The sequence below is a fragment of the Leguminivora glycinivorella genome, chromosome 18 (genome assembly GCF_023078275.1).
Source record: "Leguminivora glycinivorella isolate SPB_JAAS2020 chromosome 18, LegGlyc_1.1, whole genome shotgun sequence".
Lineage (NCBI taxonomy): Eukaryota > Metazoa > Arthropoda > Insecta > Lepidoptera > Tortricidae > Leguminivora > Leguminivora glycinivorella.
The window spans coordinates 10,931,354-11,003,442 of NC_062988.1; the positions used below are offsets into that span (position 1 = coordinate 10,931,354).

Here is a 72,089-nt window from a genome sequence, read left to right on the forward strand (position 1 = left end):
ACCTCCGGATCGAGAAGTCGCAGCTCCTGCCGCTAGGCCACCAACGCTTAATCTAGGCGTACCCACATACATATAAGTTGGTACACATATATCACAGTTTAGGAGGGGACCTTTGCCTTCATTTAATATACATATGGCTATTTTAACTACTGAATTGTTTATAATTTTCGACTGGCCGCTACTTTGTGTTCTAGTTTCAGTCGATTTTGCCGTCCATGTTTGAGTAAGTAAAGATAATAAAGATTATTTCAGTTGTTTTTGATGTGAAAATTCGATTCGAATGAAGCTTCATTCATCATTGTTTCCTCACAAATTTGGCAAAAGAAGTAGTGCTTCTACAGTCTACACTCAATAGCAACACATGGAGTCATCTTTTGTCAAAAATCGAAACTCATTAGACGGGTCCCACACAGAGCGAGGCACGTCCCGATGCCGCGACCGAAGCATTGCTCGCATTTACTCGGCCGAGCAACCTGCAACCATTTCTTTAACAATAAATTATTGTGTTAGAAAAATGTTACAAACTAATACATGCAATTTTAAATTCTAAAATAAAAAGCGGAACATGTCAATAATTAAGATTCAAAAAAATAAAATAAAGTTATAAATAAATCAGCTTAATCTGTACAAGTAAATATTTCCTCAGTGCTGTAGAAGCACCCCTCAATAGGAACATTTTTAAATGCTTACCAAATATTTTATGTTCCGTAATGACTTTCAGGTTTTCAGGTAGTTGGTTAAATATTCTGACCGCTTGATACCTCACACTATGCCTAACTATTTGAAGTTTAGGACAGAAGGAGTATTTAATGTTTTTTGTTCGTGTTTGAAAGCGCAACTCCTGTTCCTCTAAGGATTCAAATTTAGACATGTGTTTTACTAAGTCAGTCAGCATAAAACGAGCACGTATAATGCAGAAGCTGGTAAAATACCTAACCTTGAGAAGTATTCACGACAAGATGTCCATAGTGGTACACGCACATTATTGTTCGAATTGCTCTTTTTTGCCACGTGCTCACGTTTGCCGAGGAAATTACTTTCGACGTGCTTCTCTCTATGTGACCCGGATATTTACGAACTGCACCCTGTAATAATATAGTAATGCTACGTATTTCAGGTGTCAAGTACGGCTGAGTCGACACTGCGCTTGTCAAGCGTTGTCGCTGAGCAGCTTGAGCTGGGGCCGCGCGCGCGCCGCCTCCGCGCGCCTGCGCGCCTGCGCCTGCCGCCGCGCTCGCGCACCGCAGAGTCCACGGCGAGAGATGCGCGCTCGGTATATCACTGGCTATAGTCATAAATCCATACTAATATTATAAATGGGAATGTGTGTGTGTCTGTTTGTTTGTCCGTCTTTCACTGGCAAAACGGAGCGACGAATTTGACGTGATTTCTTAAGTGGAGATAGTTGAAGGGATGGAGACATAGGCTACTTTTTGTCTCTTTCTAACGCGAGCGAAGCTAAAAGAACTCTAAAAAAACGCGTACCCTATCTATTAAATTCCTTACCGGCGAACATTGTTCTTGAACGGAAAAAAACAGTGTTCAAGAATAAACTCCAAAAACATCTCTTGGATATCCTATAGGAATGGCGATGGCCATTACTTCCTACCGGATTGTCAATAGATAATTTTGATTAATATGGCGATATTTTGTTTTGTTGTATTAGCGAGCTCTGACTCCACAGTCAAACTATATAAATAGTTTTGTGGAGCAATATATTAAAATAATGTTTTTGTATCCACATGTATATTAATTGAATAAAATAAATAAAAAATAAAAAAAATATAACAAGATTATACCATCCCATTACACTATTAAAAATGCGACCACCTAAGACCCCGCTTACACTCCACCACACATAGATGACCCAACAAAAAAAATGTCTTGCCCTTAGCTTTCAGATTATACCTTGTAGATGGCGTTAAGTATCACTTTTGATATAGATTTACGGCTCGGAATTGATACTTAATGCCAATCTACAAATAATCGGTGGCAACAAGGCATTTTTTTGTGGCGCCATCTATGTGTGGTGGAAGTGTAAGCGCCGTTAGTAGGCGGTCGCATTTTTTAATGTATGGGATGCAGTATGATCTTATTATATTTAATTTATGCTAGTAGTCTAGCATACAGCATACATGCTATAGTCTAGCTCCGTGTGCGATGTGCACAGACCTATCATTTCGCTTACGCTTAAAGACTGCTGACAGTGTGCGAAAGAGAAGCTGTCTCGCGTATATGAACATCCCATGTAGTGCAAAAACGGCAGACGAAAACGAAAAAAAAGTGACCCTTCAAGCGAGCTGTATATAGAGGATACAGTGGATGATTTTTCGTTTCGATTAAACATTTAAAAAAGCTAATTATTTTTCTTTTTATTTTATATATAAATTAATTTTTGAATTGAATACCAATGACAATTCAAATTGCTCCAAAGTTAGACCAAAACTGGAGGGGACTCTTTTTTTGTCATCCTACTTTTAGTAATACACGTGTGACGTCACAAAAACCGGCCTAGTGCGAGTTGTACTCGCGGTGCAACAGTTCCGTATTTTTTTGCGAATAATCGATTTTTTAACAATTTCTAAAAAAAAAAAAACGAAACAGAAATGAATTTATATGTAATATTCAAACGCGCCTCACATAATTTCAAGAGATTTGGTAACTCCTTTTGCAGCGTCAATGAGTGGAATTCGTAATTTGAGTTTTTTTCTTCTATGAAGTCCGAATTAAGCTTGACTAGGTTTTCCTGTAATCTATAGATCTTTCCATTTGATATACATGTAACACAATACCAGTTCCAAAACTTTGATTTTTAATTTTCACTTTTACCCCCCATAATTGACCCCTATAATTAAAATTCTGAATTACATTTTCGTCTTTGGGTCATAGGTTAACATTATATGTGCCAAAATTTCATGTTAATCTCGGTTCAGTAGTTTTGGACAAAATTGGCTGTGAAGCAGACGGACAGACAGACACGAGTGATCCTATAAGGGTTCCGTTTTTCTTTTGAGGTACGGAACCGTAAGAACCATTTTGACATTATTTTCTGTTTGCAGGCACGGAGTTGGAGAGACATGGCCCCGCCGAGCGTACATCAAAGAGCTTTGATCGCAGAGCTGGAGCAGCAGATAGTTGACGTTTCCGGCGGCAGATGGAGGTCGCCGATAAACAGATGCAGTCCTCGCCGAAATTGCTCACTGAACAAGGTTAGTACTCGCAAGGATAATTTATAATGTGATTTACAATCTTAATACTAAGAATCGTACCGTAAGAAGCGCTGGTGGTTCTAGCGGTAAGAGCGTCCGACTTTCGATCCGGGAGGTCGCGCGTTCGAACCCCGGCTCATACCAATGAGTTTTTCGGAACTTATGTGCGAAATGTGATTTGATATTTGAAACAAATTTGAAAACTTAAGGGCCTAGTTACCCTCCGGGTTGGAAGGCTTCAGATGGCAGTCGCTTTCACGTAAAACTAGTGCCTACGCCAAATCTTGGGATTAGTTGTCAAAGCGGACCCCACGCTCCCATGAGCCGTGGCAAATGCCGGGATAACGCAAGGAGGATGACTAAGAATCGTACCTCGACTTTTAGCGGCACCTACTTAAAATAAGTGAGTGTCTTTTCAAAATGACTTATAAGTCAACAAGGTTTATTTCTCTAGGAAGACATAGATTAACATAACCTCTGTTGACTTATAGAAATAAGTCCTTTTGCAAAGACACTCTTCAAATATATCATAACTACACTGATGATGCCTATATTTTTTTTCTGAGTGTGTATTGACGTGATATCATGATTCATGAATCATGATATTGAAAATAATATTATACACATTAGTGCTTTCGCCATAAGAAGCCTCACGAGTGCGAGCGAGAGTCAGATAGAAATGGATTGTTGTTCCGGATGCTCAGTTAGTAATAGCAAAGAGGATCGAGTATTAAAGAGTTACTGCCTAAAGTAAAATGTGTAATCACAGTGCTTAGACTGCCATCTCTCGACATAGGCTTAAAAACTTTTGAACCTCAGTTTTGACAATTTGGCCCATATTCTTAGCTTGATATGTTTTAAAATGTAAATTATTAATATTAGCGCCATCTAGCCGAGCGTACCCCCAAAGGTGTATCGCCATCTAGCTCACCGTACCTCTTTCTGTATGGTTTTGGGGTACGTTTTTCTTAAACTTTATCTGATTCTATCACATGAAGTTATATAGGTCTTTGGTAATAGTTCTAGTACATTTCTATAATAACAGCCTGGCCACGACATGGCGTGAGCGAGACAAAGCAATGGAACCTACTTGCATTTAATACCTAGACCTTTGTTTATATTTGATACCTTGACTATACCTGTACCTACACTACCTACTCCTAAATTGAGTCTTAATTGCAGCTAAGCTATTGTCATAAAAAACTGCCAACGTTCGGAAACCAGTTTTGTGGTTCTGTAAAAAACTGGCTAATGTCGATATCAACTTCTAGCTGCCCTAAGCACCTGTCTGTCCACAAACAGGTCTACTTTGTAGTAGATGAGAGTTGAATATACACCGTGTTTTTATTGTTTTTCGTTAAATTCGACACGCAGTCAGGTTCATCATCAAAAACCACCCTGTATATCGCTTATCGTTTAATTCGATTTTTTTTCTTTTCATACATAATAAATGGATTAATTAGTGTGAGAGGACTTTAATCATAACATTAATGATTAGTCAATGTCAAGTGTTTGACGGCACATGTTAAAACAAATAACATTAGGAAGTGGTAAGGGATGCCACACACGTGTTCAGTAATTAAATTTATTTTTAATTATTCGATAACCGTAAGAGTTTTTATTTTTAATTGTATTTGACCTAAAGAACCTTCCCTCAAAGAAAAGAGGATCGAGTATTATAGAGAATTACTGTCAAACTAAAAATGTGTAATCACAGTGCATAGACTGCCATCTCTTGACACAGGCTTAAAACTTTTGAACCTCAGTTTTGACAATTTTGGCCCATATTCTTAGCTTGATTTGATATGTTTTAAAATGTCAAATATTAATATTAGCGCCATCTAGCTGAGCGTACCCCAAAGGTGTAATGCCATCTAAGCCGTACCTTTTTCTGTATGATACTGAGGTACGTTTTTTTCTTAGACTTTATCTGTTCTATACGGAGTTATTCTAGTTTAGCTTAGTTCTTTGCCTCAAAAAGTTAACGGAATTCAATAAAAATAAATTTGTCCACAGAACTGAATCTCGGTATAAGGCGCATGCACGAGTCGCTAGTAGCGCTGGCGGGCAGATTGCAGGCCGTTCACACGCAAGTCGAGGCCTCTATGAGCAGTACCCTCAACCTGAGGAAATACGTGCTCAAAGACTCCACCGACGTGTTCGGCTCCGTGTCGGGTGAGTGACGGAGACGGCACTAGTGCCTCGCTCTCTTTATAATATATGTACTTATCACAGACAAGGCTAACCTAGAGGTTATTTTGTCTGTGGCACTTATAAACCAGATATTCGCCCCGGGCCACGAAATGTACGTCATTTGATTTCTGTGTTTGCTTTAATATGTTATCTTTGTAGTGCAATAATATTTTTCTATATTCATAATATTTGTCGACTGTAATCTGTCAATTAGGGCACCACAGACTAAACTATAAGTGCTAACTTTTCAGTGTTGGATACTCTATGGCAGTTCCGACTCAATTATAATAAGCTCATTATAGTTGACTTTAGTTAACTATAATAATTTCAAAATAGAACTTCATACAATTTCTATACTAATTTGCGATACCTGGCAAATTTTCCTGCATCTGAAACACTTTTTTATCTGTCGCGTTATCGGCCAATCAGAGACGGTTATTACAAACAATTGGTTGCTAGGTAATTCGATGTTGATACAACGGTGAACGACTCTATTAACATTAATTTTAACTTGCATGAATGATGATATTTCCGTCCATTGATGATGAAGATGATGACTCGTAGAAAAAAGTATTGTATACAATAGTGATATAATTAAGCTTTTTCACTCTCGTACCGTACTATTAGGCCACTCAGCAAGCTTCGTGGCCTAAACATGGTCCTCGACTGAAAAGCTTTGTATTATATCACGATTATATAATAGTATTTTATGCAATAGGCGTTTAAAGGAGGTCAAAAAAGACGAGTGGCGTTGGGTAACAATTTGAGGCGAAGCCGAAAATTGTTATTGAACGCCACGAGTATTTTTGACTCAGTTAAACACCGTTGCATACAATACTTTTTCTACGACCATGCACTTAGTTTTTAATAGTTTTCTTGAATAACTTTCGTGAAATTCACACTGTTTCCTCTATTTTGACTCAAAGGTTTGCACTGTCAGCTCGGCTGCCCAAAGCCTTCCCGCGCACGCCCGCAGTGTCGTTATAAGGCGTTGCCATGGTTACAGAGCCAAACAATGCATTTTAAGTTTTTTTTCGATACTGCGCGCATGCGCGGAAAGCCGGCGGACGCTGGCTTTGAGGAATAGACCTTTATGTAGGGTTTTAAAGATCTGTGCACGACCCTGTAAATGACGAATAACAGTTCAGGAGTAGAAAAAATACTATTTATCCAGTCCAGTCGACCTGTCATATCTCACTCATACAAGCATGGCACGCGATCACCTACACTAGCTTAGACAGTGTGCGCAGGAACCATTGAGAGAAATAGGTAAGGGGAACTCCATACATCAGTAAATGCAAGTTATTTGTAGTGACATCTAAGCGTCATTCACGCGTCAATCACGTTGTCAAATAGCTTAAATTATCAGTACTACTACTCGACACTAGCTGCCAACAGTGTTGCGTCTGCCAAAATGTAATATTAAAACAGCTTACAACTTGTATTACAAACAGAAGGAATTGAAAACAGAGTACTGATTAGTACTATTGTAATATTAGCTACAAATTGTTGAGCATTAGACTTTTTGTTCGTCGCGACATCTTAGGACAAGTAGCAGTACTGATAATTTACGCTAGTTGTCGCGTGAATGACGCTAGAAGTCACTACAAATAACTTGCATTTACTGATGTATGGAGTCCCTTACTTATTCCTCTATGGTAGGAACGCGCCTCTTTCATAATATGTATATGTGGTCGCCATTGTCAGAGATGCATGGTCATACAGCATCACTTAGAGCCGGTTGCATCAGACCGTCTGTCACCGTTAAAGCGATCGTTAAATTTTATCGTATGGGAAGTTCCATAGACGTCTGCTGCATGACGATGATGTGTGTCAAATGTGGTTGATGCAACTGGCCCTTCATATTTTTCTTTTATTTCAGCCAGTAACAGCCTAGACCAGATCCTGCGCGACGCTGAAGGCACGAGAAAGAAGACCAAGTCAGGATTGAACGACAGCCTAGGTCGCGCCGTGCTTTCGGACCCTAGAGCCGCTTTAGGTATTTATATCATAATAGGCTAGTTTCCTACTAGTCAAATCAGCTTCTTTTTATGAACTGTCAAAACGATTTGCTAATATGGAAATACTGAGGGAGTGACGTGACGGTCAATTCATTTACTTTATTTCTTTACATACATACATACATACAATCACGCCTGTTTCCCAGAGGGGTAGGCAGAGATCACGGATTTCCATTTACTACGATCCTGACAAACCACTTTCGCTTCACACACTTTCATAACGTTTCTCATACACACGCTCGTCGGTTTCGAGTACTTCTGACCTGGCCTTTTTGCAATATTTCCTGTTTAATTTATTCATGGATAGTTGTTTGCAAGATCTGAAAGAGGTTGTGGGTTGAGAATGGAAGGGTTACTGGTCAAATGTCTCCTATATGCCGATGACCTAGTATTACTTGCGTCGTCTGGCCGAGGAGTTACAACTGATGGTAACAAGAGTGCATGCATCCTTCGAGAGGAAAGGAATGAGAAGGAATATCAGTAAGACGAAAGTAATGGTATTTGAAAGAGATGAGATTATGACAGATTGCGAAATTGAGATCGATAATGAAAGTTTGGAACAAGTGAAAGAGTTTGTGGATTTGGGAACGTTGTTTACAAGGGACGGTAAACATGGAAAAGATATTGAAAGGAGAGTGAATGCTGGGAATAGAGTGAATGGAGCACTAAACGCTTTTATGGGCAGCCAGAAAGTGTCGCAAAAAGCACGTCTGGCAGTGCATAGAGGAGTTTTGGTGCCTACACTGGCACCCTGTATGGCAGTGAAAGTTGGGTGTAGGAGAAAAGACTTCAAAGTCAAGTGAATGCCGTGGAAATGAGAGCGTTAAGAAGCTGGCTGATTGTAAAGTTGAGTGATAGGATCCAAAATAGCCTGATAAGAGAGAAGTGTGGAGTGGATGTAGATGTGGTGACAAAGATTGAGATGGGTATGTTAAGGTGGTTTGGGCATGTAGAGAGGATGGATGAGAGGAGATTGACGAAGAAAGTATATGAAAAAGGAGTAGAAGGGTCAGTTGGTAGTGGAAGACCTAGGCGAACTTTTCTTGATCAAATCGGGGGGGGGGGGGATATTTATTTCTTTCTCTTTGACTTATTAAATAGAAATTATGTTTAAAAATAACTACTGTCCATTATTTTCTCCTAATTATGTGGTGCTTTATTTCGTGCACTGTATACAAATATTTTATGTTAAGTATAGGAAACTAGCCTATTGTTGTTCTTATACTTAACTAGGGAACAAACATAACTTGTGACGAAGTGTACAGATTATGATATTCAGGGGTTGTGGGGTGAACGGCAGATCTTTTCAGCCTGGCAAAATCAGGTTTCTTCAGAATCTGGGACTCTTACTACAAGGATCAGAATCACATTGCGGTTTAACAGATTATGCATACAAAACAGTCTTCTATTGATCCAGACGCTTTAGCACAGCTTGCTCTCTCGTCCGCGAGTCCATACTAATAGCCAAAGAGGATGGAGTATTAAAGAGAGTTACTGTCAAAGTAAAATCTGTAATCACAGTGCATAGACTGCCATCTCTCGACACAAGCTTGAAACTTTGACATGTGTTAAAATGTCAAATATAAATATTAGCGCCATCTAACCGAGCGTTCCCCAAAGGTGTAACGCCATCTAGGCCACCGTACCTTTTTCTCTAGGGCTTTGAGGTACGTTTTTTTCTTAGACTTTATCCGTCTATACGGAGTTACATATGTCTTTGCTAATTGCCTTTTTTAGAATTCATATATAGGCTACTAGACTCATATCTAATTTGGCACAATAAATGATTGTCTTCTGTAATATTTGACATAAGAAACCAATATTTAATGATTTTGTGTGTTAAATTTGTACGATGACTACGTATTTTTAATTTAAAAATGTGAGTAATTTTTTTATTTCGGCCACCGAATACGCTGTCGGCCGTGTAGTGACGTCATAGAATTCATGTCAGATTAATGACTCACATAATGACCTTTATGCCTCGTACTTAAAGTGTCAGAAAGTGTTGGTTTCGCACTGAATGACTTCATTCACAGAAAATCTATAGATGACATGGCTGATGTTGTTTTTGTCTTATTACGTAAAAGTATTCTTTAAAAATATTTTTTGCGGTTTATAAGTCATAATAAAATATAGTGATTTATTTTTCGGTTAATTGGACAGTAAGTAATAATGTAAGACAAATGTATATTGTAATGTTCACATGTGCAGGTGCCTCTGTGGCCTATTTGCTGAATTAATGGTTTGAGATTGAAGTCGCGCTTGATGTAGGTACTAAACCGCCTGGCCTATATGAACAATCAACACTGTTTATATCCTTGTTCCAGGTAGCATAGCTCAACTGGCCGGACCCACGCCGTTCAGTTACCTGGGCAACTCTTTTCGCCATTCCCTGGTGACAATAGTGGTGAGTTCTATTGTAATTATACCTGAATTACCTGACTACCTGTGTAGCACCTACCATAAAGACGCACCTTTACTTCACTATAAACATTTTTGAATCGAATCGGTTTATGACAATTATAACGGTTTTTTCCATTTTTCACAAGGTTGCGTTCGGCGCTCGAGGTCACAAACTTGGACTGTTCATATAATATGTTTATAGTTTATATAATACTAGCTTTGCCGGCGGCTTCGCTCTCGATAGAAAGAGACAAAAAGTAGCCTATGTCACTCTCCATCCCTTCAACTATCTCCACTTTAAAAATCACGGCAAATCGTCGCTCCGTTTTTCCGTGAAAGACGGACAAACAAACAGACACACACACTTGTGTCGCTTAACTTCAAAACTGGGTAAATCCATTCTGCTATAAGGTTGATTATCTTTCGGGTCAAATTATATTTTTTATATGTTCAACCTTAAGCCAGGTTTAGACGAGCAAGTTCTTGCTGCAATAAATTGAGCAATAACTTGCGTTTTTGTTTACACTACATGCAATTTTTGTAGCACAAGTTACATCTGCAAGCTGACAAGCAAGTTCTTGCTGGAAGATTTTGCAGGACTGTTTATATTAGCAATAACTTGTGGCAACTTTTGTTGCATCAAATCGTTGGTCTGTTTAGACTACCTGCAATTTTTCTGTCGCAAGTCTTTTTAGAAGTTATTAGCAAGATCTTCCTGGCAAGTTCTTGCATACGTGTTTAAACGGGATAAGTATGTTGGCGATTATACCACAAGTATTTACAAATTAAAAATGCCCGCTCATAGTAAAATGCGTGCATCTGCGGCGATAATAATAGTAGTGGGGAAGAAAACACGGAAGAATCGGAAGGGGGTAAAAGATTGGATTTTAAGACGAGATGTTATAGGAATACAACGCAATTTATTAATCGAACTACGATAAGAAGAACCTTCACGGTATAAAAAAATTGTAAAAACTGGCCAAGAGCGTGTCGGGCCACGCTCAGTGTAGGGTTCCGTAGTTTTCCGTATTTTTCTCAGAAACTACTGAACCTATCAAGTTAAAAACAATTTTTGCTGCCTGCTTTTTGCTGCTAGATTAGCTGCAGCAAAGCTGTTTTAGGGTTCCGTAGTCAACTACCCTTATAGTTTCGCCATGTCTGTCTGTCCGTCCGTCCGTCCGTCCGTCCGCGGATAATCTCAGTAACCGTTAGCACCAAATATGTATATCAATCACGCCAACAAAGTGCAAAAATAAAAATGGAAAAAAATGTTTTATTAGGGTACCCCCTACATGTAAAGTGGGGGCTGATATTTTTTCATACCAACCCCAACATGTGATATATTGTTGGATAGGTATTTAAAAATGAATAAGGGTTTACTCAGATAGTTTTTTGATAATATTAATATTTTCGGAAATAATCGCTCCTAAAGGAAAAAAAAGTGCGTCCCCCCTCTAACTTTTGAACCATATGTTTAAAAAATATGAAAAAATTACAAAAGTAGAACTTCATAAAGACTTTCTAGGAAAATTGTTTTGAACTTGATAGGTTCAGTAGTTTTTGAGAAAAATACGGAAAACTATGGAACCCTACACTGAGCGTGGCCCGACACGCTCTTGGCCAGTTTTTTTTCCTAATTTTGTTTCGATAATCTTTACACTTTGTGTCCCATAATTCTCCATGTTGCTCATAGTGCGATATCAATTTGATGACTTTGTCACGGGTCTAAACTTTTCTATCCGACATGTCAGCAAGAAAACTTTATTCCGTCGACAAAATAAACACAGAAGTTATTGCAGGGATATCTAAAATGTGTTTACACGTTGTACTTGCGGCAAGTGTTGCAAGTTGTAAAACTTGCAAGAAGTCAACTTGCAGCGACTGTTTACACATGGACATTACATTGCAAAAGTATTGTTCTGCAAGTTTTATTGCTCGTCTAAACGTGCAAGTTATACAACCTACGATAATTGCAGAAGTTACTTGCCAAGTCTATTTTTTGATGTTTACACGCAGAGCTTGCAGCAAGCTAGCGAAAGTTGAAAAAATACAGAAGTTAGCTGTTTACACGACGCAAGTCACTCGTGGAAGTCAACTTCTGCAAATTTAATTGCTCGTCTAAACCTGGCTTTAAAGCAGAATGGATTTACCCAAGTTTGAAGTTAAGCGACACACTTTCCCATTTAATAATATTAGTATGGATACATATGTTGCTAGTTCGGCATTTTTTACGCTACACGGTAAAAAAAAACAGTAAGTTAAATTCTCAAGGTTGATTTTACACTGAGAGAAAAAACAACCAGTTTTCATGTTCATTCAACAAGTTTTTTGGTTAAAATAGCGCCTACGTGCTCTTTGGTTCAAACAACAAGTTGGATTTAGTTAAGTGTAACTAGTAGACTCAACAAGTTACTTGTCATTTTAATTTAACGTGAAATCTAATTTGTTGATTCTATAAGTTACTTATGTTGTTTTTACATGATACTGTATCATGTTGTTTCTACGTTAAGTGTAACTTGTAGATTCAACAAGCTACTTATCATGTTGTTTCTACGTTAAGTGTAACTAGTAGATTCAACAAGCTACTTATCATGTTGTTTTTACATGATACTGTATCATGTTGTTTCTACGATAAGTGTAACTTGTAGATTTAACAAGCTACTTACCATGTTGGTTAGTTTAGCTTGTTGAATCTATAATAAGCTTGTTGTTTTATCATGTTGTAGTTACAGTACGTGCTTGTTCTATCAACAGTCAACTTGTTGAATTCGCATTATTGCTTTGTTCTATTTACAGTCAACTTGTAATTTTATCATATTATTGTTACATTAATGCATGCTGCATTCGCATTATGATTGTTGTACAATCAAAATGCGAATGCAGCATGCATGTAATGTAACAATCTAAATATATAAAAGAAGAAGCTGACTGACTGACTGACATATCAACGCACAGCCGAAACCGCTGGTCCTAGAGATCTCAAATTTGGCACGTAGGTTCCTTATATAGTGTAGAGGAGCACTAAGAAAGGATTTTCCAAAATTCACCTCCTAAGGGGGTCAAATGGGGGTTCAAAGTTTGTATGGGGAAACAAGATTAGTTTGACTATTTTATTCGAAACTTCACAGGAAGATTCCTTAAGACATATGACTGAATACGTGTTTCAGGTTTTTTGAAAATTTAACCCCTAAAAGGGTGAAAATGGGGGTGATAAAGTCAAAAAATCAATATGGGTATCGTTTTTATGGTTTATCGGAATCGCTGATCACGATAAATACAACGTTTTTAAAATCTAACGAGGCGGAAGTGAAATACCTTCTCCCCTGTTGTGGTGCAATGGGGTTTAAATATCAAAAAAATATATAAAAGAAAATATTGACTGACTGACTGACATATCAACGCACAGCCGAAACCCCTGGTCCTAGAGATGTCAAATTTGGCACGTAGGTTCCTTATATAGTGTAGAGGAGCACTAAGAAAGGATTTTTCAAAATTCGCCTCCTAAGGGGTTAAATGGGGGTTCAAAGTTTGTATGGGGAAACAATGTTAGTTTCACTGGTTTATTCGAAACTTCACAAGAGGGATCCTAAAAACATATGACTAAAGACGTGTTTCAGGTTTTTTGAAAATTTAACCCCTAAAAGGGTGAAAAGGTGGTGGTAAAGTCAAAAAACTAATATGGGTATCATTTTTAGGGTTTATTGGGTCGCTGATCACGATAAATACAACGTTTTTAAAATCTAACGAGGCGGAAGTGAAATACCTTCTCCCCTGTTGTGGTGCAATGGGGTTTAAATATCAAAAAAATATATAAAAGAAGAAACTGACTGACTGACTGACTGACATATCAACGCACAGCCGAAACTGCTGGTCCTAGAGATTTCAAATTTGGCACATATGTTCCTCATATAGTGTAGAGGAGCATTAAGAAAGGATTTTTCAAAATTCCTCTCCTAAGGGGTGAAATGGGGGTTCAAATTTTGTATGTGGAAACAAGATTAGTTTGATTATTTTATTCGAAACTTCACAGGAAGATTCCCAAAGACATAGACTAAATACATGTTTCAGGATTATTGAAAGTTTAATCCCTAAAAGGGTGAAAAGGGGGTGATAAAGTCAAAAAACAATATGGGTATCGTTTTTATGATTAATCGGGTCGCTGATCACGATAAATACAACGCTTTTAAAATCTAACGAGGCGGAAGTGAAATACCTTCTCCCCTGTTGTAGTGCAATGGGGTTTAAATATCAAAAAATATATAAAAGAAGAAACTGACTGACTGACTAACTGACATATCAACACACAGCCGAAACCGCTGGTCCTAGAGATTTCAAATTTGGCACATAGGTTCCTTATATGGCGTAGAGGAGCACTAAGAAAGGATTTTTCAAAATTCTCCTCTTAAAAGGGTGAAATGGGGGTTCAAAGTTTGTATCAGGAAACAAGTTTAGTTTGACTATTTTATTCGAAACTTCACAGGAGGATTCCTAAAGACATGTTTCAGGTTTTTTGAAAATTTGACCCCTAAAGGGGTGCAAAGGGGGTAAAGTCAAAAACACAATATGGGTATCGTTTTTATGGTTTATCGGGTCGCTGATCACGATAAATATTTAAAATCGAATGAGGTGGAAAAGAAATTTTCTCCCCTGTTGTTGTGCAATGGGGTTAAAATATCCAAAATAGCCATCATAGGTTTAGTTTTTATCTTTACTTCTGGTTCAAGAGATTTCAAATTGACACGGAAGTTCCTTAGAGGAGCACTAAGAAAGGATTTTTCAAAGTTCACCTCCTAGCATGATAATTTGACAGGGGCAAGGACAGGGACAGGGACAGGGACACGGTCAGGGACAGGAACGGGATAGGGTTAGGGTTAGGGATAGGGAAGGGATAGGGGTAGGGGGTAGGGGGTAGGGGGTAGGGGTAGGGGTAGGGGTAGGGAAGGGGTAGGGGTAGGGGTAGGGATAGGGATAGGGATAGGGATAGGGATAGGGATAGGGATAGGGATAGGGATGCGGATGCGGATGCGGATAGGGATAGGGATAGGGGACGGGGATAGGGATAGGGGAGGGACAGGGGCAGGGACGGGACGGGACGGGGACGGGGACGGGGACAAGGATAGAGATAGGGACGGGGATAAGAATAGGGATTGGGGTCGGAATAATCGGTCGGCAATCGATATCTAGGCAGTGTAAAATGCAGGTGGCTCAGTGGGAAGGGATTAGTAAGTATGCATCGGCGAGTATCCTGCATCCGTAATAACTATTACATTCAATGTGCTGTAAGAAGATCGTTGTTTGTTTGCCTTTTATATGTTTACGTTTGCAATAAGTATAAGCAAAATGGAAAAAATTGTAAGCGATAATGCAAGGAAGTACTTTTTACCCTACCGACCATAGCGTCGAGATACTGGCTATGTGGGTTGTATGAAGTTTCCCCAGTATAAATATTTATATAGGTAAAATACATACATATTCGTACCTACTACCTACGCTGTGGTCGCTGTGTAACAATTCTACAATCATTGCAAGAATTTCTTTTAAAACAATAGTAATATGTGTAAGGTACAGTCAGCCAAAAAGTGGTTTACCACTTTTTGATCAATAGAGTCGAAAAGTGGGAAACCACTTTCATGGCTGACCGTACAGCAAATAGATCAGTTACAATGGCCCCCCCAGTCGAGAATTGCCCCGCTTTACCTTAATCGAAATAATCGCGGACAGATGTACCTACAAAGAAACCTACGGATCCAAATGAAAATCTTATTTTTGTAAACTTTTCAATAAGAATACTTTTATTACGCGGGCGAAGCCGCGGGTAAAAGCTAGTAATATGATAAAGTTACAAGTTGACTGTAAATAAGTACACACAAAAAAGAAAACACAGAAAAGATAGAACAAACACAAACTTATCTGACAATAAATACGCGGTGAATAAATATGAAAAATAAAACAAACATTTAAGGTTTCATCTATTAATCAACTTTACTGGACATGGACAAAATTAAATTAACCTAATTACTTATTTGCCGTATATTATGCGCACGTGCCGTATATTATAGAACGCACTTTACATAGAAGCACTTCAGCTTTTTCGGACTCCTTTTGTTCCGGGCATCTTGTGCGGTGATTGCTGCACTCCATACATGGCGCGCGACGGCGTATGTCTAGGTGCCGAACCAGCGCCGTGCCACCATACGGCTATGTCGATGAACGCCCCCAGCACTTCCGCGTCGTGTGACTTCCCGTTGAACCCCGCGGTGCACTTGGAGAAGTTGCCTCCGGTCGCCGCTTACGAGAGGAACATCTCGCTGTTTACAGTGCTGACGTCTACCACCAGACGTTGGAGGCAGCGGCTCCTCCATCTTGTCATTTTCGTCGAGTCCGCTTGTTTCTTCCGGATTCCTATCAGAGTAGATATTCCAGCGCGGCACTAACACTCGCGACGAAACCGTATGTGTTATCATTACAAACGTTTATTTCTATTCTTCTATTCTATTTATTATAATACTTATTTGGTATTAAAAAACAAATAAAATGAGGAACGTCGCGAAAGATGAATTCGTATACTAGCTTGTAGTACAGCGGCAAGCAGACTGTCATGGCGTCACCCCACCGAGCGCGAGCGATTCGTGTGTGCGCCATCTTGCGACGACGTCGAAAAGTCGAGAAGCGTCGTCACGTGACGGTATCATGTAGAATCAACTAGCTTATGCTTAGCTTATTCTGTCTACATGATTGTCTGTTTATTTTAACAACCTGTAGTAATATTGTTTTAACGTAGCATTCAACAAGTTAGGTAATGTAGTTTCAGCAAGACGTACTGTTTGTTTTAACAAGCTGTAATATTGTTTTCCCCTCACTAGCTCAGAAACACGTGTTTTATCCTTTAATACCAGAGGGTAAAAGCGCATTTTATCCACTAGTGGGTAAAGTAATTTGACCTTGAATAAAGTCAAATTAACTGCTTTAAAATTGATAAAAGTAGGTGAATCTAGTAATAAAGATGATTTACCACCTGTGGAACTACTGGAAGCAGTGATAAATGCATTTTTTGCGTTGTAGTTTCCTCGCTATAGTGAGGGGAAAAGTTTTGTGTTACACTCGGGTGCAAATGTATTTTACTTCTCGTGTGCTAAAAAATTCGCAAGTTCAGGATTCTATTCTCGAACCACTCGCTTCGCTCGTGGTTCAACTATAGAATCCTTTCACTTGCTCGTTTTTCAATTTCACACTCGGCGTTAAAATACAACTTTGCCCCCTTGTATAACAAATAACTATTTAACAAGGTAGCATTTAACAAGCTAGGTAATGTAGTTTCAACAAGATGTACTGTTTGTTTTAACAAGCTGTAATATTGTTTTAACAAGCTAGCATAACAAGTTAGGTAATGTAGTTTCAACAAGATGTACTGTTTGTTTTAACAAGCTAGCATTCAATAAGTTAGGTAATGTAGTTTCAACAAGATGTACTGTTTGTTTTAACAAGCTGTAATATTGTTTTAACAAGCTAGCATTCAACAAGTTAGGTAATGTAGTTTCAACAAGATGTACTGTTTGTTTTAACAAGCTGTAATATTGTTTTAACAAGCTAGCATTCAACAAGTTAGGTAATGTAGTTTCAACAAGATGTACTGTTTGTTTTAACAAGCTGTCATATTGTTTTAACAAGGTAGCATTCAACAAGTAAGGCAATGTAATTTCAACAACAAATACTGTTGAAATAACCAAACAATATTGTTAATTTAACATGACACCAGGTTGTAATTTTTACAAGTTTATGTTTTATTTGAATTAACAAGTCGATTTTGTAAAAGTAACATGACACATATTGTTTTAAACGTATGTTTGGCTGATTCAACCAGATATCTTTTAACAAGTTTGACCTTGTTGTTCTTACAAATTCGACTTGTATCATCAATATTGTGATTTATTCCATTTACTAAATTACTTTTGTTTCAAACAGATAAACCCGCAACAAGTCGAACTTGTTAAATTCACAATGCGAATTTCTCTCAGTATAGTGTGTGATAAAAAATAATAGGGTTTAAAATTATCATTGTCTGCCCATTTCCGCCAACCGTAGCTTGAAAAAATAAGGCAGGCAAGAGAGACGAGAAGAGTAGAAATTTAAAAAGTGGCAGCATTGTAGTGTTATCCCATTTTCTCACACATATTGATTTGAAAGGGATGACACTACAATATCTACACTTTACAATGTCTATACTTCATAAGAGGGCATTCAACGAAAACGTCGTAATAATGTAAAATTGATAGTTTTAGTCGGCAAAATGCTACACTTTCCGTCATCTAAAAGACTCATTAAGTTCAGGATTCGATTAGGACATCTTCTTAACTTACATGTTGTGAGACTGGATTTTTAAAAACTAACTCACTTAATAAATTATGATTTTTTTTTCTGGTGCATGTTTAGGAAAACCCGCGAAAAGTGCTGACTTAGTCCGTCTAATTTGTAAAATTTGGATAGTTTTGAATGCTTCAAGTGGTAAATTTGTATTATGTATATCCTGTACTACAATCATCTGAGACTACTTCTTTGTTATAAGGCTTTAGAATAGAGTAAATGAGGATATGATGAATCCAATTTGTTTCAGAAATCACCTCAGAATAAGTGTCAATTTCTTCGAAAACTTACGTGTTTTTGAAGTAGTTTTAATATAAAAATAATCTGCAACGCTTACTCAAACAGATTTTATGCAAAAGTTTTCTATTAATTGCAATTTAATATTTTTGATGATTTTTTAAAAATGCCTCCTTATTACCGGTTACGCGCGCTTGCGATGTCAGTACCGCGGCAGAGCTTGTAGAGGCAGGACGTATGTTAGTCCGATCGCGAAGTTATTTTGTCATTGTGTGCGGCACCCGCCGTGTCCAAAACCGCACTTGTGTGCGTGTTTGGCTGTACTGTTGCATGTATACTGCGGCCGAAAACTTTGATCCTTGGGTTGACGACTTTGGTAACTAACTAATTAACTTGACTAATATTTTTAGTAAGTATTATTTATTATTGAATATCATTTGAGGTTACTGACTCGTCTCAACAAAATCTTTGACAGTAGATGGTACTCAGGATCTGATGATGAAGTCAGATGGTAGTCATGAGTTCTCATCAACCAGGTCTTGAAACCATTTCGTGTTTGGGCTCGTTTGATTCGCCTCAACAAGATCTTTGACAAGAGGTGATGGTACCCAGGATCTGATGATGAAGCCGGAAGGTAGTCATGAGTTCGCATCAACCAGGTCTTGAAACCATTTCGTGTTTGGGCTCGTTTGATTTGCCTCAACAAGATCTTTGACAAGAGGTGATGGTACCCAGGATCTGATGATGAAGCCGGAAGGTAGTCATGAGTTCTCATCAACCAGGTCTTGAAACCATTTCGTGTTTGGGCTCGTTTGGTTCGTCTCAACAAGATCTTTGACAAGAGATGGTACCCAGGATCTGATGATGAAGCTGGAAGGTAGTCAAGAGAATTCATCAACCAGGTCTTGAAACCACTCCGTGTTTGGGCTCGTTTGGTTCATCTCAACAAGATCTTTGACAAGAGATGGTACCCAGGATCTGATGGTGAAGCCGGAAGGTAGTCAAGAGTATTCAACAACCAGGTCTTGAAACTCTTCTGTGTTTGGGCTCGTTTGATTCGTCTCAACAAGATCTTTGACAAGAGATGGTACCCAGGATCTGATGATGAAGCTGGAAGGTAGTCAAGAGTATTCCACGACCAGGTCTTGAAACCACTTCGTGTTTGGGTTCGTTTGATTCGTCTCAACAAGATCTTTGACAAGAGATGGTAATCACTCTTTTATACTCTGGCGCATCCACTGTCTCAGTGTGTCAACAGTCAACTAAAGCAGGTAGGCGTAGCGTAGAGTTGTATTTCCTTACAAAAAAACCAATACATAGATGTGGACCTTCCTGTGCTCCATGCAATTAAAACAACATAATATTTAAAAACCGGCCGAGAGCGTGTCGGGTCACGCTCAGTGCCTACACTGAGCGTGGCCCGACACGCTCTCGGCCGGTTTTTAAAGCCGCGTTGGTAAATAGCCGCTCGGCTCTTCCGTAGTTTTCCATATTTTTCAAAAACTATAGAACCTATCAAGTTCAAAACAGTTTTCCTAGAAAGTTTATAAAGTTCTACTTTTGTGATTTTTAAATATTTTTAATATATGGTTAAAAAGTTAGAGGGGGGGGGGGGACACTTTTTTTTTCTTTAGGAGCGATTATTCGCGAAAATATTAATATTATCAAAAAACGATTTCAGTAATTCATTTTTAAATACCTATCCAACAATAAATCATACGTTAGGGTTGAAATGAAAAAAAAATCACTCCTTACTTTACGTGTAGGGGGGGGGTACCCTAATAAAACATTTTTTCCGCTTTTTATTTTTGCACTCTGTCGGCGTGACTGATATACATATTGGTACCAAATTTCAGCTCTCTAGTTCTAACGGTCACTGAGATTATCCGCGGACGGACGGACGGACGGAGGGACAGACAGACAGACATGGCGAAACTATAAGGGTTCCTAGTTGACTACGAAACCCTAAAAACACATTTTAAATATTAAACTTATATTGACCGGGATATAGACCGTGAATATAAGTCTAATGAAAATAACCGTGAATCATTCAAAACTCTTACATTTTAAATATAAAAAAAAACTACTTAAAATTAAAGAAAACCGATCTTAGTTCCATTATATACAGAGTGGGGCCTGTAACAAAGGCAATCAACATTTATTCAGTGACTTTTAAAAATTATGAAGTCTTTAAATTTTTAATTTTTCATACAAAATAAATATTAGCTTCAATGTACGCCATTATTGTTGTCATTGACGTTGTCTGTCACACTTTAGACTTAACAGAATTCGCAATACATTACCTCTTAGAAAAAACTTTCAAGGGTGATAAAAATCAAAATACAAGTTATTTTTAAAAGTCGCGGAACAAATGTTGATCAGTATAAGTGCGTTTTCACATTATCCGATCCGATATCGGATGTCGGACCGATATCCCATACATTACAGGCGCCATCTTGGATTTTTTCTATTGAAATGCTTCCGACATCCGATATCGGATCGGATAGTGTGAAAACGGCTTAAGGAGAATAGCCTAGAGTTCAATTCTTCGCCTTTGTTACAGGCCCCACTCTGTATATGTACCTAGAAAACATCATCATCTTCCTTGCGTTATCCCGGCATTTGCCACGGCTCATGGGAGCCTGCGGTCCACTTTGACAACTAATCCCAAGATTTGGCGTAGGCACTAGTTTTTACGAAAGCGACTGCCATCTGACCTTTCAACCCAAAGGGTAAACTAGACCTTATTGGAATAAGTCCGGTTTCCTCACGATGTTTTCCTTCACCGAAAAGAACCTAGAAAACATATCATATACAAAATAAAATAAAACTAAGAAAACGGATTATATTCATTATACGCGATATAATCTGATTCCATAAATTTATTTCATGAGTAACTATCGCGGTGACAGAAGACAATATTATATACACAATTTATTATATTATAAAAGTTTTTTAATTTATTTCTTCCAAGGCTACACACGTTTTAATAAAAAAAACTGTGATAAGTTTAATAATTAGGTGTGGTTTTTCGGCGGTTCCGGGGCAACCTGCCAAATCCCACACCGGGGCAAACGACGCAACGGAGCCACGCTGTGACGTCATCGCCCAAATCAATTGTTTAATATTATTTTTAATTTTGTTTTCTTTATTTTCTGTGTTTTTTGTTATCTAAGTTTCGTGACGCATTGGTTTTACTGTAAGGTCATGTAAACATGTTTTTACTAATAAATAAATAAATAAATAAATAAATAATTAAACTAAAAGGTCAAGTATTTATGCACGAAATCATGTATGCAAATATGTAATATATATGGTGGTGTTTTTACGCAAGTATCAATAATGGTTAGTCCGCAACGCCACTGACGGCGTGGCGGTACCGACCATGAATGCTATCCCTTTCGCTCTAGCCGCACGTAAGGTTGGTTCGAAGAGGATCGCACGCTATGTCTGTACCGCAGGCTACAATCGTTATGCTTCTGGTTATAGTGTGCGTCTGCACACAGGCGCACGCCAGCGCCGCCGGCGTCGAAATGCGAGCAAGCAGATTTTTTGAAAGCGCTCATAATGTTTACTCTTTTTGGTCAGACTGTACGTAAATTATGTCAATATTAAAAATCATATCTCATTATTTTTGTCTAAGATCACAAAAAAAACACAATGTACAGTCCCCGAGGAGACCCCTGCCATTGAAATTTGTATGCAGTGGGGTCTACTTTTCTCTGCAGCTGACTGTACATACAACAAAAAAAAATTTAACGAGGTTATTACAAGTCATAACACCTCGTGAAAGCGCAGTTATTTTTTCGCTGTTCTCACAGGTCCCACCGTCAATAAACGTCAAGTTTAATTTATACACGGTGTTTCCGGTATCACTCAAAACCTCAGACACCCCAACTGATTTTTATTTTTTAAACTCATCTAGAGTATTCATCTTTTAATCTGATCGTTACTTTTTTTTAAATTGAATTTTTAATTTTCTGTACAGCTCTACTCGACTTTTAGCTCTACACTCAATAAAATAATTGCTAACTACCATAAGACTATTTATTTGTGTACGTTACTGCAACGACATAAGGTTTACCAATAGACAGCTAAGATGTCACTGTAAAACACTTTAAAGCTTTGTCACAGTAAACTTCAAATTGGACAGGTAATCGCAGTAAGAAAATAAACTCAATATTCAAAATGACAAGGTTGTAATTAGGTACGAGTTCAATTTGTTATGACTTATGACTTATGATAAACATTAAGATTAAACTGACAAACAACGTCAAACTAGTAGCGGAAAAAATAATCGTCCAAGTAACCGGCCAGTATTAATACCCCTAAATACAGAAAAAAGGTAAACAACCTCTAGCAATGCGATATACACAATGTTGTATTACGAGTACAATAGAATGGGCACGTAAAAAATAACTAATAATACTAATTTAAATAAAAATATTACCCCATCAAGATATAGCTCAATCGATTCTACTCTCGATTCTGAACAAACTGTTTTCAGGTTTTTAGTGTTAAGTGAAACACGGTGTAGAGGTTTCGCTCGTAACATGAAAACAGGTACTAGGCTGACTTCACAATCACTTACACTTCGTAAGCGTTTTACGAAACGCTCTCTCTCTATCTCTATCGCTCTTCTGTAATGGCACTAATGGCGCGACAAAGTCAGACTTTCGATCACCAGGCCACGTACCGTCAACGACGTCTTCGGCTATGCCGGCGGGTCATAAAATAACTTAAGACGATACGGTAGGGGTCAATTCTCCATACAAACGCTCTCGACTATTTCCTCCCTGGTTTTTGAAGATAGAGCAATGATTTTTTTCAACACAGATTGTTATTATTTTTATCTGTGTCGGACCGTTTTGATTTTTTTGATATTCTGCTTTTTAAAAACTAGAGCCAATCAAAAATTTCCAAAAACGGCCTTTTTCATTGTGGCGCAAAAAAAGGTGTGATACTCAAAGATTGGTAACAATTAACCAAAAAAGCTAAACGGTCCGACATAGATTATTTCATTGTTATTCAGATTTTAAAATTTCGTTCCGATTGATTAAGTTTTGAAGGAGGAAACAGTCGAGAGCGGAACCTCGATTTTCAAGATTTTTTGAAATATCTTTTGACTGACTTGTTCTTAATGGACAATTTTTTTTCGATAAATCTAGTTAATAACACTTGTATATTTTATTAGATTTAGGGCAATTAATTAAAAGACACATGGCGATTTATAAGAGTTGAAATATATTATCGCAATATAGTAAGGCAAGGTGTGCTCCTATTAATAGCTACCAAGGGACTAAAGTACAAACGAAGTCCTTAAGATTAGGAACTATGGGCTGTTGTTTTTTATTCAATAGTTTACATTTATGAAAGAGAAAGTATAACAATATACTTGTTAGAGTAAGATAGATTTAGTTTTGTTAATTCCAACACGCCCCCTCAAAAATAAATCTATGATTAAAATCATTATACAAAACAATAACAGCATCACCCGCCTTTTTCTGGGAAACATTATGGCCAACATTTGTTCAAAGGTAAGGGAAACCCAGTAAAACCTTACCAGCCATGTCATCAACTTATTTCTAAAATACAATCCAACTTGTTTGACATTTCCTACCTATATGGTACCATATCTAAGAACATAGAACACATATGCATATGTGATTTAACACACCAGAATCGATTGATCAGATCGATTCAAGTAAATTATAACTATTATAAGTCAAAACATAGTCGTTTAAATACAACACATTTATAACCACATAAAACCACACATAAATATAAATTTCACAGACACTTATAACGTTTAAGTCTTAATATTAACGCTGACATTTTATACGCTTTAATTTATGTCAACAGGTATATGACATGTATTCATATTGTAATGTTTCATAGGTATAACATTCATACAAACTGTACATCATGAACAAATTAAAAATACACAGTTGTTCTACGGTTAGTTGGAAGAGATCCCTTAAAGGGAATAAGCTCGCCTCTGTACATAACCATTAAAATTATTTACTGTACTGTCTGTACTTCACATAATTTATTCTGTGCAATAAAGTGTTTACTCCTACTACTACATTACCACAGTTTCTTACAACTATACATAATGAAACATATTACTTTCACAATAAAACAACCATTCATAAATCATGACATAAAACTTATTAGTTAAATACGTATCAATTATAAATATCTGGGCGACCGAGCTTCGCTCGGTTCTATTTTAATATATCACGTCTTTAGATAAAAAAAAAACTCTTATAAATACAAAAACAAAAAAAAAGACAAAAAACAAAAACTTAATTTCTGGCCGGGATTCGAAACCCTGACACCTACGATCTATCTGCGTACATTAGACCGACCTCGTGCGACTGAGCTACGCGGAATCGATGCGCGCGCGGCGAAATTAAGGACCATATTTTACGTTTACAAATGCGAAAGAAAAACTCATGAAAACTCGAAAATTCGCGTTTTCCGGGATCTAAGGCTACGCTAGATCGATTTTTCACCCCCGAAAACCCCCACAAAACAAATTTCAGCGAAATCGTTAGAGCGGTTTCCGAGATCGTCGGTATATATAAATAAATAAATAAATAAATAAATAAATAAATAAATAAATATACAAGAATTGCTCGTTTAATAGTATAAGATACGTAGTTTCAGCTTTCACTATTGTCAATTAACTATAGTTATATAAACCACAAGCTGTATATTATTTTCATAATCATTCTGTAAGATTGTACTGGAATACATAAGGTTCACATTTCTATACATTACTCATGTACCATTTTCTCTGACAGGTTCATATCATATGTAGATATATTTTAGAACTAACCTGTCTGTGCTTGTACATGCACATTGTATTAACTACCACCAATTATATATGTATAATAGAATTAGAAACAATCTATTTGATCCTTTATCAATGAACTTAAAAGTTCAGCTTTATCAATGCCACTTTGCTGTTTGACAATTACCGAAAACCACTTCATAGAAGTTTGTCACCCCTATAGAGTGTCCACTGTTCGGCTCACTTATGATTTCCTTATCCGTGAGAATCAACTTGACACTCTTTAGCATAACGAAACGTATCGCCTTGTTTACATTAGCTTAAGTTGGCTAAGAACACCACTTTATTTCTACAAAGTCCTTTGTTCTTCAATTGGAACTCTTTGCATTATTTTACTTCACATTCCAAATGCAAAGATTTGTTTAGCTAAGTATAGTTATTTAAAATGCTACAACAATACGAGTATTGCTTTATTTTACTTATTATTGTGTGTTGCTATATTTTAAATACAATTCTTTTAATTTGACTCTTTATTTATGATTAATAGTTCTTAATGTATGTATATCATTTAAAATGAAATTTATTTAATATTATCACTGTCTGTACCTACTAGATAATGGTTAAAATAGAATTAGGTTTTTATATTTATTTATAACCAAGTGTTAGGTATTAGTTTTGCTGTGTTCTGAGAGGAGGTCATATTTAGCTAACCAAATAAAATATAATTGAAAGACTTATAAGACTCTTTCACTTGCAATTTTCGAGTATAAAATTTGTAGGTAAGTATTTAATCATTATAATACGGAACCCATTTTTTAATGAGTATTAGACAAAGTTGTAAATTTTAAAGATAAATAATATTATGCATTGTTGCATTCCCAGTTGGTCTAATAAAAAATAAGAGAGACGGCTACAAGAATTATATACCTTCTATGATGCAACATCGTGCTATTATTTTCTTACTATCTTTGTGTGAATGACTAGATATTAAAAGAAAAGTAGAGTTATGATTTTTATAAACAATGGTACCTATTTATGCAATTTAGGAAGGTATCTACTTATATTATGTGTTCTGGAAATCTTTTTGCTTTGAAAAAAAAACTATATACCTACTAGTGTAACTGCACATGTATTTCACAAAGAAATATAATTTGTTTAATTTTGTTATATTTAACTACAAGTGCAACGAAAAATGGACTTTATATGTTTAGACTAATTTATATATTATTTTTGATCTAAACTATTTAGTTTTTATTTGTTTAATTTTTGTTTTAACTGTTGAGTTTCGATTGATCTATCTACTCTCAACCACCTAAAATTATAATTATAAATATTTAAATTTAAAATTTGTGCTTGGATATTTTATCTCAAAACTTGTATAAAAGCTGTCGGTAAAACAAACCATCCCGCGTCGTTTCCGACGCGACGCAAAGATACCCATCACACATTGGCCGCGTTTCCACGCTGAACCACGATGGACCATCACACAGTGGCCGCGTTTCCACGCTGAACCACGATGGACATGTCAATTATACAAACACACACACAATAGTTTTAATCATAACACAACAAATCCTGAAGACATTTTTCGAATTTCCATTTCCCTCAAACTCATGTGGCCCAAAAACAGACTTTTCGGAAAACTCCGAATGTCTAACGAAATTCCATTTCCCTCAAACTCATGTGGCCCAAAAACAGACTTTTCGGAAAACCCCGAATGTCTAACGAATTTCCATTTCCCTCAAACTCATGTGGCCCAAAAACAGACTTTTCGGAAAACTCCCGAATGTCTAACGAATTTCCATTTCCCTCAAGACCAGATGGCCGATAGTCAGACTTTTCAGAAAAACTGAATGTCCATATGGAATTCATACAGACTCACATGGTCGATAAACAGACTTTTCAGAAACACTCTGAATGTCATTATGGAATTCATACAGACTCACATGGTTGATAATCAGACTCACATGGTCGATAAACAGACTTTTCAGAAACACTCTGAATGTCATTATGGAATTCATACAGACTCACATGGTTGATAATCAGACTCACATGGTCGATAAACAGACTTTTCAGAAACACTCTGAATGTCATTATGGAATTCAATCAATGACATACTGCGCTATCATTTTTTTTTTTTTTTTTTACACCTTTTTCATATGGCTCAAGACATAACTAAATTATGTTTACAAACACAGAACCATATACCTCGAGGATTTTATATGACCACAAAGATGTATTACAATTATTATACCAGTGCTAATTTAATTCAAAAGAACGAGTTTTCAGTCATGAAGTAACACAACAATAAAATGTTATTTCGTTCTTACATCATTAATATCATAAAGGTACTTATATTTAAGCATAATGCCATTTAAGACAACATAAATATGCATACATACTTACATACAGTCACGCCCGTATCCCATAAAGGGGTAGGCAGAGCACATGAAACTGTAAATGTATAAATATGTGCCACTTTAAATACGTATGTCATCATTCTCAGATACTTTCTTTAGACAATCTGACAAATATAAAAAACTGAGCTCCTTTAATAATAAAATAAAAAAAATACTAATTTATGAGATTTCAAGTATCTATCGGGCGCACCAGTGGGCCAATTCAACAAAACATGTGTTTTGCCCTTACAAGTCAAATGAAGCGTCACTATTCACAACACGTCAAAAATGGGACTTCAACAATAATAAAGGAAATAAGATATTTGACGTGCGTATTTTAACTCCACTGTTGTACTTAATGCTTGTATATTTAAATTTTATAGCATTAGATGTTTCGTATTTGTGTAGTGACCCAAAAATAAAGTACAAATACTAATTAATACGTACTTCCTGTTCAAAAGTCACAATTCTATAATATTAATTGTATTGTTAATTAAAGTGACGACAAGTATTCCAAAACATACTCAGGGAATGTAAAAGAATAATAAATATAATTATACCATACGTACCACACCTTACACTTACTGGTGTGTAAGTCAATACCATGATTCCATCATTGGATATACGCTGACAAGTATGTCAGCATAGGAAGGTGCTGTAAATTCAGGTTTGCTGATTACTTTGACTGTCAGGAAACATATGGTAGACGTAGCCCACGTAGCACTCACGTCGATCAATTATATTACAGTTGTCTCTCGTCATTACCATTAGCGCATTAACGTTGAGCGCTGCGTTGCATAGTTAACTCTCTTTCTTGGTCACAAACATATTCCTTACTCCTTCTCAGATAATGGAACAACTTTCATGTCGTTGTAGTTACTGTATCCAATTGCTATTTTAACTCGTACTCTGATAATATGCCCCTTTTTATGGGATAAGAAGCAAACTAGCGGACGGATCAGTAAGCAGTCACTAATGTTAAGTAATTATTGTCACAGACAGATATATCTGTAATATCACAAATGTTGTAAGTGCGTTGCTGGCAGCGAAAAGAGAAATACTCTGTTATTATTGAAGGTTCGAAGCTTTGGTCCTTAAACACGGCAAACGTCAGTTGAGTCAGCATGTATTTTGTTTTAATTTAACAATAGGTATAATATTGCATCCGTTTTTATCAGTTCGCACACGTTCGTTGAAAACTTGATGATGTACTGTTATTTCTCTTCAGATTTTAAACCCGCGGCAATATAATTTTCTTCTCCTAAGTCGGTATATGTTTTCAAATAGTACATCAAATACTGAACAATGGCTGCCTCAGTTTTATTGCTTTTCAAATCCACCATTATTTTAGGTTTACGACTCCTTTTCCATCAAACACCATTAAAAAACGTAGATAGTTTATTAACTATTGAACTTGTAAGTTCCGCATACTCTTCTTATCACCAATTCACCACTGAAGGGTTAATGTTCCATTTAATATTTACACAACATTGTCCACAAATGAATCTCACAACACTATTTACAAAAATCTAATTAAATGTGTCTGGGCCCATAACCTATTAGATTTAGGGCAATTAATTAAAAGACACATGGCGATTTATAAGAGTTGAAATATATTATCGCAATATAGTAAGGCAAGGTGTGCTCCTATTAATAGCTACCAAGGGACTAAAGTACAAACGAAGTCCTTAAGATTAGGAACTATGGGCTGTTGTTTTTTATTCAATAGTTTACATTTATGAAAGAGAAAGTATAACAATATACTTGTTAGAGTAAGATAGATTTAGTTTTGTTAATTCCAACATATTTAACTAAAATTCCCAAGTTGAAAGGGGGCTCCTTTCCATTTTAGCATTTTCGCTACCGTATCCTCTTAAAAACAGGTCTGCCTGCCTAAACAAGGTCGTTAAATAAAAATTCCATAGCTATGAAATACTAATAATATTATTTACGACTTATGAGCCGTAGCGTGGCGAATGCCTGGGTAACGCAAAGAATTAAGTAGGTAATTTATTTGTATAAAATAGTGTACAGTAGGATGGTCAAAAGGTACAATTTCGTTCAACTATTTTGCCTATAAAAGGCGTGCAAATATTATTTAACAAGAAACATAAATATTATAGTATCTAGTAATCCAGCTTTACAGTAGGAAAAATACAAATATTATCAAATTTAATAATTTACCCATACAATTCTTAAGAAGATGGTGATTTTTTTTTAAATAAAGACAATCACTTAAGGTATGCGCTCAAACAAGTTTTCTAGTGAAGGCAGTTTTGTAAGATTATGTTTTGAAATACCATTATCATTAACATTATCTATGGAAATATAGATTTCTTTCCTTCTAATTGAACTCCAATTTTGTATTTTGTACTGCATGTGTAACAAAGAACCAAAATAACGCGAAAGTTAATAGTCTTCCATAGAAAATGACAAAGTCAGACAGCCGTACATAAACTTACAAGGGGTAGGCAGATCACATGAAACCAATCGAGCATCAGCGCCACTCCTAGTAATTAATGGTGACAGGTTGCACCCACCACAGTCGAATCCATATCCCACTGTCAACTTCTACGACACCCACGGGAAGAAAGGGGGCGGTGAAATTCTTAACTCGTCACCACACGGAGCCAAAATAAACACGGACTATAAAATACCTAGCTAATTGTTTCTACCTTATACTCAATATGCAAAATTATGTACAGTCAAGTTCATAAATAAGTGTACATTTCTTCACCTTAATTCGTAGCAATAAGGTGAAAAAATGTACACATGTTTATGTACCCGACTGTACCTACAACCATGTTTATAAAATAGTTTGAAACATGAGACGCAGATAAAAATAAGTATCTGGTTCAAGTGTGAAAACAATGTAGAACCTGATCCGTTTTGTTCTTACCTATGTTCATCTTCCATCTCTATCTTATATTATTCGAGAAAAGAGGACGGGAGTTATCCGAAAGACGTCAGTCATCGTGCGTCTCGCCCGCGCCAATACAGCTACGGGCAAGCATAAGTGAAATGCACGATATGCAAAATGACATTCCTCAGATGTCCTTATGTTGTCAGCGAGTGAACTCATAACCTGATCCCGTAGCCGAATGGTATTTCTGCGACGCGAAACGCCGCAGAACTGTAGTCTGGCTCTGTCGCGCCAATACGCAAGAGCGACAGAGATAGATAGCCACGAAAGAGATATTGTTGTGAGCGTTTGTGACTTTGTGCATTCTGCCACACCGCACACCTATTGGTCGTCATACTCGTCATTCATTCGTCAGTCTGTTTAGTGCTCTCAGCGGGTACGCACGTACGTCGAGTCAATTCTTGCCAATTTATGTAAAGTGATTTTAAAAGTTTTCTAAAGTGAGCTTCGCAATGAAAGATTTCGCAGGTATGCGTTTAGTTAATATTCAATATACTGCTTTGCGAAATATGTTTAGTTTAATGAGAAACTCACTTAGTATGAAATTGGAAAGTTGGTACGTGCGTCACTTATCGCTTCATTTTATGAGGAACTTACTTTGTAGAAGCAGTATAATATTTAACTGTTGCTATGTTTAACCATTTGTTACTAACATGTAGGTATGACCTAAAATGTTAACTACCTATTGTCATTTTAACACACACAATACAAACCTTATTGAGCTTAGCGTGGGACTCAGTCAATCTGTGTAAAAATGTCCAATATTTATTTTCTAAGTTTTACATTTTTTTTTTTTTAATTAAGGGACGCGTTTTCAGTGGACACATATTGTAAACCATGGAATATTTAAATTAGTTGAAATTAACTGTTAGTCGAATTGGACCCAATGTAGGTACTAACCTACTTTTAAGTGCGGTACTTACATGCAAATCGTCACTACTTTAAAAAAAATTGTATCTACTTCTGTCAATGAAAATAAAAATGTAATAAGTATGTATAGAATGCATATAGACTTATTGCGTTTTAACTTTGAGTTGCAGTGTGAGATACGAGATTTTTTTCAAAGTAGTGACAAAATAACAAAATAAAATATTCGTTGTTACTAACGTTGAATGCTATCTGTACTATAGAATGCAACTAAGGCTATTGCGAGAGTTTAAAAGAAGTAAAATTAAACACATTTCACGAAAAAATTGTACATACCTGTAGGCCTAGATACATACATGATTGCAAAGAGAGTCTGTCGCCGCGAGATAGATGACATGTCTTCTTCTAACTGTATCAATGACATAAGGACGGGTAGTCTATCTCGCGGCGATTTACTTTCGTGGCAATCATGTGCTAACCCTGCTGTAGGCCTTGCACATGATTGCCGCGAGAGTATGTCGCCGCGAGATAGATGACACGTCTTTGTCTAATTGTATTAATGGCATAAGGACGGGTAGTCTATCTCGCGGTGACATACTCTCGCTGCAATCATGTGCTAACCCTGCTGAACTAATGCGTAATTTAACTTTATATTGAATAACCTTTCCTTGCTAAAATATCCCGCTAATATGAATACTATCATTATTATAGTTTATGCTATAAATTAAATTGTAGGCTTCTTCAGATGGTTATAATTTGGTGTATCAAATATTTGGGCCTTACCAATCACACTTGCGATTTGCGAACGAGTTGAAAGCAAAGCGAGCGCATACCTAACTATTTCGTGGCGATCACGCAACGATTTAGCCACATGTAAAGTTGAGGCGTTATAATGCGTTTTCACATTATCCGATCGGATGGCGCCATCTTGGATTTTTTCCATTGAAATCCTTCTGACATCCGATATCGGATCGGATAATGTAAAACGGCCTTATGCTGTACATTATACAATTTTCATACGAGTACGCAACGTATACGTTGCGCGTTCCCGGCGAAATGGTGTCGCGCTCGCAGCGAATTGGTTATGTGCTCGGTGCTCGCGACGAACTCGCTGCTCGTTCGCTTCGCTTTCAACTCGCTCGCAAATCGCAAAGTGTGATAATGCCCTTAGGTGTATAAATTATATTCTATTTCAAATACCAAGGCTCGATAGCATTAGCATTAACGACTCACGGGTTGTTGTGTAACTATTGCACAAGGTAAATTTTCGTAAGATCGTCTATAAATCTCTTTATTTACATGAACATATAGGTATTTACATAATTATATAAGAAACTAAGACTTCGTATAAGATCGTCTTAGTATAGGTAATATCTGGGCAACCGAGCTTCGCTCGGTTCTGTTTCGTATCCTTGACATGTGTCGCCATCTAGTTCAAAAATGAATAGTACCTACATCGAGCGAAAGAATTCTCAGCCTTAACAACACAACTACTCCACACGAGATGGCGCGCATTTCGCCACAAAAACTCAAATAGTGTATTTTTCTATTCGTTTTAGCCTTGACCTGTGTCGCCATCTAGTGTTTGCAATAAATAGTACTTACATCAACCGAAAGAATTCTGTCTTAACAGTACAACTACTGCACACGAGATGGCGCGCGAAGAAAAACGCATGAAAACTCGAAAATTCGCGTTTTCCGGGACCTAAGGATAAGTTAGACCGATTTTTCACCCCCAAAAACCCCCACATAACAAATTTCTGCGAAATCGTTAGAGCGGTTTCCGAGATCGTCAGTGTAAATAAATATATATATAAATAAATAAATAAATAAATATACAAGAATTGCTCGTTTAAAAGTATAAGATTTTTATCCTATTCTGGCCATGGCCCTTTGAATTTGATTTTTGGACTTTTCTTTATATAAATCTTTTTACATTTTTTTTATATTGCCTGTGTGGTGAAAAACATTGTGTGTAACTCGGAGCGTATAAGAATATTGCTAACCTCGAGTTACCAATATTCTTTCGCTCTGCAAATCATTTATTTGATGATTTAACTTACTCGAATTTAACGCGAAGCCGTAGGCAAGAGCTAGTAATTATATGTACTTTTTGACAAATACATATTACTACAATCGGTTAATATCAGTATTACTTGTTGCAGGCAGTTCTTGGCAGCCGGGCACCACCCCGACGGCCGCGCCAGCGATGGCCGCGCCCGCGTTCGCTCCCGCCGACACTGGCGCCTTCCAGCTGCAGAAACCGCCCGGCAAGCGCGGCAAGCAATGATATTGGCGGTAACCGGGGCTCAGCTAGCCCTGTGAAACTTCAAAAATTATGAACTTTACCTACTTCTGACGCGACTACGAACTTTCGCGCATTCGCGTTGCTGCGGGTTCGAATTTTACTTGCAGTAACTGCTCCGGTCAAATCGGCAAGCAATGATATTGGCGGTAGCCGGGGGCCCTGTGAAACTTCAATATAAAATAACTTAAAAAATGATGTACTTCCGACGTGTGACAGCCCAATACAACAAAATTAGAAGGCGCGCCAGCTCCGGTTTCGGCTTCTCTGCTCCGGTCAACGCGGCAAGCAATGATATTTGCAGTAACCGGGGCTCATATAGACTTGTAAAAACTTCTATATAAACTAGCGTAGCTCCTAAATTAAGTACCTAGTGACGCGCAACTACAGCCCAATGTTTAGAATTCGCGCCGCCCCTGGCTTTTAGTTCCGTATCTGCGGCCAACAATGATATTGGCTGTAAACTTACACATTATGAAATTCTGTGAGACGTTATTTATTAATTTAGGCGAAGGGTAATGCGACACTAGCGCCACTTCGAACATGATCTTAAATAAGCTTAAATAAGTTTTTGAGGAGAAATACAAACCAAAAATTGTATAGCGATTTCAAAAATACTAAAGACGTTTTCTAACCAAACCAGCTTTGTGCTACTTTTTACCCCATAGTGTTATTTGTATTGATGTGTTGCTGGAATAAAATATTTATATTCTATTGTAGGCTACTTTGTGGCACTAGTGTCTCATTAACCTGAGCTTTAATGATATGCCTATAAGTGAATGATAATGATATTAGGGGCAGTTAAAAACAGGATAGCTATGCGATGAAATAATTGTAATGATACATTTTTTACGGTAGATATTTAATTATTGTGTTCATAATAAATCTACCAAATAAATAAACGTGGGTTATAACGATTCAAATATTCACAATTTTGTAATAATGTGTTGCCAGTGAAGTTTGTAAAAAAGAAATGTTTTTTATGTAAATGTTGACATTATTTTTTTTTAATTTGATGTTACTCATGTTTAGCCTTCACATGAAGCGGACAGTATCTTGCTCGCAAGATAAACTATCCCTCTCAAATTATGACAGTTAGAAAAAGACAGGTAGCCTATCTTGCGTATAGATACATGTCTTCACTCTTATCTTGCGAATATGATCTTAATGAAGATCTCGTTACAGTACTTATTTGTTATTATATGTACAGTTAACCAATTGGAATTCTATGCCACTGTAGAACTATGTCATAGTGACGTTATAAAACAGATTGTAAGAAATGTCTTACTGCTTCTCATTTTGACATGGTTGTAGTGGCCTAGGGTTCCAATTGGTTGACTGTACATAATTATATCGGTGCTAACTAGCGGTACGCTGAAGTGATGTGTATTATTAAAGTTTAGATACTAACATGTATATATAAACTCAGAGAAACTCTTGTATTAAGACATTGGATATTATGTTCGTATCGAATTTTTTAACTAACAATTTCTATTAATAAACGTCACTTATTCGTGCCCGAGTTAGATACCGCATATACTACTTATGCTAAAAATCTGTACATATTTGAAACTGTAATTTATGTGAATCGGAAATATACAAAATAATTGTTAATTTTATTTTACTGTAGTAGCAGTTTTAGTAATTCTAGTAAAAATACCTCTGAGTCGCCTTATACAGGGTTAATCCCCCGTAGTCGCTGTTTATTAAGGGTCAATGGGTCATTGACATAACCACTGAAAGCATTTCTTTTTTCGTCGGGGCTCTTTCTTGATCCTTGAGCGGTACTCTTTAATAGTTTTGCATAATAAAACATTGTAGCAGGGATCGTCAATTTGATGGTTCCAAAATAATTCTAATATACTATCCTTGATTCCGAGCTTCGTGGTGATTCTGCATGTGACTCCGCTGGTATTCCTAAGCCGTCACGCTCGTGGCGTCGTGGCAGTCGACTGTTTTCATTGTGCTGGAAGCCAAAATAGTTTCATTTTTAGACCTTGATACGAAGTATGGTCATATTTATTTGATTTGTAGTTATTCCCTCGACAGTTATTGGGTTCTTTTGCATTATTTGGTTTTCTTTACATTTTTTATTTCACCAGCAATATGCTAGAATCGGGCTAGAACTAAGGACTTTACAACAGTTGATGAAAGATTATGCCCTAAAAATACCTAAAAACATCGAAATAATTTGTCGCAAGCACTTATACAACCAAGTTGTGATGAAACAATAAAATGTTTTTTTATTAGATTAGTAGATTACATAATATCGCCGAAAGCACTAATACAGTCAGACTTATGATGAAAGAGTGTTTGTTTTAATTTTGATTTTGTAGTGTTGTTTTAAAAGAAAATATTTTTCAACAAAAATAAAAAAAGTTTTTTTAGTAAATGAGACTCGATTACAAAATGGTCCGGCGTTGTATTCATATTCATGTATGATCGATGTTTTTTGTGTTACAAAGTTACAGTTATGGAGTTACTGTTGTAGTAAAACTAAAAAAAAAGTTTTAGTAAATGAAATTCGATTATAAAATGGTCCGGCGTTTTCTGTGTTGTATATAAAGTTACAGTTATGGAGTTAGTAATGTTGTAGTAATATACAGTTTATTAACTCCAAAAAAAAAAGTTTTAGTAAATGAAATTCGATTTTAAAATGGTCCGGCGTTTTCTGTGTTGTATATAAAGCTACAGTTATGGAGTTAGTACTCCACATTACAATATACAGTTTATTAATTCTAGAATCCAACTAGTGAGGCCGTAGTACTGTTGTAGCAAAGCTCCAAAAAAAATACAAGAAAAAGTTTTAGTAAATGAGATTCGATTATAAAATGGTCCGGCGTTTTCTGTGTTGTATATAAAGCTACAGTTATGGAGTTGGAAATGTTGTACTAAAACTCCACAATACAATATACAGTTTATTAACTCTAGAATCCAACTAGTGAGGCCGTAGTACTGTTGTAGCAAAGCTCCAAAAATAAAGTTTTAGTAAATGAGGTTCAATTATAAACTGGACCGGCGTTGTCTGTGTTGTATATAAAGTTACAGTTATGGAGTTAGTAATGTTGTAGTAAAACTCCTCATTACAATATACAGTTTATTAATTCTAGAATCCAACTAGTGAGGCCGTAGTACTGTTGTAGCAAAGCTAAAAAAAAATACAAAAAAAAGTTGTAGTAAATGACTTTCGATTACAAAATGGTCCGGCGTCGTGTTTCATGCATAATGGATGTTTTCTGTTTCGTATATAATGTTAGAGAGGCTAAAAATATTTTTAGTACCTAAACAAGAGTCGATTACCCGGCGTTTTCTGTGTTTTTTTTTTAATATTGGGGGACATCTTACACAGATCAAACCTAGCCCCAAACTAAGCAAAGCTTGTACTATAGGTGCTAGGCGACGATATACATATATGGATAAATACATACTTATATACATATAAAACATCCATGACTCAGGAACAAATATCTGTGCTCAACATTCATCATCATATCTGTGCTCATCATCGGATTCGAACCCAGGACCGCGGCTTAGCAGGCAGGGTCACTACCGACTGAGCCAGACCGGTCGTCAAACGTGTTGTATATAAAGTTACAGTTATGGAGTGAGTAATGTTGTAGTTAAACTCCACAATACAATATACAGTTTATTAATTCTAGAATCCAACTAGCGAGGCTGTAGTATCGTTGTAGCAAAGCTAAAAAAAAATACAAAAAAAAAGTTTTAGTAAATGAGATTCGATTATAAAATGGTCCGGCGTTTTCTGTGTTGTATATAAAGTTAGTAATGTTGTAGTAAAACTCCACACTACAATATACAGTTTATTAATTCTAGGATCCAACTAGTGAGGCCGTAGTACTGTTGTAGCAAAAGCTCCAAAGAAAATACAAAAAAAAAGTTTTAGTAAATGAGATTCGATTATAAAATGGTCCGGCGTTTTCTGTGTTGTATATAAAGCTACAGTTATGGAGTTAGTACTGTTGTAGTAAAACTATACAATACAATATACAGTTTATTAACTCTAGAATCCAACTGGTGAGGCCGTAGTACTGTTGTAGCAAAGCTCCAAAAAAAAAGTTTTAGTAAATGAAATTCGATTATAAAATGGTCCGGCGTTTTCTGTGTTGTATATAAAGCTACAGTTATGGAGTTAGTACTGTTGTAGTAAAACTCCATATTACAATATACAGTTTATTAATTCTAGAATCCAACTAGTGAGGCCGTAGTACTGTTGTAGCAAAGCTCCAAAAAAAAATACAAGAAAAAGTTTTAGTAAATGAGATTCGATTATAAAATGGTCCGGCGTTTTCTGTGTTGTATATAAAGCTACAGTTATGGAGTTGGAAATGTACTAAAACTCCACAATACAATATACAGTTTATTAACTCTAGAATCCAACTAGTGAGGCCGTAGTACTGTTGTAGCAAAGCTCCAAAAAAAAGTTTTAGTAAATGAAATTTAATTATAAAACGGTCCGGCGTTTTCTGTGTTGTATATAAAGTTACAGTTATGGAGTTAGTACTGTTGTAGTAAAACTCCACATTACAATATACAGTTTATCAATTCTAGAGTCCGACTAGTGAGGCCGTAGTACTGTTGTAGCAGAGCTCCAAAAAAAAAGTTTTAGTAAATGAGATTCGATTATAAAATGGTCCGGCGTTTTCTGTGTTGTGTATATAGTTACAGTAATGGAGTGCATTAAGGCATTGGCATTGAAAAGTAAAATATTCAAACAATACTATTCTTAGAATGTGGTTACATTTTTTCCGAGTACTTTAATTATAAGACAGTCCACATCCATATTTAATTCCTTGGCTGTACCTACTTACACAATGATCTAGGTAATAATTATAATACCTAGCCTAAGAATTAAAATAAATACAGAGTATAATAATGATAAAGCAATTACCAAAATTCATCCTCTTCATAATGATAATGGATGCTTAGGACATGATCATTCTCCTCTACTGGTCCATATATTTTTGGTGGTGGTGGTCCAAATATAACAAACACTGTTTCTTGAACCTCCCTGCATCGGCTACGGTGTTGCTGAACGCCGCTGCTCCGGTGTAGGAGGTGGTGCTGACTGCAGGAGCGAGCGGGTGTTGAGGTGTGTATTCTTGCCATTCGCCGTTAGGCAATGATGAAATCATTATAACTTCGCGACGATCGTTATACTTGGTAACCCTTATGCCATTTTTGGAGTACTTAGTACTTACCTAAGATGTTATTTTTTCTTGTTGTGCAAATTGTTTGGTTATTATTTGGGAGTGGAGGTCTTTCAGGTTGTCACAATTCAGTGTCCTTAAATCCTCTATCGGCCATAATTACTGCGTTTAGGGGAATCCACTTATCTCCGTGATGGCTTTATCAGATGTAGGGGAAAGTGGGGTAAAACCGGGACCTTAAGGAAAAAAAATAATAAAAAAATTATTATTAGAAAAATAAACAATATTTAATAGCCTCTGCTTAATTTATTTAATTGACAACATATTTATTAGGTGAGAACACTGTTAGCATTATCACACGTAGAATTACACAATCAACTTCAAATCTCACTATTTTACGTTTTTGCCCCATGGGTAGTCCAAAGCCGGGTATACCCGGTTTTGGAACAGCTGCTATACCCGATATTACCCCGGCAACGATAGCAATGGACCTCGTCAAGATCTTCAAGTTTCATTTTCATTGATTGCTCACTCCAAGATTGTCGTGTTGCAGTTATTTTATAATTTTGCGGCATTCTCTTTAGATCTGTAACAATTATTTAAATTATATGAAATCAAAACACCTGACTCAGTTACTTGTACAAAACCGGGTACTACCCGGTATTACCCCGTACGGTTTTGACCCAAACGCACCTACAAGAAACTAAAAAATCCACTAATCTAAAAAGATGTTGCAATAACAATCAAAGTTATGTTTGTTCAAATGTACAATATACTTAATCGTATAAAAAATACAAATGGTACTTACCTCAACGTACGAAAGATTAGTCTGCTTATGAATTCCATGAAATTTTAGATCAAACACTGCTAAAAACTTTTTTCTCTAATTAGTTTTACACACCGGCACGCACGCCTTCTAACTTTTGTTGAAAAACTAACCAAGATGGCTGACAGCTGTCACCAAAGCACGCGTAAATTTGAATCGATCTAATTAGCCATACTACCACGTCCCGGTTTTACCCCCATACCCGGTTTTGGACTAATCTCCCCTACGTCCTCCATAACCATTTGATATAAGTGGTATATATCCAGCAGGTGTGCAACCAATCAAATATTTCATTGTGTTGCATGATTTGTAATCAGGATCCTTTAGGTTTTTCTATTTCAATCTCGAAACAGTCAATAACGCACTGTACATTTGAATATCTAATTTTAAATGCTAATGGTAAATTATCGGTTAGAAAATTGTATAATTCGATGGAATTATAAAAGTTGTCCATGTACTTAAACTACAAAAACTAAGCCCAATTTTCCATCTAATAGATTTTTAACCTTTTGTTTGTGGGTTTTACCTTCTAGCACATCGTTGGCTTTTCCTCCATACACAATCATTTTCATAACACATCCGGATTGGTCAGTGAGGAGATACAATTTTATGCCGAAGTCTGCCACTCCAAGGTCCGATATTAATCGTTTTTAAGATATTCGCCCGTATGGAATACACACGCTGTAGAAGTTTTTTTCACATACGTATTAATCTTATTTGCAAGCTTTACTCTGCGTGAAATAAGAGATCGAAATACTCAATTTTGACTTAGGGCTTTAGTTATGTGCTCGTGTAGATTATTTTTAATTGTAAGCATTCTATCTGCTATTATTTGATACATACACAATTATATCAATCTTAAAAATATTGATCAAAAAGGTTTTTGTTGAATTTGAGTGAGTTGAATTAAAGGATTTAAAGGTGTAGGTATTAGATAAATTAGAACAGAAGAGAGCGGAAAACTAAGTCTGAATATACCAGACGATTTGTCTTACTTATTTATCAGTTTAAATAAATATTTATGCTCAAAATAATTAAAATTAATTCGCTTACAATATGTTATTAAGTTATTTTTGTTCTTAGCGTGCAGTATTGAACAACAAAGTTGTCAGTCACTTATGCTAAAATTAAGTATACAAAAAACAACTGATACTTTATATAAATATTGACCATTCTTACTGGTTACAAGGTTTCCACGTAAATGTTTATGCTATGTCATCATAAAACTTGAAATTTATGACTCATTGTGCGTCACCAGAGCTGGTGGGTCGGATTTGTATAACAATGGGAACATGTGAATTACAATGTTGCAAAAATATGTTAGAGTTCAGTCAGTCCGATCAACATGGGTTCCTTAAACATACTTAAGAGTGGGTTGATCTGAGTCCTGCGTTGGATTTATTTTTTGTTTCTCCATTTTTTTTATTCATAATTTAGCTTTATTAAAGCTAGAAATATTTCCTAATTTGGACTTAAGTCTCCTCCATTGTTAGCCTCCACTCCTCCTTCGTCTAAAGGTGCCTTGCAAATGTCGTCGCTCTCCAAGGCAGGTGATACGCCTTGTTGTGGAAGTGCTCCAGCTCTCCCTAATAATTGAATATTCTTCGATATGTCTACCTCTGTTACATTTTCTTTTTCCAAATTTTGTTAATTTTTGACAAAAATTAATTAATGTATCCTCAGGCTTTGCGTTAGGAACAGTTCTCAATTGGCAAATCTTGACGTCCATATTCAATGATTCCAATAACTGAACGTTCATCGATATGTCTACCTCTGTTATATTTTATTTTTCCAAATTTTGATTCATGTATGACAAACATTCATTAATGTGTTCGTAGGCTCTCCGTTAAGAACAGATCTCAATCGGCAAATCGTGACTTCGACATTCAATGATTCCTATAACTGAACGTACTTCGATATGTCTACCCCTGTTATATTTTCTTTTTCCAAATTTTGATTCGTGTTTGACAAAAAATTAATAATATGTCCGCAGGCTTACTGTTAGGAACAGATCTCAGTCGGTAAATCTTGACTTCCATATTCAATGATTCCTATAACTAAACTTACTTCGATATGTCTACCTCTGTTATAATTTCTTTTTCCAAATTTTGTTAATTTTTGACAAAAATTAATTAATGTATCCTCAGGCTTTGCGTTAGGAACAGTTCTCAATTGGCAAATCTTGACGTCCATATTCAATGATTCCAATAACTGAACGTTCATCGATATGTCTACCTCTGTTATATTTTCTTTTTCCAAATTTTGATTCATGTATGACAAACATTCATTAATGTGTTCGTAGGCTCTCCGTTAAGAACAGATCTCAATCGGCAAATCGTGACTTCGACATTCAGTGATTCCTATAACTAAACGTACTTCGATATGTCTACCCCTGTTATATTTTCTTTTTCCAAATTTTGATTCATGTATGACAAACATTAATTAATGTGTTCGTAGGCTCTCCGTTAAGAACAGATTTCAGTCGGCAAATCGTGGTTCGATATTCAATAATTCCTATAACTGAACGTACTTCGATATATCTATCTCTGTTATATTTTCTTTTTTCAAATTTTGATTCATTTCTGACAAAAATTAATTAGTGTATCCTCAGACTTTCCGTTAGGAACAGTTCTCAATCGGCAAATCGTGACTTCGATATTCAATGATTCCTATAACTGAACGTACTTCGATATGTCTACCTCTGTTATATTTTCTTTTTCCAAATTTTGATTAATTTCTGACAAAAATTAATTAGTGTATCCTCAGACTTTCCGTTAGGAACAGTTCTCAATTGGCAAATCTTGACATTATTCAATGATTCCAATAACTGAACATTCATCGATGTGTCTACCTCTGTTATATTTTCTTTTTCCAAATTTTGATTCATGTATGACAAACATTAATTAATGTGTTCGTAGGCTCTCCGTTAAGAACAGATCTCAATCGGCAAATCGTGACTTCGACATTCAATGATTCCTATAACTGAACGTACTTCGATATGTCTACCTCTGTTATATGTTCTTTTTCCAAATTTTGATTCATGTATGACAAACATTAATTAATGTGTTCGTAGGCTCTCCGTTAAGAACAGATCTCAATCGGCAAATCGTGATTCGATATTCAATAATTCCTATAACTGAACGTACTTCGATATGTCTACCTCTGTTATATTTTCTTTTTCCAAATTTTGATTAATTTCTGACAAAAATTAATTAGTGTATCCTCAGGCTTTCCGTTAGGAACAGTTCTCAATCGGCAAATCGTGACTTCGACATTCAATGATTCCTATAACTGAACGTACTTCGATATGTCTACCTCTGTTATATTTTCTTTTTCCAAATTTTGATTCATGTATGACAAACATTAATTAATGTGTTCGTAGGCTCTCCGTTAAGAACAGATCTCAATCGGCAAATCGTGATTCGATATTCAATAATTCCTATAACTGAACGTACTTCGATATGTCTACCTCTGTTATATTTTCTTTTTCCAAATTTTGATTAATTTCTGACAAAAATTAATTAGTGTATCCTCAGGCTTTCCGTTAGGAACAGTTCTCAATCGGCAAATCGTGACTTCGATATTCAATGATTCCTATAACTGAACGTACTTCGATATGTCTACCTCTGTTATATTTTCTTTTTCCAAATTTTGATTCATGTATGACAAACATTAATTAATGTGTTCGTAGGCTCTCCGTTAAGAACAGATCTCAATCGGCAAATCGTGACTTCGACATTCAATGATTCCTATAACTGAACGTACGGTTACCCAATGGAACTTAAATATAGACTACAAAAATCCCAAGAGGATGCCAGAAATAATTTAATCAGGTCAAAAAAAAACGGAAAACTAATTACGACAAAAATAGTAATCCAAAAAATTATAGCGTAGGAGATCTAATATTAATAAAAAAGGAAGATAGAGATAAGATGAGCCCAGTATATACGGGTCCGTACACAGTCATCCAAGACCAAGGTCACAACGTTAAAATAATAGCTGCAGGTAAGGAAAATATTGTGCACAAAAACAGAACTAAACCCTACAACTTATAAAAAAAATGTATATATAACTCACCAATTCCACACTTATAATAGCGCACATTAAAGTACAAAACACTAGTTAACAATGAAAGTAAAAAACAAAAAATTTTAGTAACGTCAACAAACTTGGTCTATATAAAAAAAAAACCACACACAACACACACTTAAGCAGCCCATGGGGCCACTAGGTCCAACTCCGCCCAGAGCCAATCTAGTTCAAAGCGCATCCAGGCTACACGCCAGAATAGGCCACTGGGGGACAACTCATGCGTAACCGCATAGAAGGTGTTGCTGTCCGACAATATACATAGATCCGACAACAACACATCCCCCAAGTCACGGGCCGGATGCCGGGGACACAGTAGGGGATGCCCCTCCACGGCATCCAGCCACGCGATATAAGTCACTTCGGGGCCAGAAAAGTCCAGGGTCACCCCGAAAACCCGAACACCATGCCGTACCGCAAAGTCATTAATAACTAAATACACATATTCATAAACATTGGCCACTTCCATAATGAGAAAAAAAAAAATATATATATATATATATATATATATATATATATATATATATATATATATATATATATGTATATATATATATATATAGAAAACAAAAGTTAGCGCAAGTGGGATAACCAACGAAACCACAGCAAGACTGATCCCATAATCTAAAGATACACTTTAGAAATGCAGATATTGCAATTAGAAACCAGGAAAAAACCAATACGATATTCAATAATTCCTATAACTGAACGTACTTCGATATATCTATCTCTGTTATATTTTCTTTTTCCAAATTTTGATTCATTTCTGACAAAAAAATATTAATGTGTCCGCAGGCTTTCCGTTAGGAACAGTTCTCAATCGGCAAATCGTGACTTCGATATTCTATGATTCCTATAACTGAACGTACTTCGATATGTCTACCTCTGTTATATTTTCTTTTTTCAAATTTTGATTCATGCATGACAAACATTAATTAATGTGTTCGTAGGCTCTCCGTTAAGAACAAATCTCAATCGGCAAATCGTGACTTCAACATTCAATGATTCCTATAACTGAACGTACTTCGATATGTCTACCTCTGTTATATTTTCTTTTTCCAAATTTTGATTAATTTCTGATAAAAATTGATTAATGTATCCTCAGGCTTTCCGTTAGGAACAGTTCTCAATTGGTAAATCTTGACGTCCATATTCAATGATTCCAATAACTGAACGATCATCGATATGTCTACCTTTGTTATATTTTCTTTTTCCAAATTTTGACTCATATGGTTATTTTATTACATTGGTTCTGAAATAAGTAGCCTTACATTTTCATTTTTAGAAAATATTGGTATTCCAACTTTACTGTGTTCTCGAATTACATTGGAATGTGGATTATCAATGAATCATGAAAAAGAATTATAATTTATTCTTCTTCCAGGTGATCATGTGCGTGGCCTCACTGTGCGAAACTGATATTGTTGGTGTGCTGATAGTTTCATTTCACTCATCTCAAACCTGAAAACGTTAAATAAAACAAAAACATTAAATATCTCTGTTTTCCTTACTGTTGAAGGTGTTGTTAATCGAAGGAGAAGCGCTAGGGAACTTCTGATTTCTTTTGTAATCGTTTGTCCTAAATATAAGACTTATTTTCTAAGGAATTCAGATTTATCTAACTGAACTTTCTAGTTTGCTTTCTTTTTTAATTTATTTTCATCACTGAATTGGGTATCGTTAAATAGTAGGTACATGCATTTCCAATTATGAAATTACAATAACGTTAATTTTGGACACGTTTGCTTTCTTTAAAGTTTCAAACACTTTCTTAAATGACGTTCAATTTAGGCGAACAGCAAATTTATGGTCAAACAGTATCTATGACCCTCAGATGAAATTGGAAGAGGTCTAACTAAATCTGTATGGATATGCTCAAACCTGTCTACCTTTGGATATTTACCTGGTGTTGATTTGGTATGTCGCGTGACTTTGGCTTTCTGGCATTGAACGCAGGTTTTGGCCCAAAGGCCTACATCTCTGTTCATATCCTTCCAGAAATATCTAGTAGAAATCATCTTACGTGAAACTCGTATACCTGGATGACTTAAATTATGAATATGTCTGAAAACATCGCGATGAAATTGTTCAGGTATGTATGGTCTCGCATTACCTCTTGATATTTCACAGTAGATACTATACGAACAGTCGAGCATCATAATTTTCTTGTAAGTTATCATTCTGTAATAGTATTTTCATTTCATCGTCATTGGGCATTTCATGCTCAGGGCCTTTGCAATCGATTGTTATATTTTGCAAATCTACAGTTTCTATTCGCGACAGCGCGTCAGCGACTACATTATCCTTACCCTGTATGTGCCTAATGTCAGTAGTAAATTCACTTATAAAAAGTAATTGTCTCGTTCGTCGTGGTATCTCTTTGTTATTGTCACTATTCAATTTACTAAAAGCAAATGTTAGTGGTTTATGATTTGTAAAAATAATTAGTTCTCTGCCCTCATGCAGATACCTAAAATGTACAGATAAATAAACAGCTAGTCACTCCTTGTCATACGTACTGTATTTCATTTGTGCTGTAGTCAGTTTCTTAGAAAAATAAGCTAACGGTGTCCACTTACCTTCTATAGATTGTTGTAACACAGCACCAACACACGTGTTGCTAGCATCTGCATATAATGAAATAGGTGCTGTGGGAAGCGGATAAGCTAACATAACCGCTTTCTATAAGCTAAGCTTACATTGTTGGAAAGCCTCGTCAGCTTCCTGTGTCCATACAATAGGTATTCTGCTTCTTAATGGAGTAATGGAGAATGTTAATGGAGTATCTTCGTGATAGAATATGTCAACGTTGTACTTATCTCTTGAGCAGCTTCCCTGCTTGAAGCTTTCGGGTAACACTTGAAGTATGTCAAAATGTTTAACTCAACATCGCTATAGTCCAAATTTTGTTGCTGTGGGCGTCCAGTCTTCTTTTTAAAACTTCCAACGGTCAGTAAATTATTCACAATTCGAGACAAAACTTTTCTAGATGGTAGTTCTCTGTCTGGATACTTCTCGCGATACCACTGCAGAGCTAAAAGCTCTTGTTGCAGACAAAGTAAGCTTCTAATAACTCGAATTGTTCTTGATACGCCATTATGAGATAATTTAATTACGTAAGGGAAGCAACACTACTTAAATAAAATCTGTTGATAAAAATCGTTCGAATTTTAAAATTATTGTCCCGCATTGCAAACAAAGTCAAACGTTCCATTTTTAAACTTCTCTACTGAACGCCTCGGATCATGTAAGAAGGAAATGTGCATAGAGGTATTACCACCATTGAACAATTTTCTTATCGAAGATTTCAACAAGGTACTTAACGATAAATTAGCAAGCGTGTACTTCATACGAAGTCTTTGAGTGTTGGAGAGATAACAGAAATGTTACGTGTCTTTTACTTGTTAAAAGTGAACAGTAACCAAATATTTTTTAGAGAAACTTTATCCTGAATATTAATACTACCGATTAGTATAATAAAATAAGGAGTGTTTATTTTTTTTTAATTTTAGTTGGTTCGAGTCCCGGGCGAAGCAAGCGAGTTTAAAAAAATCTTTTAATGCAGATTTGTTTCTTTTTAAAAATAAAGGAATGTCTCCTTTAAGTAAAATGAGCTAGCTTAAGGATTTAAAGTAGTTTTCCTCCAGGGCCTGAGTTTAATTTCCACACTGTATAATTTTAACTCATGCGTAACCGCGTAAAAGGTATTGCTATCAGACAGTATGCACAGTTCTGAAAACAAAACATCCCGATGCCGGACATGACACAGAAGGGGATGCCCCTCCACGGCATCCAGCCACGCAATGTAACGTACATTCGGGGTCCGAAAAATCCAAAGTCACCCCGAAGACCCCGAACACCGTGCCTTAATCCAAAGTCATACACAATTAAATAAACATATTCAAAAACACAACTTCTATAATAAAAAAAAAGTCAAGTATTAGCACAAGTAGGATAGATTAACCAACGAAACCACGGCAAGACTAATCCCATAATCTAAAGATGTACTTTAGAAATGCAGATATTGCAATTAGAAACCAGGAAAAAACCAATACGTATTGATGACAAGAGCATCTCCATCTTCCTTATTAAAATAAGAAAATAGAGCATTTCTGACGGCGCCGGCGTCGAGCCGTCGCCGGCGAGCTGGAGACTGGGCATATGTTACGCGATGCCGCTACGCTTTGCTATAACAACTCAAGAGAGTACATTTCAAACACAGCAAGCTAATGATGAGGCTATGTACAATTGTACATACTGCATTATAATTTAATGAGTGATATGTTTTAGAAAGATGTCTATGGAATCAAAGTTACGGGCGATCGTAGTTAAAGTATTTTTACTTATCTCTTTCCACGCTTTCACTGCTTTATCCGGCCTGTGCTCCTTTAATAATTCCGTGAGGGTCTCCCATTGCATCTCGTATCCCTGGTTGCCCAGAGATCCGTCGTATTCTCGGTTGGCAAATCGAGGGTTCTGCTCCATATATTCAGCTAAAGCACGCAATTATTTATTTGTTGAACGTCTGAAAAAAAAAACATATTTACACTTGATCAAATCGGCTTCCACAAGTTTCATTCATCATTCATAATTCGTTTAATTTTCGGCAATAACTTGTAGTGACTCAAGAATTGATGTTACGTGCTCAGGTATATTCGTGTGTCAGGAAGCCCCGAATATTTATTTCAGGAATATTTAATCCGAAAGTGCCGATGGTATTATTATTACTCGAGTTTCCTCTGTAAACATTAGCGGTTTGCCCTTCGCTGAAGGACGTAGAATTTATATTTTGGGAGTTCATATGCTACCCTGATTAATTTAATATAAGTTCGCATTTAAGCTGAATGAAAAAAAATATTCACGATATCTATTTATACATTCGCGGTGATAAATGGTTAAATTACAATCTAGTGCACTAGTTTAAACAAAAATGAATACTCGCAGTCATGAAGTTTGAATAACACTTTTTCACACTCACAAATATATAGATATATATAAAATAAAGTTACGTAAAATGACAAAAGAAAATCATAAAATAATTGAAAATAATAGGGGTAAATGTAAAAATCTGATTTATTGAGGAAGGTGAATTTGTAAATACTGTATTTAGATCCTCCCGATCCTATCTTCTCTTTTCTTCGGGTAATTCAGAATTTGTCAAGCATAGAATACTTTTATGTCAAAGTTATTTTTTCAGCAGTATCAATCAGACACGAATTTAAGAGAGCTTGATCCGTTTTTCCTTTAAGTCCTTAAAAGGGCCACTACGAATACAGTAAATAAGATTGTGCAACTCACAGATTTTGCCCAAGGAGTGGATCCTACCGACTGCGCCAAATATGTTTTTGAGGGGCTTCAGGGGAAGCCAGCCGCTCCAATTCATGGATCTGCTACTGGAACTGTTAGCTCGTATAACTACTGCTGGCTCCAGCTCGCAGGAGACGAGTTAGGGTGATCGCGAAATTCAAATTACTGGGGAATGTATACGGTGACAAAATATGAATTTTGGATTAAACTTGGTTTCTAAATTAAACCAACACAAAGTTACACAATTAGTAATGTTACAGTTACAAGTTATGTTCAGCTAGGCGGAGGAAAGAATGATGGCAGGAACTGTCACGTCTCGCATTAACTCGTAACATTTTTGTTATTCTCAAACGTTTTCGTGTCTTTTAATTGGGTAGGGAATGTGACGCCACTCCAGTTTCAACAATCTTTATATTCCACATATTTTCTGACACGAAAGGCATTTTTATCTTAAGGATGAGAGCTGCTCACATTGACACTTGCCATGCCTTTCTCGCAACAATCCAATCGGGTAGATTTATATGATTTATGTACACTTCTTTGCGGGTAATACTCGTTAATGTTTAGATCTAAGTACTTAATTTCCTCCTGGGTCCACTTGCTGTCGCGTTCCTGAAATTCGTCCATTGGCGGAGAACACGTTAAAAAAAGCTTCGAAGTCTATCGCGCCATCCAACATTCCACTTTTCACTTCAATTGATGTCATCGGCATGACAGTTACGGGCCATCGCATACAAGTCCAACAAATGTTTATGCAATAAATTGTGCAACTGGTAACGAATATTACTAATATCAAAACTATCAACTACAATTATAATATTCCACTGGTCAGGGCGGGTGGACTGCCCTGCCCGGAGTCTTCCAAACGAAGGACCCAGGAAACTGATAAAGTTCGGTTGTAAAAGTATGGCATAGAGTTTTAATGGGAAGCGAGACGAGAGAGCGAAGCGAGAGTCCGGCTACGCCTTCACCATGTAGCTAATAATTTATGGGTTTCGGCGAGATACGGTTTGCTGAGGTGTTACTACGAGGGGCGTTCAATAAATTCTCGGTATGAGAATGAAAACAAACAGGTACGAAAAGTCTGATATTTTTTATTTATCAATATACTCCCCCCCTATGTTAATACACTTAAAAGATCGATCAATTATTTTTTTTAATCCCTCAAAAAATATTTTTTATCTTTGGTGAAAAAATGCTCCTCCACTGATGCCTTCAATGCTTCATCATCAGAAAACCGATTTCCACGCAGATCCTTTTTGAGATTGGGGAACAAAAAGAAGTCGCTGGGGGCTAAGTCCGGACTGTACGGTGGATGGGTAATAGTTTCAAACCCACATTCAGCTATAGCTACCTTGGCAATATGAGCAGTATGGACAGGGGCGTTGTCATGCAGAAGCAAAACACCTTTGGTTAACTTTCCTCGCCTCTTTTCTTTGATTGCATCCCTTAATTGACGTAGAAGGTTGGCGTAGTACTGTCCTGCGATATTGACACCTTTTTCTTTATAATCGATTAGTAAAACACCTTCACAATCCCAAAATATTGTGGCCATGACCTTGCCAGCTGAAGGCATGACCTTGAACTTCTTGGGATGAGCTGAACCCTTAATGTGCCACTGCATGGACTCTTGTTTACTCTCTGGGTCATAATGATGAACCCAAGTTTCATCTCCAGTAACAATCTTTTGCAGGACCTCATCAGGATTTTCACCGCACAGGTCAATAAAATCGGAACAACAAGCGGCACGCATATCTTTTTGAAGCCGAGTCAGCATTCGCGGAACCCATCTTGCACTTACTTTTGACATATTAAGATGGTCATGGATAATATCATGTATGGTACCAATAGAAAGATTGGTTACTTTAGCTATTGATTTTATCTTAATTCGCCTATCTTCCAATATAAGTTTTTCCACCTTCTCAATATTTTCTTGTGAAGTGGCGACTACAGGCCGACCAGGCCTAGGGTCATCTTCAATACTCTCCCTTCCACGTTTGAATTCGCTTGACCACTTTTGAATAGTAGATAAAGAAGGAGAAGACTCACGGTAAACACAATCCATCTCCTCTTTTATGGTTTTTTGATTTTTACCCTGTTTAGTAAAGAATTTTATAACAGATCGATGTTCTAATTTCGTCAACATTGATAATTCGCTCATGGTGTGCGTGTTTGTTTGGCAATTGCAGAAAAACAAAAGAAAATCTCGGTTCGAATTATACTTTTTTTTAATGTCAACGAATGAACCTTAGTGGCCAGTAACAAAAGAAATTGTAAAAGAGGTTGTAAGATATCAATACCGACAATATATTGAACGCCCCTCGTAAGTTGCTAAGTAAAAACTGATATTTTATGAGTCACCTTTGTGATACACCCGATCAATGAAATGGGAATTAGAAATTAAAACGTAATAATTAACTAAGATTAGTTAAAGGAAAGCGCGGGTCCCTATAACGGGTTGCGCTTTAAGACATAAATTTGTAAAAATAAATGATCGTGCTCACAAAGACCGTACTCTATTATGTTTTTATGGGTAATATTAATGTCTTCATACAATTATGAATATTAAATAATTAATAATAATGAAACTTTACAATTTTATGTCTTTAATTATCTTTAGCGTGGGACCATATAAGATGGTACCATAACTACCTACTTTCTGTATTTTCTTTGAGATATTGAGCCGTATTCCTGTCGTGCCGTGGGGTGTAAGGGGTTCCATATAACACCTCTCGGAACCCAAGCCAACCTCACCTGCCCGTGGTGCACCCTGCCAAACAGCAAACGAGGCATAACTGGCGACCCACCAACCCGCACTGGACCAGCGTGGTGGGATTAAGGTCCAAACCTCCCCATGTCAGACAACTCCCCGAATAGGCCCCGAGTTAATCACGGGGAGAGGCCTTTGCCCAGCAGTGGGACACATAAACGGGCTATCAAAAAAAAAAAAAAAAAAAAAATTCCTGTCGTGCAATTTACGACGCTCAGATTAACTAGTTGTAACTGGTGTCGTAATTATTTAAAACACTCTCTTCGGTTGTGTTTTAATGCCGCGCCACTTGTTTCGAATTTCCCTTTTCCGTAATGTACTCCAAAAAAGCTCTAGCATAACAAACATAATATTAATTGACAAAGCAACAAATAATATAAATTTAAATAAATATACGTAGGTACAAATGTCGTGGCGAATGGGTTGCTTTCGCGAAGAGCTGGATACTGGAGCAGTGACTGTCTCGTAGATGATAATATATTTAGATGAATAAAACCAACAGAGTATGGTTTAAAGTTATAATGTCCTTATTAAGTTTACAACTGCTCTGAGAGAGGAGAAGACCCGGAATGACAAATGGAGGGACGCAGCCTCCTTATATACTAATTCTTACAATGTGGAGTGGAGGGGCCGGGACTCACCTTCGAAAGCTCGAGGTCCGCCACTCCAATTTTGTGTTATTTTGTTGAAACTTGTGCACAGGGTGGTTTGTGACGTCACTTGTTCTGGGAGCGCTCCCCTTTTGCGGTAATTTTGAGTTTTTAAACTTGAGTAAACTTTTTGGACGCGTCCGCGGCGGAGGTTGATTTGACACTGACGTTTACAGGTGAGGGAGGTGAGGGAACGGATAATGCCATACATAAAAAATAAAAAGGGATGCGTTCGAGTAGTGTGTGTGAGTTATGATTGTTATGAAACTAATTGGAAAAAAATAATAAATATTCACAATGGCGTAGCCACAATGAGTGATTAAGAACCGCACCACAAGGATGTGTAGTAACACCTTAGAAATATCACGTAATGCCAATAAATTATATATTTTATGACTGTTCCTACGTGTCGTTTGGCTTTTTTTTTCAAATCGAGTAAAAGCTAGCACTGTAACAATAATGTTATGAAAATGTATGTAAAACAATAATGTTTGACACCGGATTAGCAAAATTAACTAGAGCCTTTACGTAATGACTAGGCGACCAATAAGCATGATAAAAGATATTTGGATCTTCATCATCCGCTTCCTGGATAACCAGGAAGCGGATGATGAAGATCGAACGATACGAATCGTATGATACGAATAATCGTATCTTCTATATTTTGTATGAAGGGTGGTCTATTAACTGGCGATCGTTGATATATTACATGATTGTTTAAATTAGATGCGCCTGGTTTCGGCGTCGGTGGTATCTGATGACGGGTAGATGTTGTTTTATCTATTCTATTTAATATAAAGCTACAACCCGACTGACATTTTTCCAAAAATAGCCAGAAGGGGGATTTGAAGGTGGCAGTGTTTGGTGTGGTCGTATAGAGTTTGGTCCTGCGACCCCGGATAGATCAGACCGTCGGTCTACCGGTTCCGGGTAAAAAAATGTTGGACGGTCTGGCCAAACGGCTGGAGTTAGCCGGGGAGTGTTCGACCAAATGTCATAGAGGACCCTGGGCAGTTTTTGACGCCGCCATTTTTTTTTCAAAATAGCCGACTTTTTTTTTGGACGATTTTTCAAGTTTGTCGTAGAGATCTCAAATTTTGGTCATAGAATCTCCAAGCGGCCTTGATTCGAATGAAATAAAAAAAAATTGAAAAGTGCTACAAATGTGGGAAAACTGGCCACTTTTATTTTGTATGGCAACTTTCAAACCGTAAGAGATAGCCGGGGGGTGCTCGACCAAATGTCATACAGGTATCCGAGTAGAAAAAAGTTGCATTAAAAAAAAATCAAAATGGCCGACTTTTTTTTTGAAAATTTTCAAAATGGTCCTAGCGCGCTGAGATTTGGCACACGGGTGGACGGTCGCGCTAAGATTAGTATTCAAAAAGAAAATTTTGAAAAATTCAAAATGGCGGCCTTTGAGGGCCAATTGAAATTTGAATGGAGGTTTTTCTTTTAATTACCATAGCTCCGTAACGGTACAAAGAAGTGAAAAGTGCTCAAACAAATGTTATACAGTCACCCGAGGTCCATCGAATGGCATTAAAAAAAAATCAAAATGGCCGACTTTTTTTTTTTGAAAAATTTCAAAATGGTCCGAGCGCGCTGAAATTTTGCACACGGGTAGACAGCCACCCCAAGATTAGTATACAAAAAGAAAATTTTGAAAAATTCAAAATGGCGCCCTTTGAAGGCCAATTGAAATTTGTATGGAGGTCCTTTTTTTAAATCCCCATACCTCCGTAACGGTAGGGAAAAGGTTAATAGTGCTTGAACTAATGTTGTACAGTTATCTGAGGTCCATCGAATGGCATTTACAAAATTTCAAAATGGCCGACTTTGAAATTTTTTTTTATTTTCGGTCCGAGCGCGTTCAAATTTGGCACGTGGTAAGAACGGGGGCCAAAAATAGAAATGAGAAAAAAAAATTTGGAAAAGTCAAAAACGGTGGCGAGAGGGGACAAAGTCAAATTTCCCTACCAGTTTGTATGGAGGTTTTTTTTTAAATCCCCATAGCTCCGTAACGGTAGGAAAAAGGTTAATAGTGCTTAAACTAATGTTGTACAGTTATCTGAGGTCCATCGAATGGCATTTACAAAATTTCAAAATGGCCGACTTTGAAATTTTTTTTTTTATTTTCGGTCCGAGCGCGTTCAAATTTGGCACGTGGTAAGAGCGGGGGCCAAAAATAGAAATGAGAAAAAAAATTTTTGGAAAAGTCAAAAACGGCGGCGAGAGGGGACAAAGTCAAATTTCCCTACCAGCCTGAGGGAGCGTTCTACAGCCCGACGGTCATTGCTCCGGTCCAAGTTCCGAGCTGCGTACAGACAGTGCTCCCAAGCAAGAAAATATAAGTAAAAGTGTCTAAAAAGCGACACGGCGGGCCGGAGGCCGCAGGCCGGAGGTCCAACTTCCCTACAAATCCTGCAATCCCCACAGTAACTACGCGGAGGGCCGAAGGCCCGGAGCGTGTCTGACAGGCTCCCAAGTACGCGAAGGCCGCAGGCCGAGCTGCGGGCAGAGTGCTCCCAAGCACGCGAAGGCCGCAGGCCGAGCTGCGTGCAGACTGTGCTCCCAAGAAAACAATAACAAAAAGTATCTAAATAAGCGAAGCGGCGGGCCAAAGGCCCGACGCGGAGCTTCGAAACCCAGCGAAGGCCGAAGGCCGAGCTCCGCGTAGGGCCGAAGGCCCGGAGCGTCCCTGATCGGCTCGCCGGCGGACCGGGAAGTTGGAGCTTAAACACGACCCAATAGTAAAAGTGTCTTAGAGAAGCGAAACGACGGGCCGGAGGCCGCAGGCCGCAGGCCAGTCGTGAGCTTCTCAAGACACTTTTACTATTGGGTCGTGTTTAAGCTCCAACTTCCCTACAACCCCCACAGTAACTACGCGGAGGGCCGAAGGCCGGAGCGTGTCTGAAGGCTCCCAAGCACGCGAAGGCCGTAGGCCGAGCTGCGGGCAGAGTGCTCCCAAGCACGCGAAGGCCGCAGGCCGAGCTGCGTACAGACTGTGCTCCCAAGCAAAACAATAACAAAAAGTATCTTAACAAGCGAGGCGGCGGGCCGAAGGCCCGACGCGGAGCTTCGAAACCCAGCGAAGGCCGAAGGCCGAGCTCCGCGTAGGGCCGAAGGCCCGGAGCGTCCCTGATCGACTCGCCGGCGGACCGGGAAGTTGGAGCTTAAACCCGACCCAATAGTAAAAGTGTCTTAGAGAAGCGAAACGACGGGCCGGAGGCCGCAGGCCGCAGGCCCGTCGTGAGCTTCTCAAGACACTTTTACTATTGGGTCGTGTGTAAGCTCCAACTTCCCTACAACCCCCACAGTAACTACGCGGAGGGCCGAAGGCCCGGAGCGTGTCTGACAGGCTCCCAAGCACGCGAGGCCGCAGGCCGAGCTGCGGGCAGAGAGTGCTCCCAAGCACGCAAAGGCTAAAGCAAAAAAGCAAACAAGCAAAGCAAAAAAACAAAAAAGCAAAGCACAAAAACAAAAAGCAAAAGCATAAGCAAAGCACAAAAACAAAAAAGCAAAGCACAAAAACAATAAAGCAAAGCACAAAAGAACACCGCGGGGCCCTCGGGCCCCGCGCACCTTTAAAAAACTAGTTATTACTTGTATGAGCCCGCTGTGCTTGGGCATCATTCGTACCACTCTTTTGTACTTGAAGGGCTTGTTGTAATTACTCGATGGATCTATATGAGTTTTGAAAAGGACTTCTCGATTGAAAATAAGTATTGGGATTTAAAGTGACGGGACCCGAATTTTTTTTTCTAGGGTCTATATTTTTGGACGGGTTAAAATTCTTATTAGTTTGTGTATAAACCTTACTGTTTTTATAGTAATGTTCGTCAGTGGGCCAGTTCTCACGCGTATTTTAAGGCTTCTTCTAGTTTTTTTGGTTGCGTTCAGGTATATTATATAGAAATACGTCTGACGCCGTATGATTGAAAGTTTAGAAAAGAATTGATTTTTTACTGATTGGATTCGTGCACAAAATTCGTTAAACTTTTCTTCATGTTTAATAGTTAAGTGATGTTATTTAGTTTTTAGGTGCTTTTCAGTCCTTTACCAAAGTGCTGAATTAAAGCTGTTTAACTAAAGTCAAATTTTTCCAAATTCCAAATCATTTATTTGTTAAACATAGGTATAATTTGGGCTAAGTAATCATTTTCAATCACTAATTCCGCGGCTTTGTGTGACAGTCTTGAGGTTATTACTTCAAGAATGTACGCGCATCGATATTCCGACCCATTTCGGGAATGTTCTAAAATAAAATCACATTTTCGAAGGAACCGGCTAAGTTGTTGCGATCTCCGTTGTATGTTAGGAATGTTGGGATGATTTTCATCATTTCCCCTAATGATGGTACATGGGCATTTCTTTCATTGTTCGTTTCATGGGCAGTTGGTATACCTAGAGGAGGTGATGATGATACAAATGATGCTGAATATAAGGAGGCATCTGAAATCCCGCTACTCTAGCGTAGAGTGGCATTTCTGGTTGATAAAGTGAATAACTTTCCACCTCATCGAAGCCTTCATATGCTTCATTCAAGGTCTTCAAGAATGCTAAAGAGGATTTTTACGATCCTATTATGAGTGCTAATGGCATGTCTGGTTATTACGTCGAATGACTCAATTTCCTTATAATTTGAATAATATTTATTCATAATGGTGTTATTAAGAAAACTTCGTGAACAATAATTTTAAATTTAGGTCAGCTATTACTATGTATGGTAGGAAATCTCATTTTATGGGTCTTGTTTTTTGTTGGAGGCCCTCAATTGAAAATTTCCGGATATGAACGGTTTAGCGATCGGTGGAGGGTTGCTTTGCGGTATCCCTTTGTATTTTGATATAGCTATTGCAGCTTCACGGGTATCTGGGTACTTTGAACTGAAATATTTATAGGCTCGACTAGGAGACCAACAAGAATGATAAGAGATATTTGGATCTTCATCATCCGCTTCCTGGTTATTCTTATATAGTTTTATTATTACTTGTATGAACCCGCTGTGCTTGGGCATCATTCGTACCACTCTTTTGTACTTGAAAGGGCTTGTAATTACTCGATGGATCTTGGGGTCTATATGAGTTTTGTAAAGGACTTTGAAGTGACAGGACCCGAATATTTTTTTCTAATGTCTATATTTTTGGATGGGTTAGAATTCTTATTAGTTTGTGTATGAACCTTACTGTTTTTATAGTAATGTTCGTAAAAGTAGACGCGTATTTTAAGGCTTCTCCCAAAGATTTCGGTTCTTTAATTTGTATAGCACTTAGAATATTACATGATTGTTTAAATTAGATGCGCCTGGTTTCGGCGTCGGTGGTTTGTTAGGACGGGTAGATGTTGTTTTATTATTACTTGTATGAGCCCGCTGTGCTTGGGTATCATTCGTACCACTCTTTTGTACTTGAAAGGGCTTGTTGTAATTTCTCGATGTGCCTTGTGGTCTATATGAGTTTTGAAAAGGACTTCTCGGTTGAAAATAAGTATTGGGATTTGGAGTGTCGGGACCTCAATATTTTTTTCTAGGGTCTATATTTTTGGATGGGTTAGAATTCTTATTAGTTAGTGTATGAACCTTACTGTTTTTATATTAACGTTCGTCAGTGGGCCAGTTCCCACGCGTATTTAAAAGCTTCTTCTAGGTTTTTTGGTTCTTTTATTTGAATTGCTCTTTAAATGCGTTCAGGTATATTATATAGAAATACGTTTGACGCCGTATGATTATATATATATATTCATTTTTATTGACATAGTGGATTCATCGTATCGCTCGGAAAGTTTAGAAAATAATTGTTTTTTTTACTGATTGGATTCGTGCACAAAATTCGTTTAACTTTTCTCCATGTTTAATAGTTAAGTGCTCTATTTTAGCTTTTAGGGGCTTTTCAGTCCTTTGGTCACCAAAGTGTTAAGCTGTTGAAGTAAAGTCCAATTTTGGGCTAAGTAATCATTTTTACTCACTAATTCCGCGGCGTCTGACAGTCTTGAGGTTATTACTTGAAGAATGTACGCGTTATCGATCTGCCGACCCATTTCGGTAATGTTCTAAAACTAAGTGAGAATCTAAGTGAGCTACTTCCCATACATGTATCTGGTAGTCATCACAGTCACCCTCATGTGATGATAAAGACAATGGTCTATCACATTTCAGGTCTATAATCGCAGGTCCATGCATCTTCCATGATATGAAGCCACCAGCAGTGTCCACTAAAACTTCAGTTCAAGTCTGTTAGATCTGATGCACAACTTGTCCAGTTGACTTACGAAAGATCGAGGGTATCTGCAGTACACCTTCCCATAGTGGTCAGCTGAGCATCCAACTCCAGAATGAGCAAAGTCTCTTGTCTCATCATGATATATCCTCACATCTCCCAACATACCAATCCTAGGCAATGCATCAAATAAGGTTTCATGACAGAAATAATGCCTTGTACCACAGTCAGACACCAGGTAGTAGTCTGACAATTCACCAGTGGATATATCATTCACTTGTTCTAGCACACATCCGGGGGGAACAGAGACATCACCTCCAATTTTCCCCCCATGACTAATAGAATACACCTTATATGAGTTGCCAGTTCACCATAAACCCAAACATCTGGCACCCATTGCCAAAAGAGCAGAAATCAGTGAATCTGATGCAGCTTAAATAAGCTGAATGGTTAGCCTTACCTGGAAATCTATCTCGTAGAGAGTCTGGAAGAGGCACAAATGGCAAAGGGTTTACTGTACATTTTGTGTACTTGTCACAGTTATACTGAAGTGATGGAGTGCACGGTCCTTGTTTAAGCACTTAAAAATGCAAAGCAAACTTACCAGTCTAGGTTTTTCTATAGCGGAGATGCAGCAGTAAATAAGAACTCACAAGCGTAACTTTAAGCACTATAATGTTCCAAAGGCACACACAGGTACATAGCATTAGTATTTACAAGAAAAAGCGTAAGCGAGTGCGATAGTAGTGCAATGCCATTCATCAAAATGCTCCAAAGTCCAGTCATAAGTTGTGAATAATTCAATCAGCTGAGAAACATGATTGACTCCTCCTCGTGAGATAGATACAGTTCCTAATGATATGTCTTCATTGTCCCAAATTGACACACTGTAAGAATGGTGCAACATCGAAGAGTCATAACCTGTGTTCAATTTATACCCTACAGCCCTTTGCATCTTGCATAATAGCAATAAGAAGAAGAACTTGATCAGGTTTATTTTCTTAATCAATTTTGACTCATTGACAAAAGATGGTGATCCATTAATGGTAATGTGTATTCTTTTTCTCCGTTTTCATTCACATGCTCATATACTGTCACAGTGTAATAGAATCCCTTTCTAATTAAAGGTGCATTTACTCCCTTTAGAGGGTAGCCAAAAGTTTACATGGATAAATAAACCTATAGAAGGCAAGTCTAAAATAAGTGACATGCAATATTACGACTCTTCATGTGTGGCAATATTTAATAAACCAGAATATAGATGCGACAACATGTTAATGAAACTAGTAATTAATCGTATTGTAGCCAAAAATAATGTCAATTTTGATAAATTTAAAATTGACAATGTACCTGTTCTAAGATTAAAAACTAAACCACAGACTATCGAGCGTGCCAATATTCATGAGCTTGTGGCCGCTCTCAAGAACAAAGTTCAAGAAATTGAGCCTGAGCATGTTTCTGAAATAAGTAACTTGGAAAATATTTTATGGCATGTTAAAAAAGAGGTAAAAGAGGAGAAACACTTACCAGATATGACTAAACCGCACGATGCATCAGTGCCGACTTTGGAGAACGCGGACAAGTCTGATGAATCGTTAGAATTAGAGTTTTAAACAAGCATGTCTTCACGGTTGTGAGAAGAGGAAAATACTGGCATATTTATCCTATCCGAGTTGTTGGCTATCTTGTTTGTCTAAGCATGATAACTTATGCACCATGTGCATGCAATTAAGGTAAACGTCCCAATGAATGACACTATTAGGAGGGATTTGATACATTTTCTATGAAAACTACTTATTATGTCACCCATACAGATTACTGGTGTATGCATATTTATGAACCAATCCTTCCTTTATGTCAGTGAAACATTACATTGTATAATAGTAATAAGATTTCTTTATAATTTCAGTTTCCCTTGAGACCTGGAATTGTACCAATGGATAACACGCGAAAACTCGTATGTCCCAATATATGACTATGGAAAAAAAAATAGGCTGTCCTAATGTATGACAATGTGATACGGTAATTCCGTAATTATTAGCTGCTGTAGCAACAGCTAGAGTTTGGAGGCATTTTTACTTTTATTTATCTATATCTGTAACCAGTGTATGACACTATACTTTAGACCTAATGAATGACATGTAAATACGTACCTGTCATTCACTCTATATCCATAGTAAAACAGTGTATGACACCCATGTCAGACACTACTCACGTGATATATGCCAATGAATGACGCGGGTGTCATACACTAGTAAAATCTAAAAATTTGTTCCAGTGAATGACATGTCTTTAAAATACTAAAGTAAGGAAAATAAGCTACTTTCAATTTACTAAATCAATTGTTTAATGTATCATCTAACAGTTTATAATGATGTTTTACCAGTAACTTCAAAATCCTGGTTTTTATAAGTCCTGTATCTTGTTTATACCGTTAACCGTTTTCTTATTTTTTTAAATAAACTGTGAAATAGTCATACATTGGGTCAGTGTCATCCATTGGGACGTTTACCTTAATGTCTGATCTAATTATGATGCCTTGCACTGTGTTGCTGTTAGTTATGTAAGTTGTTTGTCGCACTACATTGTTGATCTAAGCATGTTAACCTAATTAAGTTGTTTTTCACACTATATCATATCAACGCTTCTTGCCACCATAGGTTCTTTGCATTCCTGGCGCAGTATTTGTAAGGGTACACTTCGAATTTCATCACCCATTTGCCAGATGTCCCCGGCGACTTCAAGGTAATGCACTCGTCGTTGTCCTGACAGGTTATAGATGACGAGATCCGAGATGTACCCCTCGTCAAAGAGGCTGCTTGGGCAATGTCGTCGAGCAAGCAATTGTAAGCCCTCTCGTCGTCGTCCAGTGAACCCTCGCTGTCCGAATTGCTGTCCCGACGAAAGGTCACTTTCTTTGTAGCATGTTCCACTTGCTCTTCGTCGCTCTCCGATTCCGATAGTTTCCGCTTCAAATTCGTTTCCCGTTTCTTCGAGATAGGCTTCGCTTGAGAGGATATGCTGGCTACCTTGTTGGATGTGTTCCCTTTCCCTTTGTTCAAAGCTTTTAAGGTACTCGATGACTCGACATCGGCACGTGTTGGACGAATAGGCGCAGTCGTGGACAACGTGCATGTGCGTTTCGTGTTCAGAGATGAGCACGAGTCCGCGTCTTGGTCCTCTTGAACTTCTTCGTACTCCGTCACAGTCTTGCTGAAGAGGCTGAAGTACACATCGTCTAAATCGCTCACCGTATCCATCTCCTGGAGACTCGAATATATCATGGACAATCCTTCGTTTAAAGCCCACTCTTCGTACATCTCGAAGGACACTGTCATTGAATCTCCCTCTTGGATCAGCTGTTTGTCCTGTAGGTAAATTATGAATTGTTTCATTTGCTTGGTCAAAGTTTGGGTTATTTTGTAAATGTCGCTTCGGCATTGTTCCATCGCCCATTTTCGAGCGGTTTTTAGGAACTCGTTCATTACAATCACCATAAGTTGACTGTGCCAAAATTGCTTCAGCCAACTGTACAGTTGAGATTGTTTCACTGCTCTCACTTTTTTCACTGTCGTCACTGCTTCTTGCCCTTTTTTGCCTCCTTTTTTCTTCGGTCCGGTTTGAGTCTTCGTCGCCGCTAACATTTTCTTCGGAGTCTCCAGAACAGCTTGAGTATTCGCCGTCATTTCCGCCGGTTCTTGCGCGTTCTGATCTTGTGACCCATCCATAAAGGGTCCCTCTTCGTCCGATAATATTAGCGGACCCTCGCAAGCTTCGGAGACCGTTTTGTTTGTCGAAAACATGTTGTTTGCCATCCTTCGACTTAAACACCAAAGATTTCAAATATTCCAGTTTAAATAAAAATATCAACTGAGATAATAATGACGTCACGAGAGGTGTGCACTGGTCCGCGACTCGCCGCTGAATGATTCTTTAATCGCATCGAGTCTTCATCGACGTTCCTCTGTTGAGGACATCGGTAGCCTTCCCATCCTTTTTCTAGGATTTTTGGCGGTTTCTTCCGCCGCCCACGACAGTGGGCGGGTCTTTTCGTCGCCCTCTTGAGGGCTGTGGATTCAGTGGCGGTTAGCCTTGCCTGGCCTGTGACGGCCTGTCATGGCTGGTTTGCGAACTTCCTCTTGTTATGTGCAGCTACAGGTTGCGGAGTCCTTCAGCCGCTATCATCATCGGACTGCGCTAGGCTCACCAGGTCTCTGGGGAGCAAGCGCTGTCGGCAGCGGTACCAGAAGTCCGGTGGTCTGGTGTGCAGTGGTGCTATCTCTTGAAGATGTGGGTGTCTTGAGATGTCCGCTTGCGCGAACATCTTCTTCGCCAGGTTTCCAATGAAGGCGTCCAGGCCTCGCCATTTCAGTCCCCGTGCAATGTCCTTGTTTCGCACGTAGCGGGGGGCTCGGACTATGGTGCGCAGGGCCGCGTTCTCCTGTGCACGTAGTCTTTTCCTATGTGATTCCGCCACTAGGGCGTACCACGCGGGCGCTGCGTACGTCAGGCGGGATCTGACGTATGTTTTCAGGATCCCCAGCTTCGTGCGGCGGGGGAGGCTGCTCCTGAACACGGGGTTCAGCAAGGTCCTGGCGGTTTTGGCCCTCCGGATCACTGCGTCCACGTGTGGCTTCATGGTTAGGCGCCGATCGATACTGATGCCCAGGTACTGTATCTTCGGCGCCCATTCTATCTCCTTTCCTAGGAGGCGGAGACGAGGCGGGTACTTGTTTGAGTTGCCGGTGAGTAGTGCCTGTGTCTTGCCCACGTTCACAGACAGCTGCAATGTGGGAAGTAATCGAAACGACTAGTTATCTTTAGGACGTTTATTGCAATCCTATATATGGGTGGATACAGCTCTTATATACTAGCATCATAGAGTAGTAATACATAGAGAGTATACAAAGAGTATAAATGTAGACATGTAATAAGGCATAATACTTATAACACTACACCTCCATTCCTTGAGAAAAAAAAAATAGATTACCGTAAAGATAACAGACACAATAATCTATTTTTTTTTTTATTAATATAGAAACATATGTTTTAAAAGTACATTTTTGAATAATTTTATAAAGAAGTTACGAAAATGACTAAACAATCAAAATTACAAAACGTTAAATTGTCAATTCAAATTGATCACAACTATTTTTAGACAAAAGGCCAAATCAATTAAAAAAAAAAATTGTACGCTAGTCTGCTGGAATACCCAGCCATTTTTATAGCGGAGTACATAATTCGCTTCATCTTTGTTAATTAAATTACAATTACTTAATTACAAATTTCTGCTTTGATGAAGAAACGAAATTGCAATACAAAGTTTCTAAATACAAAATAATTTTCAATTAATACGAACGAAATTACATAATACAAGAAAACACACGTGTTATACGAGACACAGAAAATACAATAACACTAATAAAAAAATAAAAAACATTGTCCATGTCTAGGTACCTAGTTGTATCCTCGGAGTATAATACTCTAATCGTGATTCGTGGTGCTTGCAAGCCTTATTTATCATAATGTAGTATACATATCTAACTCATTTCATTTAGGTATACCCTTTTTAGTCTAGAGCCAATTTGGCCACAAGTCGTCTCCTTCACGATTTTCGTCGACATCTCTTCTAAATACCTAAAACAGGTATGGATATGTTCCTCGTTCTCTCCAGATTACGAATTGACCTGTTTTAGTTTAAGGAGGGGGGGACGGGTCGAGAAAAAGGGGGGGAAAGATGGCGACCGACCATCATAGATATTTATTCACATCTCGAGTCCTATGGCACCAATATGTTCGAGCGAGGTGTCATTTGAAAGCTTATTAAACCTACTTTAATTGTTTTCAAATAACTATGCTCATAAAAGTAACGGTTTAGGAAATATTTGAAAATATGTGTTTTTTTATCGCGCATGAATTGCACAAGTACTAGTAAAAAATACGTCTAACTCAATAAACAATAACTTTACCGCAATTGATGTTATTATAAAATTTTCGCGTCTATTCATGCTCTTTCTAAAAATATAAGTTTAATTGGTATATGATTATATATAACCATGTAATTAAGAATTTTGTTTGGCAGGGGTTATCCTACAGGTCGCATAAACGGGCGCTGACCGTAGTAAAGTATTAAATATTTTTGAGGTCTTATTTTACGGATCCATATGTGAGAGGTATCGTTTGAAAGATAATTAAACCTACTATAATTGTTTACACATAACTATAGTATTAAAGGTAGCTGTTTACATAATATTTGAAAATATGTGTTTTTTATCGGGCATGAATCGCACAAGTACTGGTAAAAAAATGCTTCTAAGTCAATAAACAATAACGTTACCGCAATTGATGTTATTATAAAATTTACGCGACTATTCATGAGCTTTCTAAAAATATAAGTTTTATTGGTAAGTGATAATATAACCATGAAATTACGAATTTTGTTTCGTAGTGGTCACTCCGCCGGTCGCATAAAAATGAGCGCTGACCGTAGTAAAGTATTCAATATTTTTAAGTTCTTATTTTACAGATCCATATGTAAGAGGTATCATTTGAAAGAAAATTAAACATACTATAATTATTTTTGAATAACTATAGTTATAAAGGTAGCTGTTTACAAAATATTTGAAAACATGAGTTTTTTTTTCGAGCACGAGTTGCACATATACAGATAAAAAATGCTTCTAACTTAATAAACCATAACTTTACCGCAATTAATGTTATTATAAAATTTACGCGAAATTTCATGCGCTTTCTAAAAATATAAGTTTTATTGATGTATGATAATATATGACCAAGTAATTACGAATTTGGTTTAGCAGGTGTCACTGCGCCCTGTCACGATATTGGGTGCTGACTGACGTCGCCAAATTTTCTACGTTACTCTGATCCTATTTTACTGATAAATTTGTGAGAGGTATCATTTGAAAGCATATTATGCGTACTATCTTTATTTCTAATATTTCATGTCGAAACTGTAGAAGTTTACAAAATATTTGATTAGTAATATGTGTATTTTACTGTGCATGAACAGCATTGGCATTGATAAGACACGCTTCTAGCTCAATAAATTATAGTTTTCCGCAATTGAAATAATAACAAAATAAACGGAAAATGTATGACTTACACAAAAAATAAGTTTGGTTTGTATTGCATAAACAATTAATTTGAATTTGTTCAGCTCACCTACTGCGCACCGTCATATAAATGGATGTCCACCGTCGTTGCCTTTTTTCATGATTTTTCAGATTTTATTTCACTAATCGTATATTCATAATAAATATAATCTATCACGTATCGAATTTACTTACTTGATCAGTAAAATAAAATCTGTAAAATGATGAAAAAATTAAGGCAACGGCGGTGGACATCCGTTTATATGACGATTGATCGTGCGCAGTGGGTATGGTGGACAAATTAACATTAATTGTTTAAGCAAATCTAACAAAACTCGTTTTTTGTAAAGGCCATACATTTTGCGGTTCATTTCGTTATTATATCAATTGCGGAAAAATATAATTTATTGAGCTAGAAGCATGTTTCACTCGTATCAGTGCGAATGCTATTCATACACCGTGTTTCACTTAACACTAAAAACCTGAAAACAGTTTGTTCAGAATCGAGAGTAGAATCAATTGAGCTATATCTTGATGGGGGTAATATTTTTATTTAAATTAGTATTATTAGTTATTTTTTACGTGCCCATTCTATTGTACTCGTAATACAACATTGTGTATATCGCATTGCTAGAGGTCGGTTACCTTTTTTCAGTATTTAGGGGTATTAATACTGGCCGGTTACTTGGATGATTATTTTTTCCGCTACTAGTTTGACGTTGTTTGTCAGTTTAATCTTAATGTTTATCATAAGTCATAACAAATTGAACTCGTACCTAATTACAACCTTGTCAGTTTGAATATTGAGTTTATTTGCTTACTGCTATTACCTGTCCAATTTGAAGTTTACTGTGACAAAGCTTTAAAGTGTTTTACAGTGACATCTTAGCTGTCTATTGGTAAACCTTATGTCGTTGCAGTAACGTACACAAATAAATAGTCTTATGGTTTATGATGGTAGTTAGCAATTATTTTATTGAGTGTAGAGCTAAAAGTCAAGTAGAGCTGTACAGAAAATTAAAAATTCAATCAAAAAAAAAGTAACGATCAGATTAAAAGATGAATACTCTAGATGAGTTTAAAAAAATAAAAATCAGTTGGGGTGTCTGAGGTTTTGAGTGGTACCGGAAACACCGTGTATACAGTAAAAATACACATATTGTCAAATATTTTGTAAACTTCTACAATTACGACTAAAATTATTAAAAAGTAACGATAGTACGCATAATATGCTTTCAAATGATACCCTTCACAAATTGATCGCTAACATAGGATCTGAGAAATACATAAAATTAGGCGACGGTTAGCACCTATTTACGTCACGGGGGTGCAGTGACACCTGCAAACCAAATTCGTAATTACTTGGTTGTATAATAACATACATCAATAAAACTTATATTTTTAGAAAGCATATGAAATGTCCTGTAAATCTTATCATAACATTATTTGCGGTAAAGTTATTGTTTATTGGTCATGCACCAAGATACAATCTTAAAAATTATGAAAACGTTAACGAAAATGGTCATCCATGTATATGACGGTGTGCAGTGAGTATGATGGATAAATTAACATTAATTCTTTATGCAATACTGACAAAACTTATTATTTGAAAAGGTCATACATTTCGCCGTTTATTTTGTTATTAACTATATCAATTGCGGAAAAAAATATAATTCATTGAGCTAGAAGCATGTTTTACTCACATCGGTTCCAATGCATATTTTCAAATATTTTGTTAGCTACTACAGTTATAACTAAAATTATTGAGAACTAATGATAGTACGCATAATATGCTTTCAAAAGATTCCTGTTAAATAAAATAGGATCTGAAAAATATAGAAAATTTGGCGACGGTCAGCATCCATACGTGGCCGGGCGCTGTGGCCCCTACTTAACCATATTTGTAATTACTTGGTTATATAATATCATACACCAATAAAACTTATGTTATTAGAAAGCGCACGAAATTCCGCGTAAATCTCATAGTAACATCAATTCCGGAAAAGTTGTTATATTGTTTATTGATTAAGAACCATTTTTTACCAGTAGGTACTTGTGTGACATGGTCTATAAAACACATATTTTCAAATATTTTCTAAACAGCTACCTTTATGACTATAGTTATTAATAAAAAAATATAGTAGGTTTAATTAGCTTTGAAACGATAGCTCTCGCATATGGATCCGTAAAATAGGACCTCTAAAATATTGAATACTTTACTACGGTCAGCGCCCATTTCTGCGACCGGGCAGAGTGACTTCTGCTAAACTAAATTCGTAATTACATGGTTATATATTATCATATACCAATGAAACTTATATTTTTAGAAAGAGCATAAATAGACGCAAAAATTTTATAATAACATCAATTGCGGTAAAGTTATTGTTTATTGAGTTAGACGCATTTTTTCTAGTACTTGTACAATTCATGCGCGATAAAAAAACACATATTTTAAAATATTTCGTAAACGGTTACTTTTAAAAGTATAGTTATTTAATAGTATTTTATGCAACTGGTGGTTAAAAGAGGTCAAAAAAGGTGAGTGGCGTGGGTAACAATTTGAGGCGAAGCCGAAAATTGTTAATAAAGACGCCACGAGCATTTTTTGACTCAGTTAAACACCGTTGCATACAATACTTTTTCTACGACCAAGCACTTATTTTGAAAGAAAATTATAAATTCAACAAATACCTACTTTCAGTCATCTTAGTTATCTAGGTGGACCGCCTACCATTTTGAATATGCAGTTTGAGTGCAAACATGAAAATAAAACTGTCTATGGTATGGTTCTTTGAAGCCTGGCCACTAAGACGAATCGAGCCGAGTTGAATCGAGTTCTATACATTTGATTGCGATTCGACGCGTCGCCAATGAACGCAGCAGAAAACGAAGGAGTCTCGACTCTGCGAATTGGTTTGTTAAGTTGGTAGCAATGTATTTACTGAACTGTAAAACAGCTATATCGTGCGACTGCTACTAAATGTTTTCAGGGTATAGACTAGATAGACTTGTCCTGACATCTTTTATGTAGGGTTTTAAAGTTCTATGCACGACCTTGTAACTCACGAATAACAGTACGGGAGTAGAAAAAAACAATTAAAGTAGGTTTAATAAGCTTTCAAACGACACCTTGCACGAACAGATTGGTGCCATAGGACTCGAGATGTGAATAAATATCTATGATGGTCGGCCGCCATCTTTCTCCCCCCTTTTTCTCAACCCGTCCCCCCCTTCTTAAACTAAAACAGGGCAATTCGTAATCTGGAGATAACGAGGAACACATCCATACCTGTTTTAGGTATTTAGAAGAGATGTCGACGACTTTTTGTAAAATAGGTCGTTTGGTCCCTGACTATTTCATATTAAACGTCATTGTTAGTACTGTCATTATCATTTTTACAATTTAAATCATTTAATAACTTAAGCATCTAAAGCGTGCAACTCTGGGCAAGGGTACACAACGCATTTATTTACCTGGTCGGCCGACCTTTTATTTATTTATTTATTATTAGCTCAGGATACAAGGATATTTATTTTTAAGCGCGCACATACTACATTTATTCATACTCCCAGGCAGTTCTTTTAACACATCCATACATAATATCATTCCGTGTGTCCAAGGGTCTCCACGATTGATACTCGATCGAATCATGGCCAGACACCAAGGATTCCGTGCCTGCCTTGTATCCTGGCATACCCTTGCTATACCATTTCGATCAAAGGTGCCTCTCGGGCCACCGAAGATGCGATAGGTATTTATTCATTTTAATAAAATAAAAATAAACAATATTTATACATTCCCATTCTTTCCAATTAAAATACCCATTCAAAGTCACAACAAAATACTCAAACTTAGAAAACTTTAATATATGTAAGAATGTCAACAACTCCTAGCTGATCAGGCTAGGTGTCCTGTGAAAAGCTTAGATATATAAGTTTTCCCAGCAACTATACTAAAACGCCATTCAAAGTCAATCAAATCCTTACTTGCCATTTATACATACCTTTACCCTACAAAAAAAAATAACCGTACACATACAATACTCAACTTTTACGCACCTTCTAGCCATAAAATCCAACATTAACTATAACATAACACATACAACACAAAACAATTCAACAATTAACAATTCATAATCTGTGCATAACATTCTCATATCATATTTTAGTAAGTAATTATTTATCATCATGTAGTGTGATTGTGGCCTGTCACACTACAAAATGATGTATTTCCATATTATTAAGTGTCACATCCGTAAAAAATGTCAATTCCAGGTAACATCTTATTTTTATTATATATCTTAAACCAAATTAAAATAATTCTAAACTGAATACAATGTAAATCTAATTAATTAATTATTATTATTCCCAGTATTTATGTTAGTATTATTATTATTATTATTATCTTCGTATAATTATGTGGTTAAAAGTCTGTCGCGTGAATGTTTATACCTACATTTAAAAATCGGTATAATGTTCTAATACTATTTTAATTAACAATGAAATTCAAATGATTTAAAACGGTGCACAAATACTATGTAATTTGAGATGTAATAACAGACGGGCGCATGCCGATCCCTTTAAGGAGTGCACGCGCCGCCGTCATGTGCCATATTTGTAAGAGATAAAATTATGTCACGAAAATAACTATAATATGAAGTTAAATAAAGTAATACAAATCAATTAGGTATCAATATGAAATAATACATTTATCTATAAAATGTAGTTTAGAAAAATAAAATTAGACCAATATTTTAACCATAATTAAACAATTTATACTATGTACCTATATTTATACGATTTTAATATTTAAATTCAAACGTACACAATTATTATTATAAGGTCCAATTAGCAAATAAAATACCTATTTACTGTTAACCATGTCTTTTACACGGCACGTCACTAAATACACCATGTCACTTTATTGTTCACGACTCACGATGCAACCAATCTATCAATCACCAATTCACCATTACCTACTACATATCAGTCATATCACTTTAGCACATTCTCGGACCTCCCTGGCACCATCGAAGGCCAAGGACACCATCAACTCCCTGCTGCAACCGTATTTATACTCGTACTTTAAATTGATTTTTATTTTTAACAGTCCAAATCAATTTCCGTTCCAGCCATTTAATTATTACAAAATTTTCACTTGGTAGTAATATATTCAGTCACTGATTTTTTTTTTTTACTTTACACGTTGTGTTTTTCAGTCCACGATAAATTTTTCCTTAACTACCCGTACTTATATTTTCACTCACCAACATCACTATTCACGTATCAAAAGTTTCAGCAGTCCGTCACACTTATTGTTTTATACTTAAAAAGTTCAATAAGTCAAAATAATAATTTGCGCACTATTATATAATACTGGCGGCCTCGGCGCGCCGCCAGTGCAGCGCAAGGCCGCACTGGCAGGATCGCCATGCAATGTGGGAAGTAATCGAAACGACTAGTTATCTTTAGGACGTTTATTGCAATCCTATATATGGGTGGATACAGCTCTTATATACTAGCATCATAGAGTAGTAATCCATAGAGAGTATACAAAGAGTATAAATGTAGACATGTAATAAGGCATAATACTTATAACACTACACAGCCTCCACCTGGATAGCCAGTCAGGGAGGGCGTCAAGTGAGCGTTGGATCTTCTTCGCCGCTTGTTTTGGGTTCATCGACGCTGCGAAGAGAGCCGCGTCGTCGGCGTAGAGACCCAGCTTGACGCCAGAGGCGACTGGGAGGTCGTCTGTGTAGAGGGCGTAACAGGCCGGCGACAGCACACTTCCCTGGGGCACGCCCGCGTGAATCGGGTATTCCCCAGAGACGGCGTTCTCGACTGCTACCATGAAGCGGCGATTTGTCAGGAAGGAGGCCACCACCTGAACAATTCGCCTGGGTGCTTCGGTCTTCGACAGCTTGTAGATCAGCCCCTCGTGCCACACTCTGTCGAAGGCCTTCTCCATGTCGAGGCAGACGGCTGCGGTGTACTCCTTCCTGTTCATGGTCTCTGTCATGAGGTGCATGACTCTGGTAAGTTGTAGCGTCGTCGAGTGTCCGTCTCTGAACCCGAATTGCTCGGGGCGCGGCTCTATGTAGGGCTGGAGTCTGCCCAGCAGGAGTCGCTCGAACACTTTTGAAAGGGTGCTCAGGAGGGTGATCGGGCGGTAGCTCTCCGGTCTTCCTCTGTCTTTTCCAAGTTTGGGCAGCATGATGACCCGACCAAG

The 72,089-nt window shown here is 37.1% G+C and overlaps 1 protein-coding gene across 1 annotated transcript; it reads left to right on the plus strand.

The window, feature by feature from the left end:
• Positions 1-5,314: 5,314 nt before the first annotated feature.
• Positions 5,315-35,331, plus strand: LOC125236124. Its single transcript, XM_048142822.1, has 4 exons — positions 5,315-5,384; positions 7,285-7,401; positions 9,751-9,830; positions 33,578-35,331. Exons 1-4 carry the CDS (start codon positions 5,315-5,317, stop codon positions 33,752-33,754), a joined length of 444 nt encoding a protein of 147 aa, XP_047998779.1. The 3' UTR covers positions 33,755-35,331.
• The last annotated feature ends 36,758 nt before the right edge of the window (positions 35,332-72,089 follow it).

What these genes read in the sequence shown, in the direction of transcription:
- LOC125236124 (XM_048142822.1), top strand. Translation starts at nt 5,315, where the DNA reads ATGAGCAGTACCCTCAACCTGAGGAAATACGTGCTCAAAGACTCCACC. An exon ending in CGTGTTCGGCTCCGTGTCGG is followed by an intron (nt 5,385 to 7,284) that starts GTGAGTGACGGA and finishes CTTTTATTTCAG; the next exon opens with CCAGTAACAGCCTAGACCAG. An exon ending in ATTCCCTGGTGACAATAGTG is followed by an intron (nt 9,831 to 33,577) that starts GTGAGTTCTATT and finishes TACTTGTTGCAG; the next exon opens with GCAGTTCTTGGCAGCCGGGC.